Here is a 71,274-nt window from a genome sequence, read left to right as displayed (position 1 = left end):
GTAGGTCAGGCTAAACCTTTCTGTGCTTTGCTGTGGCAGGAATCATGAGGGCATGATGGGATTAATCTCCTTAACATATGCTTTCTAATAGCATTCTAAATCAATCAGTTTATCAACTTGCAGTTTATAAACCTTTTTTCTGTCTTATTGCTTAAAGGTGTGTGATTTCAGGAACTCAAGTTAGTGCTGCTGCCTCAGAGTTCCAGGATTGTGATTTTCCTCGTCTAATCATCGCCTGGAAGGAGTTCACATGCTCTCCCTGTGTATGTATGGGTTTTCCTCAAAGTATTCTGAATGTCTTCCCACAACACAAACATTTCTGTGTAAGTCTTTCCAAAATGACTTCCTGTGTTATATGTTACATGAATTCTGAGAATTTTGAGGCAAAGCAGACAGACGTTTTGAGGTAAGGTAGTAGTACTTCCTTATCATGACACTGGAGGGCTGTTGTGTTTCATGTTGATGAGCATATGCAAGTAAAGCTTTTACTGTTTTCTGTATTAGTTTAATCATTTCAGTCTATTAACTGAACTGGCAATGGGATTGTGTTAGTTTGGCAACCTGAAAATTCAACAGACTTGATGATTTTTTTGTTTCCTTTTACAAATTGACTTTCAATTACTCCTAACCGGTGCCTACCCCTACTTTATATAATGTAAAAAAATCTGCAGAAAAGAAGGCTCATTGTGTTCTGACATAGGCATGTGGAGCACGGACAGCTTTTTTTCAAATGTAAACAGGAATCTTACATTCTAGCAAAAAGAATCAGCCAAATGACAGAAAGCCATCGCTTCACTTTTTTTCCTTCAGATTTTCTACAGGCTAAACTTCTTCCACAAGTAAAATAATAAAATACTAATAATACAAAAGAAAAGATGAAAAAGTAGGTATCATAAAGACGGGAGTGATGTCAGCCACTGGTGTCAGGCAGGAAACATGGGAACTGTTATTAAGCCTCTTCTGTCTCTTAAACTGCCAAATGCGGAGTTTCTCAAATGATTCACGTACCATCAAAAGCGTTCTTGACTAAGCTGCACAGAACTAATGAATGTCATGCAAATGATTTGTTTCATTCAGACCGATGATAACTCATCTTTATCTCTCCATTCGGAGAAAATAGTTTCATATTGCTGCAATTGGAGCATTTCCTGAGCTCTCATTTGAACAATAGCCTTTACAAAGTCATCGGCTTATGATCTGTTTTTTTATGGGTCAGCCCTCATCTGCAGTTCTGACATACCTCTTCTACAGTATATCTTAGAGATGATCTGCAACAAAAAAATGGAAAGTCCAGGAAAAGAAATCCTTCACTGGCCAGAAAATTTTAAGAGAAAAAAAAACAAAATACCACAAGAAGGGAAAGATTTAATACATTTCAGCACTATAAGCCTTAGGTTTTCAGTTGAGATATCTTTCAGCATAGAATAGATTTTTTGATTGGGTAATCAAGAATATAACACCATGTTGGTGATGAAATAAGAGTAAAGGTCAAAAGGAGCCTACTTCACAATCCTAAGACCAACAGAGACAAGCAACCTGCTTGATCAGTAGGACCTACTTCTAAAGATCTTCTTAAATGCATATGGGAGTTGTAGGAATGCATTTACTTTTGCACATACTGTGTATTGTATAAATAAATGCAAACAAAAACCTGCTATGTTCTGTTTGTTACCTGGAGTTAAAGTTATCTAATTTTAGGACTTGATGAGTTCTGCATAATTGTTAATTTGGTCAAGCCACAGGACTGAAAATGGGTGTACCTGTGTTTGCATATGATTGTATGTGTCAAACCTCAGCAGTTTTCGTTGATTCAAATTAAATTGTATTTGACAGGTTAATGATTATCTTCAAGAGGCATGGAGGTGATATCACGAATCCAGTGTTGCAGATTTAAAACCCCCACCAGATCCTTATCTTTGTGGACTTTCCATGTTCTCTCCATGTTCTTGTGTATTCCCCTTCCACATCCTCAAAGACATGCAGATTAGGTTAACTGGTCATTCTAAACTGTCCATCTGTGAGGATCAACTGTGTTTGTGGGCCCTGCTGTCCTCTGGTAACCTGTCCATGGATGTCTACTGTATTAATAACGAGAGTACCAGCAGTTAATCCATGAACCATTTATTTAATACGTTACAGAGAGTGCAAATCACCCTAGAAAATGTATGCCCCATTGATAGCATTTGCACAGAAAGAGCAAATATTCAAAGTACAATTACAAGGTTTTAACTTTTAGTACAAGTAGATGTATGATGTACAGTAAATATATGATGTGCAAGAATATTCCTGTCCCAGTCTGGTAAATAAGTGTGGAGGACCTGTAAATAGTGACCTTACAAACTGACAAACAAAGGACTCAGAAAGTAAACAAGGAAAACTATACCATAATACATTGCTTCTATTATTATATTTCTTCTTGGAATAAGAGCCAGGACATTCTGTTTGCAGTTACTTGTAAGCTTAAACCAATAATAAATAATACATAAAATAATACATTACTCCACAATTACTCCCTGTTTGTACTTCAAAACAACAAATGCAAATAAAATGTTCATATCATGAAAGCTGCTGACTTCTCTAGCATAAAAAGCCATGAGACATTTTCTTTATATTTTATTCTTCTTCCTGTTCGCTCCTACCTGGTAAGGAGGTGTTCTGTATAACTACCATATTCTTTACAGCTTTTATGTAATTTTATAATTGATATGACAATAATCACAAATAAAATTCCTTTCAGCCATTCACGTATGAAGTTCATCAATCATAAATGGATTGGGGTCTCCTGAAGTGTCCACTGAATTACATTTGTGGTCAGCTGATGACATTAACTTGGAAGATGATTCAGGGTTATACAGTAAGTTGAACACTTTGTGATGCCTGCTGCACAATTCCAACCTTGACTAGCAAGAAGTATGTTCCAGACAACATGGTTATGGAGTACTTCTAGTGTCATTTCTATAGATATTTTTTCAACAGCACCAACTACCAGGTTTGCTGTGACTTGCAAAGGTCAACCCAGTCTGTTGATCCTTCAGTCATATGGTAAAGAGGAGGTATGAGGAAAGATGATTTTCAACTTCCTGAGTCATGCCGAGCCTGTATGAATAGTAGGTGGCACTACCAGAGCAGCCCTTTTTCTTCTGTAATTGGGAATGCGTTGGGGTTTCTGATGGTCTGTTATGTAAGGAACCACATGTGCTAAATAGCAGGTACCAGATCACCGTTTGGGCAACCATAAATAAGCATGCAGCACACAAACTAAAAAGGCCATTACCTAAAGTTGGATTATGCAGTTTTGTGTCTCATGTCTCATGTTTTATAACTTTTCGAGGGTGCTTTAAAGTTGGAAATAAGCATGATCGGGGTTCACTTTTAGCAAGCTCATTTAAAAATTGGGAAATGTATCACATAGGACTGCTGATCGTTTAGGCCAAGGTGGGCAAAGTCATTCCTAGAGGGTTGCAGTGCCTCCAGGTTTTTGTTCCAACCCAATTGCTTAATAAGAAGTGCTTATTTCTCAAGTAACACTTTTGCTTCATTTTAGTTGTCTCGCTTGTTAAGATTTTAAACCCTTATTGCTTATTTTAGTCTTAAACAGCTGTATTCGTGGTTATTAATTGCTCCTTATTAGCAATAAGATGTAAATGACAAAAGAAACCAGCAGTTCTCCATTTAGCTTATTTCCATTTACACCTGTGTGTATTTATCACGCACTATTTGGTTTAATTAAATACTTGGAAGGAAAGTGAAGAGAAAAAAGTGAAGCACTGAGAATTACTCATCTGTTTTAGACTTCAAATCATTTGGATGATATCCTTATAAAGGAAAAAAATCTAGTATATGAGAATGACTTGACATGGCAGAGTTAAAGCACTAACAAGCCATGAAATTAAATAATTGACAAGGATTGTTTTTTAATTAAGCAACTGGGTTGGAACAAAATCCTGCAGCCACTGCGGCCCTCCAGAATGGACTTTGCCCACCCCTGGCTTAGGCAACCCACTCATGAACAAAAAATGGCAACTTGTGACCCTTCAGAGGAGCAAACAGAGGTAAAGAAACAAGGCCTTACTTGGAACTGGCATGCAGATGCCAAGACTTGAAGAACAGTTAGTACTTCTCCATACCAGCAATTAGAGTATGCCTACTGGTGACCTACACCATGCCTATCGAGCCTCATTTTGCAATAACTTGCACACTTTATGATTAGTACTAGGGTGTTGTACCGTGTTAGCCATTATGAATGTAGAGAAAAGCCAAGCAAAATGACACCTTTTATTGGCTAACTAGAAAGATTACAATATGCAAGCTTTCGAGGCAACTCAGGCCCCTTCTTCAGGCAAGATCAATCTTGCCTGAAGAAGAGGCCTGAGTTGCCTCGAAAGCTTGCATATTGTAATCTTTCTAGTTAGCCAATAAAAGGTGTCATTTTGCTTGGCTTTTCTCTACACTTTATGATTGAAATACAACCAATCTGACATACTGCCAAAAGGCCCCCAATAGAGATATAAGTCAATATGTATAGCATAATAAAAACATTTGCAATGCATCATCTATTGAAATTTATCTTGTAATGCCTGTAGTAATAAAATACATTGCATTTTTTGTTCCAGCAGATGGCACAACACAAACATTAGCGCTGCTTTTATGAATCCCATACCAAATAGTATATAACAGAGACAGAGAAATTGGACAGACACACAAATACACTGACACACACAGACATTTGTCATTTTATTAAGGTGGATATAGATATATAGTGTGCTTTGTCAACCATACATGTGCAGGGAACATCTTCAGGGTCCTTGAATTTCCAGCAATTCCAGCTTGAAAAGAGAGTGGGCTCTGTGACTGACTGCCCACTCTTTTTCCCTACAGTTCTTGTAGCTTGCTCATGGAAAAAACAATGACCCAGGTTTGCTTCGCTCAGTAATTCTGCTCCTCCCGGGCCAGCAACATATAACTGGAGGCTCAGCAGGAAGTTAGTATTCAGTCCGGAACCAGCCTTGAAAGAAGACAGAGTACTCTAGTCAGCAGCCTAACATTCTTGACATCTGTTTATACACCCATGTGTGCTATGTTCTTTAGTTTTGCTTCTATTAAACAGAGCTTTCCTCCTGTAACCTCAACCCTCTTGGAGCGTAACATTTCATCCTTTGTACCTATACAGTTGTGTAATGGGTAGGATGGAGCAACAGTCAGCTCAAACTGATATTGGTGAAATCATAAGAGGTATGGGTGAACAAATTCAGCAACCCCAGCTGCAACATGCCAGCCAGCAGACTGAATTTCTAGAGGCAGAGGAAAAAACCTTGAGCTGCCCATCGAGGGAAGTACAAAACAGATCCTAAAGACACAAAGATAGAAGCCCATTGCAAAGAACAATCTCCACTTCCACCCCCTGTTACAAATTTGGCAAACTGGGTCATATTGTCCCCAACTATCTCTGGCTGCTTGAACATACGGAGTGCAGCTGAATCCATAGTCACACATACTGTGCAGTTACTGGCCTAACCCTTCTCTGCCTTTCTGTTACAGGTACTGCAGTTTTGAATGGGCATCAGCTTTAAATGATGAGCATCAGCTTTAAATGATACTGCCATTGTTGATCGCTAGTACATTTTGTTGCACCAATAGGATAGCGATCAGATCAATCTTACATGTAATCACGGTCAAACCCAGTGGTATCGGAGTGCAGCATGTCCCATCACATTTCAAGTTATCACTCAGGGAACATGAGTAGAGTTTCTTACACTATTCCCCTATGCTGTGGTGCCAAAGTGAGAGGTTCTGAGAACGCACTGATACAGTGCGTTGCTGCACTCACCACACGACGAACCACCTCAGGATCCCAAATTAGTACTCAAGCGCAACCATACAACGGATAACACCTCAGCACCACACTAGTTCAGGTGGAATAGAACAGTGTGAGGTTTTTAATGGTGGCTGGTGTGCCAATCCTGCCACCAACCCCTAAGTTCTCCCTGCAAGTTGGAGGACCCACTTGCAGGGCTGGATGCAGGCTAACGTCATACCCCAGACAGAGGAACTGAAGGTTAAGGGCCTTGCTTAAAGGCCAAATGGAGTGGAATCACTTCTGGCATTTAGGGGATTCAAACCTGGAACCTTCTGATTGCTGGCACAAATCACTAGCCTAAAGCAACATGATTATATTGCAACCTGATAAAAAAGAAGCCTGTAGAATATATAGTTCAATCTCAAAATATTGCCATGCTGTACCAAAAATCAGGTAAATTCTTTACTACCCAGTGGAATGTCTCTAACTTGTCTCTAACTTATACATGATAACGTGACACTTCATGTGACATGGGCCACACAATGATGGTCAGTAAGTGTAACATCTTGGAGCTGAGCCAGACCTGTTACAGGTTCTCATGAGCTTCTACAGTTGCACAATAGAGTCCATCCTCACCAGGTGGTAATACATTGTTGGCATAATTCCTAAAGATGGTCCCTACACACCTATATAGTGTTTATATGGACAACAATTTATAGCATAAATCACCGTGACACACACATTTTTGATTTTATTTTCAGTACACTACAGATAATCAAACTAGGTGTGTCAGTGGACAGTCTTCAAGACATAAAAGATACTTTTGACAAGGTAGATCCAGAGAGATACAGTATGATATAAAACTACAATAGTTAGGAATCCTTGGCATGGAGTACAGAACTGGCTTAAAAGTAAAAATATAAAATAGAAAGAAATAAATACAAATACATGCTTTGATAAAAGTGGCTTTCCTGAAGTGAGTTTGAGCTGGAGGCAAAAATAGGTTAAGACTTCTGTTTTTAGTAAGTGATTTGGATAAAGACGTACTGAAACAAATTACACTAAATTAGAGAGATTATCTTAAACCCCAGATACAGGAGTTCTTCTAACTGTAGCAGCGAGTCAGATTGGGCAGATATGAATTAATTTGAATGTAAATGAAACTACTGTATGCTTTACACTTAAACTAGAATTATGCAAGGTGAGGAGTGGAGCTTTATATTACTGATTTGGAGGTGCCAATAGACTCATTACTTTGTTAGTCTAGACCCCGTACATTAACAATTAAAATAAATAATTGGATGTTTTATAGCACAGTGTGTCAAATATAAGACAAGACAGGTTTTCTAATACATTAGATTACTAAATGCTGTTTTGGTCACCAGATAATAAGAACATAATAACATTAGAAAATGTCCAGTGATCTGACAGCAGACTTACTCCTGGACTGTGAGGTGTGAGCTACCATGTAAGGAAAGAATGTTTTCACCTGAAGATTAAGAGGTGACAAGATAGAGAAAAAGTGTTCATAAAAATAAATAGATTAAGTAAACTAACTGAAAACAAATTCATTAAAGTCCATTCTTCAACAAGAAGACAAAGGCACAGTTGGAACATGGATAAGGGTCAATTGCATAGACATTTTCGAACATGTTTCTTAATACAGAGAGCAATGGGTTTGTGGAAAAAGCAGATGGGTAGCTGAAAGCAATAAGTCAGAGACCTTCAAAGATTTTCTGCTAATGTGAGATGAATGGGAACAATGAAGTATGATGAGCAAATAGCCTGCTCTCATCTAAGAATGAATCGGATGAACTGTTACTTTCAGTTCTAGTAACTCAGCCCTAAGACTACCAGGTACCATCTTGTGGTTAGGGAAATGTGTCTGACCGTCAGCCCAACTCTCAATGTCTTTATTTCAGTTTTTGCTGCCTGGTGTCTCCCAGTGTTCTCCAAAAACGCCTTTCTTCTTTGAGGCCGTGGCTAGTATCTTCCTCTGTTTTGATTTTTCCTACATTTTCAACTCTATATCTCGTATACAGTTGTCAAATAATAAAGGGGAGATTAAAAGATGTGTCTAGATATTTGGGGTTTTCTTATGTAGTATGGTTTGTGTGTTTACACTGGCGCTACCAACAATAACTGGTAGTCAATAATTTTTCATCTATATTACTCCACCTAGATGGGGTAATAAGACATGCTCAGTGTGTTTCCTAGACAAAAACACTGACATTTGCTTATTTTTAATGTTAAAGATAATAATTTAGTTTAACTGGAGAGTTCCCTAATTATATTTGATTTTACTATTCAGTGAAATCTAAGAAACAACACACAGAAAAATAAGCAAGAGTGTTTATTAGCCTGTTCTTCTTTCCTTTTTTGTTTCACACAGTACCTTACTATTTAGCATTTAAGAAAATACCATTGAGTCCACAATGCAAACAAGCATCAAGATAGAGTAGAAGGATAATATCTGTCCCGTTTCTAAAATCATCCGAAAAATGCTGCCACAGATTTTTCAGGCTAATTGAAGCCATGCTTGCCATGTCTCAGCTCACAATGTGCAACTCATCCTTTTAAATTGACGAGCTGAAAGAAAACAGCAAATAAATCAATGTTTGACTCTCCCTGTCATTCCAAGGCTAAAATTCAAATTTGAAAGTGAATTCAAACTCACTTTTAATGAAATGAACAAAATTATTTATTTAGCCCTGTAGTCAGCTTTTCATTACCTAGAAAAATGTGAATTTAAAGAAAAAATGTTTCCTTTATTTGATTAAAACTGATTACTTTCTTTTTTTTTACATTTTTATAACAATATTATTTTTTGTTTATGAAAGAGATCCAGAAAATGAGCAATATATAATGAATCAATCAACCAGAATATAAACCTGGCAAGATCCCTTCATGTCTGTTTTATTTTATCTCTTTTCCAACTTCATTCTTGCCTCTGCAGTGGCCTCTTTGATACCTTTCTAGGTGTACAATTAGAATTTTCTGAATGACTTAATTATTATTATATACTGTGCACTTAGTAGTGATTGTCATCCAGAATGCTTCACAAAGTGATTAACAATTTATCAACCCAGAAAGGCCAACAATATTGTGCAGTCCAAAGTATTGGTGCCTCATGGATCCAGAATCTGCATTTCAGATCCTGCACCCAGTCATTCTTAATATGTGGTTTGCATATTCTTCCTATATCTGTGGAGGTTTTTCTCTGCATGCTGTCATTTTTCCCACACACAAAAATGTGCTTATCAGGATGACTGGTAATTACAAAACTGGCCATTTTTGGATGTGCGCATAAATGGGAACTGTGATAGGTTGGCGCACTGTCTGGAAATGTTTCCTGCCTTGTACCCAGTGCTACTAGAATAGGTTCAGGCCCCTTGTGAACATTGAATTGGATTAAAGAGGCTGGAGAATATTTTGTTACATTACAGTCAAAGAATGAATTAACAAAAGAGGATCTACATATCCTCAACACATATAAGAATTCACAGAATGGTGGAACAACAGCTCTAGCAGGAACAACACAAAAAATAAAAATGCAAGTTAAAAACTCTAGTGCACACTAAGGGAAGAATTTTTAAACTTTACCTAGAAGAACTTTGCCTGAATGTGTAACACAAGCTTGATATGAGTTTATGTATTCACATAGATGTCAGTCGAAATAAATGTTAGGTAAGAGAGTTGCATTTTGCAGAAGTGTACCAGGAGACAACCGTCTGCCATTATTCGTCTACTGATTTTGCTATTAACTGAAATATATGGTGAGGTAAGAAACCCCTTATAATAGATAGATAGATAGATAGATAGATAGATAGATAGATAGATAGATAGATAGATAGATAGATAGATAGATAGATAGATAGATAGATAGATAGATAGATAGATAGATAGATAGATAGATAGATAGATAGAGAAAATAACGATATTATATTTGTTGAGTTCCTATAATTTTCCATCACCTTTCAAAAGAATTGAAAAACAACAATGAAAATGAATGTACAATCAACACTAGAAGTGCTCATTTTCATTGTAAACTTGATACCAGTTACCTGAGAGTGCTGTTAGTTTGTTAATCAGCTCTCCAAGTGTCTTCAGTTTATTTTTATGGTTCAAGTGATATGTCATCAAGTAGACTGGGAAAGCCATTTGCTCAGGGTGGACTGTGCATGTGGTGATGAGCAATGTTTTCATACAGAATGAGTTCTTAGAATACACAGTCCAATATGAAATTAAGAAAGTATAAGAAAATGAATGAATGAATGAATGAATGAATGAAAGTAGCTAAAACCAATATGAAGAGCATAACAACTCAAATATAAAAAGTACAATTCTTGTATGCTGTTTGGTGATGCAGCATAGGTGTCTAAGCAATGCAAACACATATTATTTTTCAGTACAATTATGTTGCAACTCTAATTCAAAATAAACTGTCTAACATCTAAAAAACATCAAGTGCAAACATTTCTATCTGAATAAAGATATCCTTCAAAGCAGAGACATATACCACATCCAGATTTTTTTAAATCAAGAAACACAGTTTTGCCTGAGTTCTTTTTGCATAAATGGTGTATATCGCAACATATGTTTACAAGCCAACAGTATTCATGATATTCCGTTTTCATATAATAATGAAAGAGGACAACTGAACACTTACAAAATATTTTAAATTAAGATACAAACATGAAATTGCGGGTATTCTAATGGACCCTGTCAAATATCATTAACATTTCTTATAAGAATTAGAAAAACTACAGCTTCTCTATTTAATAGCTTTCCTTACCTTTTCCATGGCCCATCTAACAAATAATAAATACAAGTAAAAATCAAGTATGCATCCCCTCAGAAACAAAGTGTAATGTTCTTTGGGGGATTCCTCTAACTTTTAAACTGATTTATGGGCAATGATACCTGGGCAGAGTGTATTTTATAAAGAGCTTTATCATATAACTCGGAAACCAGCTTTGATTAGACATTCTGTGGCAAATCGCGCGCTTAAGGTAATTGCTAACTTCTATTCCAGCTGGGTAATTACGACAATAAATTGTTTTAAACATCCTAAAGTACACATGCTCATATGGGGTGAACTTTTTTCCATCTCTTTATAGACATTCAGTCCAGACTTATGGTGCGTTGGTAAAGAATCTTACACTTTTAGTCTGAACTATGGAGTTAACGTGCGGAAGCTCAGACATCTGTAATTGTGTTTAAACACACATACCTTATCTCTTTCTTTTATTTAGTCAACGGCGAGTTAACTGAAACAGCCACTTGTTCTCAGATAATTCGGTATTACACCAACACCCAAACCTCTTTATTAAGTATATAACTTCCTTCTGGCATATGCTCACTTGCGCTTACTTTAAAGGAAAGCTATTATGGATATTATAAAAGGGCAATAATTGAATTAGTTAATGACACTCCAAAGCATATTATCTGAATTCATTATAATAAATGAAAGGTCAAACAGTTAAATTAATGAGAGGATATTTATACTTTCCAATAATATGTCTATGTTCCTATTATCTGTACCACGGTAATATGTTATTGACTAAACATCTCCTCCGTTAATTTTTCATATTTTTTGTGATAAACAGATGTGAGTGCCTTAAAGCGCCTTAAAGCGCATTCCCGTGCGCTTGCAAAAAAAAAAAAAAAAAAAAAAAAAAAAAGGAACACTGTTGCATGTCACCAAAAAATATATATGTATATATAGTAATTGATTATTAGTCTGGAAGAAAAATTGCCCTCGCAAGCCTGACATAAGGGGGGCGCCTCCCTTTTGACGTCAGGAGAACAGTTTAAAAGCAGACTTTGGCGATCCCGTCTAGCAGAACTGACGCAGCGAACCTGTGTGGCACTCCAGAAACCCGTCCATTCGACTGAACCTCGGAGTGTCCAGTACAGAAGATGTTGTCCTGTCGTCTCCAATGCGCTCTGGCGCTCCTCTCCGTCGCCGTGGCTATCGGTAGCATTTCAGCAGCACCATCTGACCTGAGACTCCGGCAGCTTCTTCAAAGATCATTAGCTTCCTCGATGGGAAAGCAGGTAAGAAAATCAGCTTTTACGTTTGGATTCGACACTGAGACTTTGCCTTAAACATGCAACTTCTTGAAGAAGGTACGTTCTATTTTTTTTTTTAAAAAGTATATATTAACCGAAGGGCATGTAATGCCATCACCATCTTACATGCTTTAGAGATATTACGCATGTGTCCAAATCATTATCCATTACACTTATCACCAGAAAAATACGTAATTTCATCACATAGCTCCGCTGTAATTAACTTGTGCACCGCATCAAGTTTAAAAACATCTGTCATAAATTCCACGGCTAAATTGTCAAGTTTTTCTTCAGAGAATTTTTCGTCCATAAAGGAACTATCCAAGGTCCTGAAATCTAACTTCTCATTGCCAAAGTTGCAATTGCCGGTCGAACCAACACGCATTGAATAATCACTGTGAGTGTTTTCAAAAAGCTTGCGGTGAACACAGTTGCGCTAATCCGCTATGACTGACGGGATTCGGGTTCCACTGTGAACAGTTTAGTTTGCATGCGAAGATTTTCTCTGTTTCTTCGTAAATTCTAAACACATGCGTCTTATAGTTTTTTGGTTCATTTCAAGACTGTCCAGAGTCGGTTCCTTCTGTGTGCCCTTTGGTAGCACAGCGATAAAGGATTCGTCTTATAAAGAACTAGTGAAAAAAAAGTGCAAAAATGTTTAAAGTGAAGAGGTTACCGAGAAGAAAGTGGCAGGTTTAACTCAGACGATACAGGTGTCAGTAAAAGCATAGTAATAATAGCAATACTAGTAATAGAAGTAAAAAAGTAATTGAAGTAAAAAAAAAGCAATAATAATTAGAAGCAACCGCATAATTTTTCATTCTAGATTATACCTACCTTTTTATCTGTAGTTAATATGCTAAAATACTTTGCTATTTTTCTATAACCGAGCGAAGGGTTCCCCTGTGACTTCATCCTATTCTGAATTTGCTAGAGGTGTGCATCACCTACCACAATCCCCCTCATTATTTATATTATTACAATAAGAGCCCGACAGCATATACACACATATTTTGTCAAATTCACTCTTTCCTTTCTGAACAAAGCAATTTTAGCATTGTCACTTATGATATTTTTTTAAAGTGCAATTCAATAGCAGGTTTTACCTAAACTGGTAATGTTTTTGCAAATGGCATTTTGTTTTCCTTCACGGACAACTTTGGTTTAACTAAGCGAATTTCCAAGACACACGCGTGTCTGCTGTTCTTTCACCCAGTGAGGACGCGGCCACAGGGAATACTTGCAAATGAAAGATTGCTTAACTGAAGCCTGCAAACTTCTTTTGGGAAACCTTCACATCCTGCTAACTGGGGGACCCCGAGCACCCCGACCTTCCCACTGAAATGCCGTTGTTTATTTTGTTGCAGATGTGTTAGAATGTAACAGTAAATTAACGAAAAAGTAAATTAACACTTTAGATCGTCGCCAAACTGAGATGTGGTTGGGGGTTTGGGGAATGGAGAGGGAGTCGATGCTAATTCAACTCAGTAACAGAATAGACTCAAGTCGGGCAAGTACAGAGTCGCTAATCCACATGACAGAGGGTGCCTGGTTTGTAGAAGAAATCAAACCAGAAATCACAAGAAATAACTTGTACTTTAACGCATGGACAACAAAATGACAGATCATGAAGATATCCACACAGACTGCATGCCAGAGGGAAGCGATCTAGTTGACGTTTAAAGTTATGCAAAAATTATTTTATGAATCCTGGTAAAATTTTTCTTGTTCATGGAACAAGTGTCCTTAAGACATAATAATGGATAACCGAAGAAATGTTTAGAACAGGTACTCGGCAGCAAAACCTTTTCCATTTTAATTTCTATTTTAATTCATGTTGTTCGGTCACTTAGATTTTTCTTATCCCAAAAGATACATGTTTGAACACCGGATACATGTATTCCTTTATTTTCATTAATTTTCACAATCAGCACATTCCATCACCCGGTCGTATGAATGGAACTAACTCTAAATGAGTGGCCTGTCCAGTTCTGTGCGACCGAGCTCCTCAGCAATAATTCACAGTGTTCCGTCAGTCTAACCCAAAAATCTCTACGTTGCGGATTAAAATAAAATCTAGCACGACACTTTTTAAACCGTATGCTGCCCCCACATATTTACCAGTCTGGAATTCGAATAATAATCTCGAAGCTGTGAGGAAGCTACAGATATGTACTGCGACATCGTACCATACGCTAAGAAACGTCAAACGTCAATATTTCAAGTCTAAATAGCGTAGAATCGCCAAATAAGTGTTCTAATTGTCTCATTTTCTCCAGTGCCATTTACTAGTGCAGAACTCTGAGCTTGGCTTCACGGTCTTCGCGAAGTTCACGAGATTCAAGCCTCGTGTCCTGCAGGCAGCTCTTCTGCTTCTCAATGCCATGTGAGATTTCATTTCAACCGAGTCCTACCGTTATTCTCTGTTTTCTCCTTTCTTTGTCACGACAGGAGCTCACGAAGTACTCGCTGGCCGAGCTACTGGCCGAGCTCGCGCAGGCTGAGAACGAGGCTCTGGAACCCGACGACATGTCGCGAGCTGCCGAGCAGGACGAGGCCCGTCTGGAACTGGAGCGCGCTACTGGCGTGAACCCGGCACTCGCGCCCCGGGAACGCAAAGCGGGCTGCAAGAACTTCTTCTGGAAAACCTTCACGTCCTGCTAACTGGAAGTCACCGAGCACCCCGACCCGCCCACTGAAATTTCGTTGTTTATTTTATAAAAAAGAATGTTCTTTTCACGTCTTATTTCAGAAATCCAGCTGCAGACTGTAAATATAGGAAACACAGACACTGATGACTTGAAAAGACGGAAGGGTATCAGAAGAACTCTAATTCACTAATATATGAAATCTGCTTTGAATTGTGGTCCATGTATAGGTATTGAAGATATGCATTATCCAATTCTGACAGATACACTATTTTTAATTGTTTCAATAAAAATATTTCAGACTCCAGTGTGAAGTTTAATGTGGGAATTCCGTCGCAGTAAAAAATTATTGTTTTTTGTTGGTTAGCTGAGATCAATTAATGAAAAGAAAGAGAGAAATTACGATTACAAAATTTTAACAATTAATTAGACTGAGCCATTCCAGTGGTGAAGACACCTAAATTAACAATAACAGATAAGACAAAGGGTGTGTGTTTTTTTTATTTTATACTTGGGAGGTGCTTCATTTCTCCATGTATGGACTACAAAATGAAGAGATTTCAAGAACTGATTGGTTTTGTTTGGTGAACCCCAAAAGCTCCTTACTTTACTTTATCCTTTTTAGATCAATCTATTAATTAATTGATTAATCAATCAACCAAACAATCAATCAATCAGTCATTAAGTATTAAACCAAGAACAAATGTCCTCATATTTTGTGCATGTCCCCTTATTCTTCTAGCTTCTTCATAATGTGCAGCAGTATGGAATATGGTGATATACATGTGAACATACCTTGATATGACTCTGATATCATCCATCATGACGGCTGTCTGCCAAAATCAGTGACCAAACTATCCTTTCTCATTCTTTCCAACTTTTAAAAACAATAAAACTATGTTCATAGTAATCACCACTTATGAAAGAATTTCTCAAAAGCAAAATGCAAGGTTATATTTAAAGGAGGTGATACAAGACATGACATACAAAGACTTCCAGAACTGGAGTGTACAGACACAGTAGGTATGACCCTAAATGGCCAAACTGGTTGATGGAGGATATGGACAGCATGCCTCATCAAGCATGAACCTTGGCTTTGACTTCTACCATACATACCTTCTGTAAGAATGCTTCATTATTCCCTCTCATTCACAAGAGTTTCCTCCTTCATCCAAAGACATGCTTATGTCACTTTTTATCTGTCCAAGTCAAAAAGCATGAATATGGTGAAGTTTCCCTGTGCAAGACTTTGCTATCCTATCCAGAGTGAATTCTTGCCTTGCACCAGTTTCTGCTTAATGGGTTGGGGATTTGTGAAGTCATAAAAAAAGTCTTGTCAATGAATGGAATAAATGGTAAGTTGCCACTCATAGTGTTTTGCCACCATACTAGAACAAAAGCACAGTGAGTGTGTATTGGGATTAATAAAGTATCTATCTATCTATCTATCTATCTATCTATCTATCTATCTATCTATCTATCTATCTATCTATCTATCTATCTATCTATCTATCTATCTATCTATCTATCTATCTATCTATCTATAAAAATACAGTATATACCTAAACAACATAAAGAGTTCAAATAACTTTTTTTTTAAAAAATTGCATCTTTTGCACACTAATGCTTTACTGTAAATGGAAAGAGGGACCAGAAGAGATGTGTTAATGCTGGCTTTCTGTTTACCAAGCTCTGTAATGGACGTCAACTCAATGTGGAATCGCTGCTGCTCAACCACCAACAAATTCAGTCCTTCTTTTGGAAACCTAAAGAAATGGTTGAGTACAGAGAGTGACAAAGCTTGTGTTAGTGAAGGATATATACAATATGATGATTGGTCACCTTTTTAACCTTCTCTGTGTTTAAAATGCTCAAAACAGAATTCAAAGAAATAGAAAGAGGGCTAAATAACTGGAGCTTCTTCTCTGTGGATTAAGTGCTTTTATTTGCTCCTTGGGGAAGGTCACAGTGTCTGATGTGCAGAGCTGCCTTGTCACCAGGCTCTTAACCAGAGGCTCGTTCTGCGTTTAATTGTAAACTTCATGTTTGCCTATAAAGCACCCCCTCCACAATTCTATAAATACCTTACAGCGTGGGCTGTGTTTTATTTATTTATTTATATATTTATTTAGGAAGTGTGGAAATCTGCATATTGTTATAAAGAATCTAAAGTAAAAATAATGGCACACAAAGTCATTTAATTTTGGAAATGTGCCTTATGAGTTCAGCTTAAACAAATCTTAAAATCTACATACTGTATTATACATCAGTGCAAGTTTGCTGCTTTTTAAGAACTTCTTAGAAATAAGAAAAGAGACAGAACATTCTTGAGTAGAACATACGTCATCACATACGGCTGAGTAATTTTAAATCCATGCTAAAAAAGGAAAGCGACTAACAAATAAGTTTTAAGTTTTAAAGCAAATTAAAGCCATCAATAAATATCTTTCCCAGTTAAAGTAACAATTTTATTTTTATAATATATATTACTTTTACAATGTACAGTTCAAAATGATGAAAAAACAGCAAAAGCATCAATTAGTAAAGTAAAAATAAAAAAAGGCTCAAATATACAACACTTGTGGAAAAATAACTATCACACAGTATATCACTGTCATAAGGCTTAAAGAAAATCCCAACAAGGTGTTAATGCCAGATCAAATGAAACCTCTGTGAGCCCTTGGCTCGTCTCTGACTTAAGTCTTTACTCACTAAGGTAACTTTACTTCAGTAGTACAGATAAGGCAGCCTGCTTGTTGTCATCAGAGCGGAAAGTCGTACATTAAGCAAGGTAAGGCCTATACATTCTTCAAGCTGTGCAAATGATTGTAGAGTTAGTTTTAACTTAATTAGAAGACAATAAAGGATTTTAAGAAGAAGACTTACAGTTATATCCATAAGTACTTAGATAGTGACACAATTTTCATAATTTAGGCTCTGTACATTACCACAATGGATTTGAAATGAAGAAATAACTACATGATTGAAGTGTAGACTTTCAGCATTAATTCAACGGGTTTAACAGAAATATCATATGGGCCATTTAGGAATGACAGCCATTTTTATACATGGTACCCCATTTTCAGGGACTCAAAAGTATTTGGACAATTGACTGACAAGCTGTTCAATAGCCAGGTGTGAGCAGGTCCCTCATTATTTCATTGACAATTAAGCAGGTAGAAGATCTGCAACTGTGGAACTTGCATTTTGAAGTTGTCATTGTGTACTGTCAATATGAGGTCCAAAGAGCTGTCTATGCAAATAAAAAACAGGCCATCATTAGGCTCAGAAAACAAAACAAACCAATTGGTGAGATAGCAGAAACACCAGGATTGGTTAAATCTGGTACATTCTTAAAGAGAAGGAATATACTGGTGAGCTCAGCAACACCAAAAGGCCTGAAGAATCATGGAAGACAACTGTGCTGGATGATCCCAGAATTCTGTCCTTGGTGAAGAGAAACCAATACCTGACATTTAGCCAAACCAAGAACGTTCTCTGGGAGGTAGGCCTATGATTGTCAAAGTTTACAATCAAGAGAAACTTCACAAAAGTAAAGACAGAGGGTTTAACACAAGGTGCAAACCACTGATACTCCAGCATATGAAGGACAGACTTTGCCAGAAAATATTTAAAAGAAACAGTCCAGTTTTGGAACAGTTTTCTTTGGATAAATGAAATTAAGATCAATATGTATCAGAATGATGGATAAGGAAAAGGAAAAGGAAAAAAGAAGGAACGGCTCATGATCTGTAGTATACCACATCATCTGTAAAACATGATGGAGGTAGAGTTGGGTCACTGGTGTTTACTAATGATATGACTACCGGCAAAAGTTGCAGGATGATTTCTGAAGTGTACATAACTATACTGTCTGCTCAGATTCAGACAAATGTTGCAAAACTTATAGGATGACACTCTACAGTACAGAGCGAAAATGAGCCAAGACATACTGTGAAAGCAAATCAAGTCCTTCTCAAGGCAAAGAAATGGAATATTCTTCAACTGACCTTAACCCAACTGGACATGCATTTCACTTCCTGAAGACAAAAATGAAAGCAGAAAGTCTCACAACCATGCAGCACCTGAAGACAGCTGCAGTAAAGGCCTGGACAAGCATCAGTAGGGTGGAAACCCAGCACTTGGAGAAGGCAATGGGTTCCAGACTTTAGGCAGTCATTGATTGCAAAGGATTTTCAATCAAATATTGAAAATGAGCATTATATTCATGATTATGTTAGCTTGTCCAAATACTTTTGAGCCCTCGAAAATGTTGGACCTTGTATAAAAATGGCTGTCTTTTCTAAATGGCTTATACAATGTTTTTGTTAAAAGACAAATTAAAACTGCAAGTCTACACTTCAATCACATCTTGATTGCTTCATTTCAAATCCATTGTGGTGACGAACAGAGCCAAAATTAAGAAGATTGTGTCACTGTCCAAATACGTATGGACCTAACTGTATACAATCAAAGGTGATAATGTGCCTCATAGATACTGGTTAAAAATCCAATTTGCATTCAGAGTTGTCAGAGTAGGCATTAGCTCCCCATGAAACTGGGCAAATAATTGTGTAGATGGTTATGCGGTCATAATCTTATTATAATCCAATCTATTCTGAACACCATGCACACATGCACCATTTTTATGAGCTTATCCATTCCGAGGATGCTGTGTGTTAAAGCTGAGTCCAGCTGCAAGATGAGCAAATGATAACTATCCTAGGTGCAAAGTTTGAGTCAATACAGCCCTTGTCACACATGTGTGCTTAGGGGTCAGCCAAAGAGTCCAATTCAGGGTGTTAAAATGGTAGAAAAAGATTTGGTGATGACTATTAATGCCTTTTCTCTTCTTCCTGCAGACCTACAGAAGAATAACACATTTCTTCCTTTACTTCCATCCTATCCTGCTGACCTCACTTCTGTCCTGTCCTGATGACCTCACTTACAATTTCCTGCCGCCTCAATATAAAAACCCTCCATTAACTCATCTTTATTGTCTTTTGTTATTTTACAGTTTCAAAGACCGGTTTCAGTCTTTACAGATTACTCGACTGCTACAGATATATGGGGAGGATCCCTAATTCATTTTGTGTCTCCATTTTTCTTATTACACCCTATACATACACACACTGGGTAACTTAAATATGCCAACTCATCTGAGTTCATGTCTTTGGATAGTGGAATAAAACCAAAGTTGTTGGTCACAAAGAAAACATTCAAGGTCCACAGAGAAGACACTTCTGCTTGAATTTAACCCAAAGTGGACACTTTACAAGCAGTGCCACATAGTTGCCTTATCCTGCATATCCTTGACTTAAGCACCAAGCCTATCTGTGGCTTGGCTGTGACTGACATATACAGTACAGATGTCCTATTTCCACTTGTGAGATGTCACTAATCAAGCTTCATGTTTTCATTCTTTGTAGTTTCCTATTAAAAGCGCTGTCTTCACATCACTTGAAAGTGAACTACCTACCACCTACTCGCTGTCATCCAAATGAGACACCCAGTTCTTCATTCTTCCACCTTCTTTGACTGCAAAATTTTAAAAGAAAATAAAAATACCATATTATCAAGTAAATGACTTGGGGCTTGATGATGTAAGAGGTATTTTATTTTTCTATCTTAAATGCAAGAGAAAGGTTAAAAGAAGACAAAACCGCAAACACTTAGGATCAATTGAGCTGTACTTAAAAATGGAATTAGCAGAAGAAGGATCTAGCTTGTGGTCTAAATCCACTTCATCTCCCCTAAATATGTATAGTTTTCTAGACTGTACATGCACTAAGCTGGCACAATATTTGTGATTATCAGATCAACCAGTAAGGCAAAAGTGGATCCTTACCTTAAAATTCAATTGAAAGGTACAGGCAACCTGCAATGTTCAAAGACAGTTTCCCCACTTACAGCCATCTCAGGGTTTTGACGGACATTCCCTTGGTGGTCCGGGTACTCTCACAAAAGTTTAGGATTATGAATTATGCTTGTTTCAGGCACTTGGGGGTTGGAACTTAAAAATATGCAAAACCGTATTTTAAGAGGTTTTGTGACTGCAGTGGGAAGCATTAGTTTTATGAAATAAAGAAATGAGACGATGGTATGGAAGAAATAAAAATGCAAGCCAGAGTCATTACCTGGGAGACTATGATCAAATAGGATGTGAACCTAAAGATCTGGTCAAAAAAACGATGGGGAAAAGTTTGAAAACCAACACAAAAGACATGTAACCAGAGCCAAAATGCTAAATAATAATTGTAGTTTAAGAGCATAAAAAATGCAACCAGAGAAGTCAAAGTTGATTATAAAAAATAACCATTAAGGTTTTTCATAGCAATCCAATTCTGGACAATCAAGAAGTGTATGACACCAACCTTTATACTACGGCAGTAATGCATTCATATGTTGCACACTCCTGGTTATTCTGCTTAGTAATGACACAACAATCTTCAATGAAATGTTCCCAAAATGGTAGCACTTATAAGAAAAACAAAATTGCAATGAGGAAGATTGTAATTTGCTTTCAACAATGTGAAAAAACACTCAAGCAAAAAATAAATATAACCAATATATTCTGTGGTCTTCAAAATCACCTAAGAGATGCTCAAATAAATTTTAAAGGCAAAGAGTCACTTGGAAAAAAATAAAATCACAAGTTTGATAATGACAAAAGAACTTCTCATTTCTAGTGTGGCATTTTACACAATGTGTCAATGGCTAGATTTTCTACTAATTTTTCATTGCGAATGGCTGCTTCAGTGACGGAGTATAACTTATAAAGAGAGTTTAATAAGTCGCCCTTTGGTGGTGTTCTTATTGAAATCTGTTATCAAGAATGGATTGTCTAAAATGGCCTAAAGGCTGTATAAACAGCTTTTGGTGTTATTTTATATGCAATACAGAAAGTGCTGGCAGAAATTGTCAATGTTTTCCGTCAGATAACGACAGTAATAATTTAAGATAATGCCATTTGCACTGTGGAACACCCCTGCCACTTCTCAGAATTAGATGAAGAGCTTTAAGCCTTCTTGCTTATTAATTTTTTTTTACTCCTGTTTGCAATGCACATATTTTTTTAAAATATAGTTGTTTTACTTCAGTTATTTAATTTAATTGTTATTTTGGTGACATTTTTTTCTGCTTTATTTTTCTCACGTTAATTAACAATCAGTGCCACGATTTTGGCATGTTTCCTTATAACTGGTCATTCTAGGCATGTGTAGTCAAAGTGTTCTCCGGCACGTGATTGCAGATAGTGCAGCAACTGACATCATCACAATAAAACTCTTTTAAACCTTTTCCGTGGTGTGCATGTTATTTTAGGTGTTGGATTCTCACTGCTAAAATCTGTATGTAAATCATGTTTTCTTTGAATAGGACTCTCTAGAGTTTAGTTTGGTTTGGACTCTTGCTATGAAATTTCAATGTTGAACTTTCCAGGGCTTTGCCTTGGTTATTAGTCTTAACCTGATTTTGACCTTTTGCCTGTTTGTTTGACTCTGATCTTTCTCTGCTCAAGAAAAAAACAATAAATCTCTTTAATTTTCTGACCCTTTCTTCACAACTTTCCTTGTGGTTTAAAGTCAGACCATAACATTTATGCATTTCATTAGCATTTATGAATTGAATTTATTTTTCATTTTCCAGCAAGGGGAAGGCACCATGTTAGAACTGGCTTTTGTGGTGTTCAATACTTAATTGTTTTACTTCCCTGTAATACAATAACAATGAGACTGTTATTTGCACTTACTCTCAAAAAGGTAAGCAGACTCATTATACATTCAATAGCTTCTATAGTTTGAATTTCACAACAAAAATACAACATAAACAATTCAATACAGTAATTAAAAAATTGAAAAGGACATTTTTCAGAAGTCCATAGGTATTGACTTCTAGATTATTGACTTCTAGGTTGCTGTTAGGCAAGATTCAGTAGCAAAGCAGAGGCTCGTGTATGACAGTTCCATTCTCAGGCCTGGGAGTCCAAAAGCAGCTTGCTGTTTTTCACGGACGATATCAATGTATTTATCTTGTTAAATAATGTTTTTTTACTCTTGTATTGTTTTTGTGACTTTTTACTAGCAGATAAAGACATATCAGAGTCTACCAATTTTATTTATGGCAGTCATTTTAATCTGATATGCTTTTGAATAACAACCACATGCGGGCTCAATATTATTGTCAATTTCTATGCAACTTATTCTTCTGGACTACTTTGCTAACAAAGACTACCACCTTCAATAGCTCAGGAAGCAACAAAAGGTCTTGTCAGAGGTTGGCAATGTCGGTCCTGGAGGGCCACAGTGGCTGTAGGTTTTTGTTCCAAACCAATTGCTTAATTAGAAACCAATTCTTTGCTAATATCGGACCTTATTTAATATTAATAGCTTGTTAGTCTGCAATGTTAGGTTCTTATATTGTAGATTTTTTTCCTGCCCAAGTATATCATCTAAATGATTTGAAGCATAAACAGATAGGTTTCAGTCTGTCACATTTTATTCTTAAGTGTTTTGTTAAACCAAAGAGTGCATGATGAATCTAAACAGGCGTAAACAGAAACAAGTTAGATGGAGAATTGCTGTCTCCTTTGTCATTTGCATCTTATTGCTGATAAGGAGCCATCAAGACACTGAACACAGCTTTTTAAGACTGAAATAAGCAATTAAGGGTGGGAAACCTTAACAAGCGAGACCACTAAAATGAAGCAGAAAAATGTCACTTGAGCAAAAAGTGTTTCATCTTTATATACAATCTTCATTTGGATATTGATCTTTGTTTGTCCGCGAATTGCTGCCTCACGAAAAGCTACGTATAAATGACAGTCTCATTTGGGGTGGGAGCTGTGGGGATCAATCTCGGGTCGCTGGTGTTCAGATTCGTTTGCCTTGCCACTCTCCCACAGCGGATCCTCTTAAGGGACTGGAACGACTTGATATTTGTGATGCTGCCTCGCGAAAAGCTCAATAAAGCGAAGCACGGACGCTACGTCTTCTCTGCGGCGAATTGCTGCCTCACGAAAAGCTACGTATAAATGACAGTATATTTGACATATGATATTTGTTTGTCCGCGAATTCATGTTCCCCTGACACTGCCTTGGTTGTTACTTTTGTTTACAAACACTGTCAACACCACTGTTTGTGTTTAGATCTGGCGTTGACACCGTGCTTTGTGTTTATATCTGGCGTTGACACCTGCCTCGTTGTCGAGGGTTCTATTCAATAAGGGCGCGCACAAAAAGGCGAGCTTCAAAAGGGCGACCTCAACTGGGCGCAGCGAATAAAGGCAAACGCAACTATGTGCAGTGCCACGTAGATATTTTATTATTATCTATCTATTATTATCTAAATTATCTACGAACGCCTTTATTCGCTGCGCTCAATTGAGGTCGCCCTTTTGAAGCTCGCCTTTATTTACGCGCACCTTTATTCGCCGCGCCCAATTGAGGTCGCCCTTTTGAAGGTCGCCTTTTTGTGCACGCCCTTATTGAAGGATACCGTTGTCGAGACTGTGGTTTTTTGTGTTTCTATCAACCGTCGTTGGCAGCACTTCGTCCAAATCAAATGTTCACCCACTTCTTGGAGTCGGCAGTCAGAGTATATAAGTTGGACACACTTCTGTGATTTTCTATCAGTCGGCGTTTGGAGTTCAAGAAAGAAGCATTAGTTCTTCCTTACTCTTTGGATTGCCACAAAGCAACCTGCGAGATTGGACAACATGTGGTGGAACTACTGTCGACAACAGCATCTGTGTTCAAATCACTGGTGACACCAATTCTAAAACCAACTGCACTTTTCAGTGCAAACAACCCAACTGCCCTTCTCAGGGCAACAAAAAATTCAAAGTCCACCTTGAGTGGCAAACAAAGACTACCTTGAGTAGCAATCGTACCTCGAGTGCAAAAAATTTAAATGAAAAGAAATGAACTTGATGAGGACAGAGAAGAAAGGTTGAGAAGAGATCGTGAGAGGAAATGACAGCGTTGTGAAAACGAGACGGACTGTGAACGGAGTCAGAGACTCTCAAAGCAAGGTGAAAGACGTTGACACCAGTTGGCAGAGGAGACCAAGAGTCACCGTGAACAAAGGCTGGCCAGGCAACGTGAAAAAAGTCAGTGAAATATTGCCAGAGAAAGCAAAAACTGATGTCTAGACAGGAAGGAACGACAAAATCGTAGAAGTAGAGAAGAGTCAGACCTTCAACGGCAACAAAGATTAACGATGCAACGTGAAAGTGACCAACGACATTTAGCTAACAAAACCGACCAGGAGAGAAATGTTAGGCTTCAAATTCGACGTTCTATGTACCAAATGTCAAGACAACCACAACCTGAACTTGAAGGAATTGCACTTCGCCCATTCAACAAAAATGATGTTCCTGAACATTATTGTGGAGCAATGACAGAAATATGTCAATATTGTCAATCAACTAACTTTAAATCGGAAAGACCAAGTGATGGCAAATTTACATCTTGCTGCCATAAAGGAAAAGTCCAACTTCCACCGATACATAATTATCCAGAAGTGATGAAAGAGTTGATAACAAATACCCATGAACATTCCAAAAATTTCAAAGACAACATGCGTTCATACAACAGTGCTCTTGCTTTTGCATCAATGAGAGCGCAAGTTGAACACATAGCGGGACGGGGACCATACTGCTGCAAAATACATGGACAAATCTATCATAAAACCTCGACTTTGCACCCACCTAACGGTGAACCAAGAAAATTTGCTCAAATATATTTGGATGCGGAACAAGCAATACAACAACGCATGGGAATTTTAGAGAACACTGGCTGTTTACCATCCATAATGGAAACTCTTGCTAACATTTTGAATGAAATAAATCCGTATGCGCAAGCATACAAAATGATGAGAAATTTTGAGCAGGAAGAGATTAACAGAGCCAGGGAGGAAGGGAGACCAGATCGAGAAGTTTACATGTGGATCCACCGAGATAAGGCAAATGATCAAAGACGTTACAACGCTCCTACAGCAAATGAGATAGCAATTGTATTTCGAAGCGACGATGGTGAACTCCCATTTGAAAGAGATATTTGTGTCCACCCAAAGAATGCACCAATGCAAAATATATCAATCTTAAGTCAGCACTGTGATCCCATGACTTACCCGATTTTGTTTCCATATGGGGACAAAGGATGGATAAGTGGAACGAATTTGGTAGGTGCTGGCAAGCGAGAAAACTTGACGCACCTCCAATATTATGCTTACCGATTGGTGACTCGAAATGAGTTCAAACCTATCTTGAGTGCTGGAAAACTCTTCCAACAGTACGTAGTGGATGCGTATTGCAAGATAGAAGCTAATCGAATTCAGTTCCATAGATCAAATCAAGCTCAACTCAGGAGCAATCTCTACTCTGGTTTAATGGACCACGTAAATAATCTTGCACAGAATGAAGGTGTAAAGCCTGGTACTATCTGTATTTTGCCTTCAATATTTCAAGGAAGCCCTAGAGCTCATCAGCAGAACTTCCAAGATGCTATGGCCATCATACGCAAGGACGGTGGACCTGATGTGTTTATGACTATGACCATGAATCCAAAGTGTCGTGAAGTAATGGAAAAGTTGAAGCCTGGAGAAAGACCAGAGGATAGACCTGATCTGGTTGCACGTAGTTTCAAGGAGAAACTTACAGCACTACTGCATGATTAATTCGTGAACAAAGTACTTGGAGTGGTGATCGCTCATGTTTATGTAATAGAATTTCAAAAACGTGGCTTACCACATTGCCACCTCCTGCTTTTTCTCAGACCTGAGGATAAACCAAGAACTGTTGAAATTATTGACAAGATGGTATGTGCTGAAATTCCAGATCCGGCCGAAAACCCGATATTGTATGAAATCATCAAGGCGACTATGGTTCATGGCCCTTGTGGACACTTGAACATGACAAGCCCATGCATGAACAAGGAAAAAATATGTTCCAAACAATATCCGAAAGATTTCAGTGAAGAAAACAAGCCGAACGTTGATGGTTACCCAGTTTATTGCAGGAGAAACGATGGGAGAAAAATTAAAGTTGGAAAGTTCACAGTGGATAACCGCTGTATCGTTCCATATAATAGGTACCTAACTCTAAAGTACAACGCACATATTAATGTAGAAATTTGTGCAAGCATTAAAAGTGTGAAATACTTATTCAAATATGTTTACAAAGGACATGATCGAGCTAAACTAAAATTCGATGCAAAGGAAACAGAACTTCACTGGGACGAACCTTCAAGGTTCCTCGACAGTAGATTCATACAGTAAGTGCACCTGAAGCTATGTGGAGAATACGAGTAAATAAAATGCACCAACAGTCACACACAGCAATTCGACTTGCAGTACATCTGCCAAACCAACAAAGAGTAGTATTTTGTGAAGGTGAAGAAGTTGAAACTCTTGAAAGAGAGGCGGGACGCAGAACCACATTGACAGCGTGGTTTGAATTGAATCGAACAAATGAGTCTTCACGGCAATACCTGTACCAAGAGATACCAAGTCACTTTGTGTTCAATACAAAAACAACTGCATGGACTCCAAGAAAGAGGGGCCACAACAATGTTATTAGCAGAATGTACTCTGTCAGTCCTTCTGATATGGAGAGATACTACTTAAGGCTGCTCCTTCTGCATGTAAGAGGTGCCCAGAGCTTTGATGATGACGGATTTGTTTACAATACGTTCAAAGAAGCAGCCCAAGCGAGAGGCCTGTTAAGAGACGATGCTGAATGGGAAAGATGTTTGATGGAAGCCGAACTCTTCCATATGCCAAGCAAGCTGAGAAAGCTGTTTGGAATTATATGTGCGTTGTGTCATCCAGCAGACCCAGCAACATTATGGGAGAAGCACAAAGATGCAATGACAGAAGACTTCATGCGAAGTCATCCTGCACCTGAAAGCGAACAGCTTGCTCTAATTGAGATTGAAAATATTCTCAAAATTCATAACACAAGTTGTGCTGACAAAGGATTACCTGTACCAACTATGGTGTCGACACCTGACATTCCAATCTTTGACATGCATGAAGAGGCCAGGTTAGGCGAAGAACTGGTCTCCCAGTTAAACCCAGAACAACTTAACGCATACCAACAAATTATGACTGCTGTTGAAAACCCACAATCACGTGAAAGGTGCTTCTTCCTTGAATGTCCTGGAGGAAGTGGAAAGTCATTCACATACAATGCTTTGGTGCGTGTCTTGAGAGGAAAAGGAATCAACTACTAATGTGTAGTCTTGACTGGTATCGCAGCTGAACCCAATTGAATTTTTAAATTCTCTAACTCCGTCAGGATTGCCACCACACAAGTTGACACTGAAAGCTGGTGCAATTGTTATGTTGCTTAGAAACCTGAATACGAAAAAAGGACTGTGCAATGGAACACGTTTAATTATAACTAGAATGCTTGAGCATGTGCTTGAAGCAAAAATTGTTACCGGAAAATGTGCATTTGAATCTGTACTAATTCCAAGAATTGGCCTGGATATGATGGATGACTCTGAAATGCCATTTGACATGCACAGACGGCAGTTTCCCATACAACTAGTGTATGCGATAACTATCAACAAGTCACAAGGACAAACCCTTGAGGTTGTTGGAATATTACTTTCAGAACCAGTCTTTTCACATGGTCAATTGTATATTGCCTTCTCCAGAGGCAAACGCTTTAACAAAGTAAAGGTAAAGATTTTGACCTCAGAGAGACAAGGCAAACTGCTTCCTGATGCAGAGAAATATTTCACACAAAATATTGTATATCATGAGATTCTGGACACAGAACCTATGGAGACGGACCTTACTGACGACTTAGCCTACATTGATTGGGACCGTATTGATGACATGGTAGATGTCATGCAACATTTTGAAAATCAAGAAGAACCTAGCATCCCAACATGGGAAGACTATGATTTTGAACGTCTCGAAGACGATGCGGAAGACGCCGCTTATGATGAATCATCCATAAGTCGTGGGAAAAGAAACAGAAATGCTCCTCCACCACCACATAATTACTATTCGGACAGTGATTCCGAGTAGGCCGTTCCTATTGAATCAATGTCCAAGGGTTTTGTTTTGTAATTTTGTTTCCCTTATGAAAAATCATAATGCTGTGTGACGAAGGGCCCAGTTCACGACTGGCAGCCACGTTTAAACAGGGAGCCCTTCACAGACAACTTTAACACGCGCAACGTAGTTGGGCGCACACGGCTAATTTATTTATATAGCACATTTTCATACAAATGATGTAGCTTAAAGTGCTTTACAAGATAAAGAAAGAAAAAAGAAAAATATAAAAATAAAATTAGGCAATACTAATTAACAAAGAATAAAGTAATACGATGGCCAGGGAGGACAGAAAAACCAAACAAAAAATAAACTCCAGAGGGCTGGAGAATAAAACAAAATCTGCAGGGGTTCCGAATAGAATGAGATCTTATGACAGACCAGATAATAATACTAATACTAATAATAATAATAATAATAATAATAATAATAATAATAATAATAATAATAATAATAATAATAATGCATTTTATTTATAGGGGCACTTTACATTAGCAGTAAATCTCAAAGTGCAACATAAAAAGTTAAACAAAGGCAAGGCAGAATAAAAACACAGATAAAACAACAATAATTATAGCATTCTTGTTAATAAGCTTTCCAAAATAGAAAAGTCTTTAGCTGTTTTTTAAAACGGCCCACTATCTGCTGTGTTCTTAGGCTCTCTGGTAGGGTATTCCAGAGCCGTGGAGCAGCAGCTGCAAAGGCTCGGTCTCCCATTGTATAAAGTTTGGTCACAGGGGTGTGAAGGCGGTAGATATTTGTAAAACGGAGGTTTCTTGTAGTGGGTTGTAGTATAAGGAGTTCTTTAAGATATTGTGGAGCATTTCCATGGATATTCTGGTGAGTAAACAAACAGAGTTTGTATTCTATACGGAGATGGATAGTGAGCTAATGAAGTGATTGATGGATTTGTGACATGTGTTCATATTTCTGCACCCTCATCAGGATTCTAGCAGCACTATTTTGAATTTGTTGTAGCTTTTGAAGGCTCTTGTTGGGTATCCCGATGAGAGAGTGTATTACAATAGTCCCGTCTGGATGAGACAAAGGCATGAACCAGCTTTTCAGCATCACAGAGGGAGAGGTAGGGACGGAGTTTGGCTATGTTTCGCAGATGAAGGAATGCAATTTTACAAAGGTGATGGATATGTACATCAAATGACAGATGGGAGTCTAACTTGACACCCATATTTGTAACAGAAGGGGAGAGGGTAATGGTACGGTCAGAAAAGGAAATACAATTTACAGAGGAACGAAGTTGATGGGGGGTGCCAATTAAAAGAGCTTCAGTTTTGGTGCTGTTCAGCTTGAGGAAGTTCTTGGGCATCCAGACCTCAATCTCATCCAAGCAAGAGGAAAAAGTTGATGGAGGTGTAAGAGAAATCGAATCCAGTCTCACATGGAGCTGCATATCATCGGCATAGCAATGGAATGAAACTCCATGCTTGCGGATGATGTGACCCAGGGGTAGTATATAGATATTAAAGAGGGTCGGCCCAAGGACTGATCCTTGTGGGACCCCACAGGTGGCAGTATGGGTATGAGATTTAGCATCCCCCAAGGCCACATACTCAGTCCTGTCTGTAAGATAGGACTCGAACCACTCCAAAGCAATGCCAGAAAGTCCAATTGTTTAGTGAAGATGATGAAGGAGAATATTATGATCTACCGTATCAAATGCAGCTATAAAGTCCAGAAGGATAAGGAGTGACGGAGAGCCATGGTCAGCAGCCATCAGGAGGTCGTTGGTGACTCTGACCAGGACTGTCTCTGTGCTGTGAGAAGTTCGGAAACCAGACAGAAATTTTTCAAACAGATTGAATTTTTTGAGGTGATCCTGAAGCTGAACCAAAACAACCTTTTCCAAAACCTTAGACAAAAATGGAAGGTTGGAGATTCGACGATAGTTTGCTATTACTTCAGGATCCAAAGAGGATTTTTTTAAATGAGGTATAATTTTTGCGGTTTTCAAGGCCAGTAGGACTAAGCCGCTCTGGAGAGAGTGATTAATGATATCAGCAATAAGTGGGCTTACAGTGCATCCGGAAGGTATTCACAGCGCATCACTTTTTCCACATTTTGTTATCTTACAGCCTAATTCCAAAATGGATTAAATTCATTTTTTTCCTCGGAATTCTACACACAACACCCCATAATGACAACGTGAAAAAAGTTTACTTGTGGTTTTTGCAAATTTATTAAAAATAAAAAAAACTGAGAAATCACATGAACATAAGTATTCACAGCCTTTGCTCAATACTTTGTCGATGCACCTTTGGCAGCAATTATAGCCTCAAGTCTTTTTGAATATGATGCCACAAGCTTGGCACACCTATCCTTGGCCAGTTTCGCCCATTCCTCTTTGCAGCACCTCTCAAGCTCCATCAAGTTGGATGGGAAGCGTCGGTGCACGGCCATTTTAAGATCTCTCCAGAGATGTTCAATCAGATTCAAGTCTGGGCTCTGGCTGGGCCACTCAAGGACATTCACAGAGTTGTCCTGATGCTACTCCTTTGATATCTTGGCTGTGTGCTTAGGGTCGTTGTCCTGCTGAAAGATGAACCATCTCCCCAGTCTGAGGTCAAGAATGCTCTGGAGCAGGTTTTCATTCAGGATGTCTCTGTACATTGCTGCAGTCATCTTTCCCTTTATCCTGACTAGTCTCCCAGTTCCTGCCGCTGAAAAACATCCCCACAGCATGATGCTGCCACCACCATGCTTCACTGTAGGGATGGTATTGGCCTGGTGATGAGCGGTGCCTGGTTTCCTCTAAATGTGATGCCTGGCATTCACACCAAAGAGTTCAATCTTTGTCTCATCACACCAGAGAATTTTCTTTCTCATGGTCTGAGAGTCCTTCAGGTGCCTTTTGGCAAACTCCAGGTGGGCTGCCATGTGCCTTTTACTAAGGAGTGGCTTCCGACTGGCCACTCTACCATACAGGCCTGATTGGTGGATTGCTGCAGAGATGGTTGTCCTTCTGGAAGATTCTCCTCTCTCCACAGAGGACCTCTGGAGCTCTGACAGAGTGACCATCGTGTTCTTGGTCACCTCCCTGACTAAGGCCCTTCTCCCCCAATCGCTCAGTTTAGATGGCCGGCCAGCTCTAGGAAGAGTCCAGGTGGTTTCGAACTTCTTCCACTTATGATGATGGAGGCCGCTGTGCTCATTGGGACCTTCAAAGAAGCAGAAATTTTTCTGTAACCTTCCCCAGATTTGTGCCTCGAGACAATCCTGTCTCGGAGGTCTACAGATAATTCCTTTGACTTCATGCTTGGTTTGTGCTCTGCCATGAACTGCCAACTGTGGGACCTTATATAGACAGGTGCGTGCCTTTCCAAATCATATCCAATCAACTGAATGTACCACAGGTGGACTCCAATTAAGCTGCAGAAACATCTCAAGGATGATCAGGGGAAATAGGATACACCTGAGCTCAATTTTGAGCTTCATGGCAAAGGCTGTAAATACTGTAAGTACATGTGGTTTGTCAATTTTTTTATTTTTAATAAATTTGCAGAAACCTCAAGTAAACTTTTTCATGTTGTCATTATGGGGTGTTGTGTGTAGAATTCTGAGGAAAAAAATGAATTTAATCCATTTTGGAATAAGGCTGTAACATAACAAAATATGGAAAAAGTGATGTGCTGTGAATACTTTCCGGATGCACTGTATATCTGATACATTAGCTTTTACCAGAGGAGTAGGAAAAGGGTCCAATGAACACGTTGAAGGTCTCATCCTCTGTATGATGCCCTCAACTTCTTTAACTGTGGTACAGAGGAACTGGGGAAGGCAGCCCATTGGCTTTGATGTAGAAACATCCAGCGATGCAGGGCTGGAGGCAGACAATGAGGAGTGGATGTTGTCCACATTAGATGTGAAATATACAATAAAATTATTGCACTGCTCCTCTGTGAAATTATTACAGGCATAGGTATGAGGATTGAGTAAATGGTTTATCACGGAAAAAAGTTGTTTGGAATTTCCAGGACTGTTTTTGATTAAATTTGAAAAGTATTGAGAAAAGTATTGAGTATCCTCTCCCCAGCCAGAAGGATACAGTCACTAAGACTCTCTGCTAAGACACTTGAAAGGCCCTTGTCTTCTATTAGAGTCTTAAGACTGTATTCAGTCAAGTAAAACAATTATTACATTGAAATCAGGGAATAGCTAGGACACGATTTCTCTTCTTGCTGGTCTAAGTGCCGCCTATTGTGAATAATTGTACAATAACTCTGTACTTGAAAATATCTTGGGGTGTTATCTATTATGGACAAATGCTTTATAAAATATAAAAAAAGTACATTTTGGCTGGCCCCTTGAGAAGAAGTAGTATAACACACTTTAGTCAAAAGCCTATTAACTTCAGTTGGTTATTTATTTTGGGGAATGGACAGGGATTCGCTTTGTAGGGTTTTTAAGATGACTTAGTTGTAATGGTTAATAAAAAAATAGTATATATGATAGATAGATAGATAGATAGATAGATAGATAGATAGATAGATAGATAGATAGATAGATAGATAGATAGATAGATAGATAGATAGATAGATAGATAGATAGATAGATAGATAGATAGATAGATAGATTCCACCAGTGGTGCAGATGAACTGTAATTTCCCCTTGAAAGTGTGCATCACTCTTATATTATGGTCTGCGTGATTCCATCACTTACTCATGCTCATTTGTCCTGTTCAGAGAATCTTACTAGGGCAGTAGGCGCATTCACCTGTCAAGCCTGTCATCTTGAAACCACTGCGATCAACCTAACTGACATATTGTTTAAAATAGATAGGCAATAAATGTTCCTATAAAATGTGATCACAGACCTCCTCTAGAAATACACATTTTTCTTACATATTATTTAAAACATATATGTTAGTTCTGTACATTGTTAAAATGAGGTAATAATGCATGCAGTTCAATGTTCAAAATCACTCATTGACTGCACAGATGAAAAGCGAATGTATCCCTTACTTTCTTGTCATTTTTCCAAATGTTATATATTTTTTTATTACCTCCATTATTGGAACAATCATGTTAAATGCTACCTTTGCAATTACCTTCTTGAAATGAAATGCTCCAGAAAGTGTGTATTGAGTGTGTGGCTGCATTAGCTGTAAAGTTCATCCCTAATTCACTTGGCTCCCAACAAAGAAACCGTTATACCCACAAAGATGTTCTTTGCTCTTGCCAGTGATTAACAGACGCAGTGATGTGGGCATCAAAAAGAATCTAGGAGGGAGGGAAATGTCAGAAAAATAGAAGCGCACCAGATATAAGTGTGTACTGTATGTGTGTTTTAATTGGCTTCATAAGTAGTGAAAATCTGTTATCTGAGCAGTAGCAGCTTACATGAAGCCATGTAATTATTTAAAAGCTTTTTAAAAGAGTACATTTTAATTAGCAATTTATTAACAGCACTTGCCATTCCGATTAATTTCCGACTGAAAACAATAATGCCCCCCCATTGCATTTCATTCATTCATATTAGCGGATCTGCTTAACGCTAATAAGTAATTGTTAATGCACTTTAAATGGAATGACATTTGCATTTAATATAATGAGCAATGCAAGGATACATTTTTGGATATGGTTGCCAGAATAAATAAGGAAAAAACGAAGCTTTGAACATTCTCAACATTGCTGCATCCAGCATTCAGCATCTGCCAAAAAGTAATTTGAATTGCCTTTCTACAAGGAAAGCACAGAGAGGGAAAAGAGGCAAATGGTATCACAGCTTGGCGGACATTTAGATAAGCTAGAACTTGTTTCACAATGAAAACCTGGTCAAGAGACAAGCAAAATGAAATTGAAGTGCTGGGGTTTTGGGGGAAGGAAGGACCTGGCTGTGCCTAGCTGATATTGTGGGATGAGATCTAATATTGCCCTAATAAAGACTAAGCATTAAGGAGAGCACACATAATGATTTTAGACTTGTTAAGTCTTAGTTTGGATCAAATAAATAGCATTGACATGGAGGTTGTAAAGGACAAACAAATGAGCCACAGAGGTGATAAAGAATGGGATACACAATCATCTGTATGGCTCATGAAAAAGACATGTAAACGACCAAACTGACATGATGTATGGTAATTGTTGTCACTCTTCTTAAATGCAGAATGTGACATAATTTGAAGGTATCAACATATTTTATCTCTGGAAACAAATCTGTGTGTAAACTTAACATAATGTATTTACCTTGACAAGTAACAAAAATCTTACAACATTCTCACAGAAAAAACTTCTTTAGGTTTGTTACATACCACCATTACTGCAAACTACTGCACCTTGCTAAACGTTTCCTGGGATAGCACTTGTGTTCATCTAACACATACTGCAATATTATCATGATTAAATATAGTATAACATCATAATCACTTGAAGGAACATCCAAATGCTGTCAGGGCAATACTCAAGATTCTTTATTTGTCACATACACAGTTATACAAGTACAACATGCAGTGAAATGTGCCCTGAGACTGTGCAATAAAGTTAACAAATGGATTAAATTAAATAAAAAATTTAAATTAAAATAACTTTTAAAAAGAAATTTAAAATAGTAGAACTAAGGTGATACAATATAAAAAATTATCCAAATAAGCTTTACAAAATCTTTATATATCTATGTACTGTAAGTGCAGTGTGCTAGTTTGCTGGTTAATGTAAAGACTTAAATGACATGGTGGCAGTTGACATACAGTGAGTTAGAGAATTCAGTTTGTGTTATAATGAAGAGCTGAAAAAATTTGTGGTTGCATGTCCAGTGTGGCAGACATCCAGAGTGCCTGCCCTGCTGGGACGCCCTGACCATGGAAGGACTGAGGGAGAGAGTATTTTCAGGACAGTTTCTCCCCTGGTTGGACAGAGGGCAGCTCCATTGGTTTCCAGTGGGCCCATGGCCACCACCAGGGGGTGCATTGACATTTCTAGGGCCTTATTTGGCCAAACTTTTGCTACACCTGAAAGTGTGGCCAGAAGAAGGTTGTTGGGCTCCTGGAGTCCTTCCGGGTGCCTTATAAAAAGGGGCCAGATACCATTACTCGATGGCCAGAGTCGGGAGGAAGAGGACAAAGCCTGAACAGGAGTGGAGGCAGATGAACTGGCCGCAAGGAAGGGACTGTTGTGTTGTATTGTTTCTTGGTGCTAGGTGTTAAACCTGTGTCCTGCCTGTCTGTGTCCGGGTTGGCTGTCACACCAGGTTAAGAAGTCTTACGGTCTGTGGATAGAAGTTACTGAACTCCAAAACCAACTCCTTGGTTGTCCTGACATTTACTTGGAGGCAGTTCTTGTGACACCATGATGCCATGTTCTCCACCTCCTCCATCGTTGTTAGAGGTGTCCAGCACCACCGTGTCATCAGCAGATTTGACAATGGAGTTTGAGGAGTGTGTGGCCACGCACTCATGAATGTAGAGGGCGTAGAGCAGAGGGCTGAGTATGCAGCCTTGTGGAGCTCCTGTTCTGAGTGTGATGATGCTGGAGGCACAACTACCAACTCTCACCACCTGTGGACTCTCAGTGAGAAAGTTGAAAACCCAGGCACACAGGTGGCTGTTAAGTCCCAGATCAGCTAGCTGAGCAGTATATGATGGACAATTGTATTGGAAGCTAAACTGTAATCATTGAATCGCAATCTCATATAGTTCCCTTGCTTCATATCCTTGTGGCTGAGGATGGTATGCAGGAGATAGAAGATGGTGTCCTCTGTTGATCCAGCGGTTCTCAAACTGTGGGTTATTTTTTGAAGTAACAAAAAAGGGGGAGCGAAGATGTGAAAAAAAGAAAACAAGAATTGAAAATATGAAAAATACATCTATTGAAACCAAAACAAATTAAATTAAACTACATTCTGATACTAGAAAAATAAATATAGAGTTAGATGAATGTCGATAAAAGTTAAGTAGGTATAATGAAATATGCATCTATGATATATCATTAATTAAAAAAGAACAAATTGTTATTATTGGGCTCCTTTCAAAAAAACGTTAGGGGGGCGTGATTAAAACTGTTATGAAAACTCGGGTCGCAAATACTTAAAGGTTGAGAAACGGTGCATTGATCTATTGGGGCAGTAGGCAAACTGGAGTGTCTGTGGAGTTGGAGCTGGATGCTGTAATGAAGACTTTAATTAGTCTCTCAAAAACCATCATGACTACTAAGGTCAGTGCAATAGTTTTTTTAGTCTTTTAGGCATGAGGAAGTATTGTTGTTTGGTACCAAGACAATAGTGGATCTTTAAAAGAATGTTGGGACCACAGACTGAGCCAGAGACTTTTTGAAGATGGAGATGCTCACATTCAGTGCATGTTGCCATGGTGGAAGAATAACTCTACATGCTTCTAGTATCAGCATTTTGTGTGTTTTACAGTGCTTTGTACACCATATGACAGCTTTGTAAGCAGATATATCATTGGTAGCATGTCCTGTGTTTTACCTGGCAGTACGGGTGCTCACTGTCTTATGGATAGTTCTGTTAACCCACAGTTTTTGGTTATCAAAGTCTTTATTGTTACTGTGGGGATAATGTAGTTTTCAAGCATGCTAACATAGATAACAACTACTTCTGCAAACTCGTTGATGTCATCTGCACATGACTGGAACATGTCCCATTCTACGCCATCTGTGCATCCCAAAGTGTGGCTTCTGATTGGGCAGACTACCACTTTACCTGCCTCATAACCAGAGCTTCAAGACTAAACAGTGTTATGGTCTGATCTCACAAACGCCGGTTGTGAAACAGCTTTGTAACCATGTTTGTATGGTGTGTAACAGTGATGCAGTGAGGTAACTCCTCTGTTTGTACACATAAATGTTTGACATAAGTTGTCTGAGGTTTGCTTTATTAAAGTCTCCCACCATGATGATCACTGCATCCGGGCGTTTGTTTTGAGTCACACTATGCACATCCTGTAGTCGTACCTACGTCTGCATGAGGTGGGATGTAGACTGCCATAGTGACAAGTGAGCTGAAATCACGAAGGCAGATAAAATGGACGTCACTTGATGGTTAGATATTCCAGAAGAGGCAAGGAGGCATCAGAAAAAACAGAAACACTCTTTGCCTCACACCACCTGGTGTTCACCATGAAACAGACTCCCTACCTTTAGACTTGTTAGCTTCTGCCTTTCTGTCCATGCAGAACACTGAAAAGGAGTCTGACGGAGTCACTGCTAAATCTGGCACTAGTGGGGTCAGCCATGTCTCAGTAAAACACAGAATGTTGCAGTCCCTCACATCCTGTTGAAAAGTCACTCTTCCTCTGAGGTCATTCAGCATGTTGTCCAGCGACTGAACATTCGCGAGCAGAATGGCGGGGAGTAGAGGGTGATGGGCTTGTTTCCGTAGTCTTTTTCAGACCCTAGGTCTCTCAGTGTTTCTTTGTTCATTACCACAGGGCCTCATGGCCACATGCTTAGTCCTCATCTGCACTCTGGACTATCTCAGCCGGCCATGACCAAGCATACCCATACTGTCATCTTGTTATTGGTCCAATAGGAGAATAGACATTTTATAAAAGAAGAAGAGAAAAATGGGGAGAACATAAGAGGATAGGTGGGAATATGGTAATTAAATGTAGCTGTCAGAATGCTGCCACATGGAATGTGAGAGGTTTAATAGCTCCAGGAAAGCTGGCTTGTGTCATACAAGAGATGGAGAATACGAAAGTAGACATTATGGAGCTAGAAGAATAATTTATAAAATCAATTCTAAGACTGGATTGTAAATACAAACTGATCTGTTCTGGAGAACAGGGAAGCATGAAAAGAGTTACTTTCATTGTGAATAAAATAGCATGAAGTCTCTGGCCTACTCACAGTGCCATGCCTATTCATAAAGGATGATAGTCATCAAGATAAAGTGGAAGATCTATGACATGGTAATGATCCAAATTTGATACCCCAAATGAAGCAAAAGAGGAAGAGAAAGATTACTTCTAGAATTACAGAAGGCAATTAGAGAGAATAAGAAGTTTATGGATTAGTTGATAATTATGAGAGATTTTAATGTCAAAGAAGGAAATGAAACTATCATGGATATTATTGGCATCTTCAGATTAGGCAGTAGAAAGGACAATGGGAAGAAGCTGGTAGAGTTTTGCAAGACGAGCCATAGGGTAGCCACAAACCAGCAAAAAACAGAGTAGAAGATATACATGAATATCACCAGATAGAGTAACAAGAAGCCAGACTGATTGCATATTATTGAATGAAAAAATCAAGAGTAGTGTAAAAGAATGAATGCCAGAATAACTCTCAAAAAAGGGTTAGGAAATGCTTAAGAAAGAAGAGGAATGTGAGTAAGCATGAGATCCCTGAAGAAGAAAAAAACATTGAGAAGATACAGTGCATCTGGAAAGTATTCACAGCGCATCACTTTTTCCACATTTTGTTATGTTACAGCCTTATTTCAAAATGGATTAAATTCATTTTTTTCCTCAGAGTTCTACACACAACACCCCATAATGACAATGTGAAAAAAGTTTATTTGAGGTTTTTGCAAATTTATTAAAAATAAAAAAACAGAGAAAGCACATGTACATAAGTATTCACAGCCTTTGCCATGAAGCTCAGAATTGAGCTCAGGTGCATCCTGTTTCCCCTGATCATCCTTGAGATGTTTCTGCAGCTTAATTGGAGTCCACCTGTGGTAAATTCAGTTGATTGGACATGATTTGGAAAGGCACACACCTGTCTATATAAGGTGCCACAATTGACAGTTCATGTCAGAGCATAAACCAAGCATGAAGTCAAAGGAATTGTCTGTAGACCTCCGAGAGAGGATTGTCTCGAGGCACAAATCTGGGGAAGGTTGCAGAAAAATTTCTGCCGCTTTGAAGGTCTTAATGAGCACAGTGGCCTCCATCATCCGTAAGTGGAAGAAGTTTGAAACCACCAGGACTCTTCCTAGAGCTGGCCGGCCATCTAAACTGAGCGATCAGGGGAGAAGGGCCTTAGTCAGGGAGGTGACCAAGAACCCGATGGTTACTCTATCAGAGCTCCAAAGGTCCTCTGTGGAGAGAGGAGAACCTTCCAGAAGGACAACCATCTCTGCAGCAATCCACCAATCAGGCCTGTATGGTAGAGTGGCCAGACGGAAGCCATTCTTTAGTAAAAGGCACATGGCAGCCCGCCTGGAGTTTTCCAAAAGGCACCTGAAGGACTCTCAGACCATGAGAAACAAAATTCTCTGGTCTGATGAGACAAAGATTGAACCGTTTGGTGTGAATGCCAGGTGTCAAGTTTGGAGGAAACCAGGCACCATCCCTACAGTGAAGCATGGTTGTGGCAGCATCATGCTGTGGGGATGTTTTTCAGCGGCAGGGACTGGGAGGCTAGTCAGGATAAAGGGAAAGATGACTGCAGCAATGTACAGAGACATCCTGGATGAAAACCTGCTCCAGAGCGCTCTTGACCTCAGACTGGGGCGACGGTTCATCTTTCAGCAGGACAACGACCCTAAGCACACAGCCAAGATATCAAAGGAGTGGCTTCAGGACAACTCTGTGAATGTCCTTGAGTGACCCAGCCAGAGCCCAGACTTGAATATGATTGAACATTTCTGGAGAGATCTTAAAATGGCTGTGCACCGACGCTTCCCATTCAATCTGATGGAGCTTGAGAGGTGCTGCAAAGAGGAATGGGTGAAACTGGCCAAGGATAGGTGTGCCAAGCTTGTGGCATCATATTCAAAAAGACTTGAGGCTGTAATTGCTGCCAAAGGTGCATCGACAAAGTATTGAGCAAAGGCTGTGAATACTTATGTACATGTGATTTCTCAGTTTTTTTATTTTTAATAAATTTGCAAAAACCTCAAGTAAACTTTTTTCACGTTGTCATTATGGGGTGTTGTGTGTAGAATTCTGAGGAAAAAAATGAATTTAATCCATTTTGAAATAAGGCTGTAACATAACAAAATGTGGAAAAAGTGATGCGCTGTGAATACTTTCCGGATGCACTGTATTTTGCCTTAAGATGTGAAGTAAGGAAACCAAAGAATACTCAAAAGACATGTGAAAAGTTATAAAAGAAAATATACTTGAAGCAGTGAAGGAATTTTATAAGGAAAAGGAGCAAGAAAAGAAGAAGACAGTAGATATACTGGAAAAGATGAAGGAAGAAACAGAAGTATAATGAGTTGAGCAAATAAATAAGCTAAAGAGGAATTTGACACAAGGGAATGTGATGAGTTGCAGTAACCTTACAGGAATCATTGCTCAAACTTTTGTAACTGAAACAGATGAGATCAAGAAAATAGAGAGTACAAGCAAGACTAAGGAAGAAAGACAGTATCTGGTGACAAGTGGGGAAGAGATGAGGAAGGGATGTGAAGAACGTATTGGGAAGGAGTCATATAATGATGACTGACAAGAAGTGTCCCATATTATATGGAATAAAAAGATGGAGAGAATGGATGCAAAATCCATCTTACTAACCGAAAGGTTGTAAACTGGATATGGACGCAGGACGCTGGGCACAGGGCGCATCGAGGCGCACGTGCACTGCCGCACTACACAGAAAACACGGAAACTGGATATGGATGCAGGGCACTGGGTGCAGGGCGCATCGAGGCACACGCGCACTGCCGCACTGCACAGAAAACACAGAAACGAGAAGGTTGTAAACCGGATGTCACGCGCACTGCCGCACTGCAACAAGCCCGCCACCTGTACACTAGACTTGCTCTAATCCACTGTGCCAGTAATGTAGATCACATAACAGTCATTCAGTTTGGCGCCCGCCCCAGAGTCCAGAGTCAAACGCAGCGGCGTCCACAGAGAAAACAAAAACGAGAGGATTCAGCGCATATGTGAATCACATTACAGTATTACAGTACGGAATCCCCAGACGTCCAAACTACACGGTGTAAACCGGATATGGACGCAGGGCGCAGGGCTGAACTTGCTGTGCTCCACTCTGCCAGCAGTCAGTGTCAGCAAAGGCAACGGAATCACGTCTCCACAAAACGAGACCGCTTTACTACAGATATGCGTATGTAATTAAATGACATTTCCCCAGACGCACCCACCCTCCATGATATGTCATCCATCCAGATATCAGACGGAACAGAAACTGATTGCCATTCTTGGATTTCCAATTCACTGGCGAATCGCGGGCTTGCTAGTAAGTAAAGAAATTGAAGATTATAAAAGAGTAAAGCAGCAGAAAATAATGGGATTCTAGTAGAGTTTCAACAGCTGAAAGGGGATGGGAAGTGAGTAGAGAAGAAAAATCAATATATTTGCTTTGTTGAATATTTTAAAGCTTCAGTTAGAGTGAAACATAAGAAATTGTTATAAATACTAGACAAAATAGGTATATCGAGTCACAAGAAAAAATGATTACGTATTTGCAATGGAAACAGAGAGGAAAGATAAGGACAGATTTAGAAGAAACAGAGAAAGTGGATATTAAGAGAGGAGTCAGAGAAGGATGCATGCTATTGCATATATGTCACTTTATATATTACATATGCAATGAATTCCTAAAAGAGGCATTAGAAGACCAGGAGAAGATAAAAATAAATGAAGACAATATTACAAATATATGTTATGCAAATGATATTGTAATGCTGACATCAAGAGTGGAGGAGAAGACGGTAGAAGGGGTCGTCAAAGCGGATCAGGGACTTTTGATGGAAATGAATGCAATCAAAAGTAAAGTAATGATGATTAGCATATAGGGAACATCACATATAAATATAAAGGTGAAGGTTGGCAATTATAGTAGGTGAAGGATTATATATAATCTTGAAAAATGGAATTGCAGAGGAAGGGGATTGCTACATGGACATAAAAAGAAAAGGCAAAATCAAGCAAAAGAGAGCTTCTGAGTCTTTGAAGAATACCAGAAAAGGAATTTGATCACTGTGCTTATACAATTTTTCTGAATTACTAAAACATTAAACCCCATTCTCTGAATCAAACGCTCAGTGGCCTAAAATCATTTATTGAATCATTCACTCTTTTGATAATACCATAAACAATTTTCACCTAGTGAAACACAATTTGCAGATCTCATTGACTCTTTGCAAAACTCTAAACATATTCTCATGCAATAAAGCACATTTTGCACTACATTGCACTTGTGATGCAGAATGGTAACCCCAAGTGGCAAAAAGTAAATTCAAATAAAGCACAGATGTCATAAATTAAACACTATGACTCAAAATTGATAACACTTGTTTTAAATGATGTGACACAACCAATATAAGCCAGTTCAGAGTGTACACAGGTTTTTGAAGGTTCATATCAACAATGGACAGAAACAATCAGAGATGCAGAGGACAAGTGCATGTAAGAGGTAGGGTATGAGGAGGAAGAGGAGGCAAAGAGGAGGAAGAGGGGACCAAAGAAGAGCAAGAGAAAGAGTAGTAATTTCTGATGAAATTCGAGCTACTGTCATAGACCATGTTCTTGTACATGGATGACAGGGCCTTCAGCTGTATAGCGCACAGACTCTGGAATGACCTATCCAAAATTAATTAGATCAGCTGACTCCATGAATTCTTTTAAAAAAGAACTCAAAACTCATCTGTTCAGGAAGGCTTTTAACTCTACTTGATTTTATTACCCTTTTCTCAGTTTACTTCTCTGTCAAGATGCTCATGTAACCTGTATGTGTGTGTGCGAGACCATCAATTATGTTGTCTGTTAGGCTTTTTTCTTTCTCTGAATTCACTGTCGTAATCTTCTTTATTTATTTATCTGGTTTGTACAATGCTATATATTGCATACCCTGCCGTTCTTTCTTATATTCTGTAAGTGCCTTGAGCATGGGAAAGGTGCTATATAAATACAATGTATTATTATTATTATTATTATTATTATTATTATTATGGAATGACAATGACGGAAGCAAGACAAAGAGTACAACCCAATATTAGCAGATTCTCTGTGTCCACCATAATCCGCAGATTCAGACAAGAGAACAGGTACAGTATGACTGTTTTTTTGTCTTTGAAAGATCACAGTACTACTGTATACAGATGTTTCAGCAGACTGGGAGGAAAGTCCATCACTATTTATATTGTACTTCATGAATATTTTTGTAACTGTACTTTCACTTTTTGTGGAATTGCAAGACTGCTACAGAAGGGTAGAAGGACAGCTATGTTCAATCAGCAGCGAGAGGCCATTATAGCTGACATGGTCCATCAAAACAATACTATTAGACTGTGAGAAACACAGCAAGGAGTTATTGAAGACAACACAAACTTTGAAGGAATCAACAGTGTCAGCCTTTCCACCATCTACCGTTTCCTCCAACACAACCAGGTCTATCCTTCTGTAGCACTTAAAAAACTACATCTGTTTCTACATATAGAGCAGGGATTCCCAAACTCAGTCCTGGGGACCCACAGTGGCTGCAGGTTTTTGTTCCAACCAGATTCTTAATCCATGACAACACCTGATAACGCTCATCTTGTTTAATTAGCTGTTTTTCTTTTTCCTCTTCTCTTATTCTACATTCAGAAAAGCACTGCAGCATGATTTTTACATTTACAAGACATTTAGGAATATTTCTATGCTATAGATTTAGAAGTTTAGCTCTCTTTGGTTGATTTCATTATATTTTGTCCTTTCTCCCTTCATTGTGTCTTAATAATGACAATTAGAAATGAGCCAAGCAGACACCCAGGCAAACAACACAGAATCATGAAAGGCTGAAACTACTTTAGCGTCAGCCCCACTAGTTAGTAAATAATGAATTAATTAAACAATTAGAACACTTGGAAAAGTAGAAAGAAAATCAAGATGAAAATGTTGAGAATGAAAAAAATACATTTTTCCCCGAATAACTGCTTAGTACATTTTAATTTTTTTTTTTTTTTTTCTTATTTCTATATTGTTCCCAAAACACAAAATCTGGGAAATAACAGTACACTTAATTAGCCCAGGAGTCCAATTAAAAATAGAAGCTGGTTGGAACAAAAACCTGCAGCCACAGTGGGTCCCCCAGGACCGAGTTTGGGAATCCCTGATATAGAGAATGTTTGAATTGGATTCCATGGACAGACCCCATGAATAAATTTTTGTGGATGAAGCAGAAGGAGAGGCCGGAACATAATTGGCCAGTGGGCCATTGTTGAAGTCCCTGGCCAGTGTGGTGCCAATGTGACACTATGTGCTGCCATAAGCAACCATGGGGTTCTACACCATCATGTCACACTGGGGTCATATAACACCCAGCATCTTCTTACATTTCTTGGTGGTCTTCACAATGTCTTCTTTGGACTTGAGCGGAATGAGTATCCTACCTATGTTATAGTTTGGGACAATGTCAGTTTTCACAGTGCTGAAGAGATAAGAGAATGGTGGATTTGGCACACGAGAGGGTTGTTCCCCCATTGCCTGGCATGGAAGAATATAGCAAGTGATGTTGATGAAGTGCTGTGGCCTTACCAGCCCAAAGATGTGATGAAGTCCAATGACCAATCACTTGTTTACATTTGATTTTGTACCATTTACAGTGCATTATATACAGGCTATGGACTGTGGTGTACTTCTCATTTACAGTATGGAAAATCTGGTCTTTTCGAGTACTTTTGTTATGAAATCTTTTTTTCTTTGTCTTTTTTTTTTTGGAGGTGCAAAATGCATTTATTGTATTGTATTGTATTGTAAATAAACTGTACTCCTGGAGCTATATGTCCTGAATACAATGTTTTCAATTGTTTGCTGTACTGTGTAATGACTGCTCAGTTGTGTTTATGTACCGACTGACTTGATGCATGATCTGAAAGCAGTGTTTGCTTTTGAGCAAAGATAATACAGTTTTGAGAAGATTGTTTGATTTTGCAAGATGAATGAAAGGTTTTTTGAGTGTAGCTTGAATTTTAGGGTGTGTGCTTAGTGTTTAGAATAAAGGAGAGGAGATTTTAGGAAATGTATTTTAGCAATTCTGAAAAACTGTAAAATACTGAATAAAAAAATAACATTTTCCCAGTGTTAGGTTATGGTAGTAATACTTGGGCATATGTGAAAGCAACTATTAAGAGGCTGGAAAACTTTGAAATGTAGTGTTATAGGAGGATAATGAAAATCAGGTGGACAGAAAAGATGACAAATAAAAAAGTGATGAAGAGGATGAGTATAGAAAAGAATATGGTGGAGGAAATGATGAAAAGAAAGATGAGAGTTGTGGGACATTTGTGGGTATGCTAATTGGGTCAAGTGGGAAAATGGCATAGTTGGTGATAAAAAGAAGAACAGAGAGAACCAGACACAAAAAACACAAAGATAAATGTGAGGTGATGACAAAAAATTACATTCATCATTGAAAGAATGAGGGGAAACAAAAAGAAAGGCAGAGCATGAGGATCAAAGAAGGCATGAAAGTAGAAGAAAGAGAAATATGGTTGTATCTTTGACTTTGTCCAACATTGGGTACATTGCAACAGGTACACATGTCGTAAATGTTGGAAAGACGGTCCTTGAGCGTGTGGGAACTGTTAACATTTGAATTTGATGATTGCATATAGTGCGGAAATTACCTCTCTGTACTATTCTTTCCTCTGCGTGTCCTGGAGAACAAAAGAAACACCACCATGCACCAAAATGTGGAGACTGGGCAAGATCAGAAAAAAAAAACAAGCTGTCACTGATTACAACTACAAGAAGGCATACAAATGAATATGAATAATGTTGCATCAGTGCCACAATGTTTTCCGAAATGTACTATACAGGTCATCAGTCAGTCAGGCATTTTCCAACCTGCTATGTCCGAACACAGGGCCACGGGGTTTTGCTGGAACCAATCCCAGCCGACACAGGGCACAAGGCAGGAACAAAAATAATTCCAAATGTCATATACTCTCTGATTTTCGTCAGTGTGACTTTGACATCATGGACCATAAGGCACATACTAATTCAGCGTAAGCAGGAACACTCAATAAAACTGAATAAAAAAAAAATCAAGTGACATTGAGATAGGAATAAGGCAGATTCGCCAGCTTTTTTGTGTCAGCTTTTATCTATCCAGATCAGAAAATGTCCAGTTCCATTGTCTCAAAACACCACTCACATCTACAGTTATTCCCAGTTTCAAATAAAAACTAACAACGTCAGATCCCTGGGGGGGCAGTAGTATGTATCGTGACTGAGAGAATAAAAGTGAAAAAAAAAACACTAACTTTTATAAATACTATAAATATACACCGTCTGTTACAGATGCAAACCAAATGTATGTGTTTATTGTATAATATTAACAATAAGAGCAGCTCACTATTCAAAACGGTAAATATACGAGGCAGTTAGGATTGAACCGGGGGACTCTTGATTACAAATTAGCAATTCTTACTGCTGCACCATGGAAACTGTTGTATCATCCTTGAACCTTTTGTGAAAATGTTTATTTGATCTCTGGACTTCAGGCTTCGCACATTATATAGTTTATGCCTACATTTTGTTATTTATTGCTAAAATATGAAAAATATTTCTGTTTTAACGATATGTTTACACAGATTATTGTAGAAACGGAACACACATGAAATGCATGTGTTCCAAATAATGATCTATTATTTCCACTCTAAAACTCCAGCACTTCACTCCCAGATAATCAAGGCTGGAACTGGGAGAACTTTGTGGTCCTTCTGCGGCGGTGGAAAGATAGAATAGTAGGCTGCTTGCTGCTTGTCCTGATTGGCACATTTCCAAGACAAAAGATGCTGACAGAGAGGTGCAAAGGAATTTAAGGTGGGCTGGATTTATGAGTTTTTTCGTAGGCTTTGGTAATTCTAGTGGTAAAGCCTCCATCTTGTCTCAATGCAAGTCAGTTCTGTTCTGGACTCTGTTCTATGCACATCGTGCTACTTCAGATCAACTTTTGCAGCCAGGAAAACAATATACGGGTGGCTGCCTGAAACTTTTATGATATCTATGATTCATTCTTATGACACCTGACAGAACGTTTTCTTTGCCATAAAGTACTAATTTGTTATAAACCCCTTGCATAAGAAGTCTGTGAACATGCCACCTCCTGCCATTGTCTTTAACTACTGCACTCTACAATTGCCCTTCTGGTTGTGTTCATCTTTTGTTTAACTTGTGTTTATAAAACAATTAGTACACTGTCATTCTAAATAAATGCACAATCACCTGAGAGAATACCCCCGTTTACACCAACAAGTCACTATCATCATCCTGATCTGTTATACCAATCCTACAACCTGTCATGAACCCATGTGTTCATTGGATATTACCTTACTATTGCCCTTAATTATCACAGACTCTCACAGTTTCATTGGAGAATAAACTTTAGAATAGCAGAAATTCCTTACTGTTATTAATTATCACACCCTATTATATTCAACATACCATTGTACCCTACCAAAAATCCTGTGAGAGTACATTTGTGTATCCTGTTACACATTTCCATTATCATTAATTTCAGAACCCTGCCACAATTCACTTCAGTTATATGTATATTAACGTCAACACTGGCATTAACTACCACACTCTCCAGAAATGACCTTGTGATGAACATAACCACACTACCAATGTCATCAGGTACTGCACCCTACCTTGGCCCCGTGCACTTGTGCACTTCAGTACACATATAAGTACAGATTTACTATGATTAAAAGGCACTTCCTGGGAATATAGCTGGGTGTTTTTGAGCCAATCAACAGCAGAATTGTGGTTAACAACTGTGACCTGTTTTAATCACCTGTGGGAACATGTGCATAGCTCATAATACTTCAACACTACCAATAAATTTGAACATACATGGTATGGTGAAGGCGGCACGGTGGCGCAGTGGGTAGCACTGCTGCCTCACAGTTGGGAGACCTGGGGACCTGGGTTCGCTTCCCGGGTCCTCCCTGCGTGGAGTTTGCATGTTCTCCCCGTGTCTGCGTGGGTTTCCTCCGGGTACTCCAGTTTCCTCCCACAGTCCAAAGACATGCAGGTTAGGTGGATTGGTGATTCTAAATTGGCCCTAGTGTGTGCTTGGTGTGTTTGTGTGTGTCCTGTGGTGGGTTGGCACCCTGCCCTGGATTGGTTCCTGCCTTGTGCCCTGTGTTGGCTGGGATTGGCTCCAACAGACCCCCGTGACCCTGTGTTCGGATTCAGCGGGTTGGAAAATGGATGGATGGATGGTATAGTGAATGTTTACAAATGATTCTTTCTGCCTTTATAAAAACTCCCTTATCTCACTCCAGTTTCCTTTGTAATGCTCATGTGCATATACTGTACTTAAAATAATATTTTAACAAGAAATTATTTTTTATATGGTACATACCCCAAGTAGTTTGTAGTGATGGCCAAGAAAAGCTTATAATGTATCTTTTCACACAGAACAGAGATTACAAATTTTCTGAAACAATAGAAGTCTATGGTGATTAATGGCAGATGGTAGCAAACAATATCAAAAATGTCCATGAAAAAAATTCATGTTACTTCTGTCGCATAATCCACATGTCAAGTCATCGGGACATATGTTTATAATGTCCAAAACACATGTATTTTTTGTAAAATATTGGTAAAATAACAGCTTCTAGAAAACCTTGTTGTCTCATTCATTGGTCAGGAGTCCGGCCCTGTAAATGTTTATTCATTGGCTAAGATTGCACTTCATGTGATATGAAGATTGCAAAGTGTACTGAGAGATGAGTACAACCAAAGAATAAAAGATAAACAAAAGCAAGTGAAAACATTGTCAGGAAAGAATATGCCTTATGCTTGTTCATATTTGAGACTCTTCAACAAGAAGAAGGCCAGTTTACTTGTGCAGTTTCACAGACTGCTAGTACATAATCCAGAGGTTCTCCAGTTGTGGATATGATCATCAAACTCACTTAATCCAATTTATAATGAAACACAGTCTATTCCAGAAGCAGTGGATGCCAGGCAGGAACCAACCAACCATGGGATGACATCCACAACCACTCTTTAATATCCTCCAATGAACACTTCTACCTCCACATAACATTATGACTAACTTGCAACATTACCTTAAACTGAATTTGTGTTAACTTCCTATGGGTAAATAAGTAATAAGGTAAACCAGCATGTAGTAGTCTAATCATCGGCTCTTTCAGATTTGCAAATTTTCCAGATTCATGCTAAAAAAGCAGAGAACGTTTACATTGTCTATGGTGTCCTGTATAATGGACTGTCTGTCAGGCACACTTCAGTTTGTGAGACTCAAGGACTCTGTTTCTGATACAGATATGAACAACACTGGAGCACCACAAGGAACAGTCCTGTCTCTTTTTTTCTTCACTCTGTACACCCCAGACTTTAAATATAACACCAGGTCATGTCACTTTCAGAAATTCTCACATGTTTCTGCACTTATGGGGTGTATCAATAAAGGGGGTGAGACACAGTTTAGGAGTCAGGTGGAAACGTTTTTTTCTTGGTGTACACAGAATTGTCTGCATCTTAACATCAGCAAAACCAAGGAACTGGCTATTGACTTTCACTGCAGAAAAGAGCCTCTATGTCTGGTCATTATTCAAGGAGTGGATGTAGAGGTGGTCCACTCCTACAAGTACTTGGGGGCCTATTGACTAGACTTATTTCGGAACACAGAGGAACTATAGAAGAAAGGGCAGAGCAGGCTCTTTTTTCTTAGGATTCTGCGTTCTTTTAATGTGGGTAGTGACGCCCTTCACATATTCTACAACTCTATAAAGGCCAGGGCAATTTTATATGCTGTGTTGTGTTCAATTGATAATATCACTTCAAGAGAGGTCCACAGAATTAACACGCTAATTTAAAAGGCATGCTCAGTTATTGGGTGCTCTCTGGACCCTCTGGAGATAGCGGTAGAGGACAGAATGAAAACAAAACTGAGTTCTATTATGAACAATGCTGCACATCCTGTCTTTAACACACTAACAGTGAGGACTTTCAGCCAACAAATTATTCAGCAGCAGTGTGTCAAGAAACTCTTCTGGGGCTCCTTCACACCAATAGCAATACATTTACATAATGCCTCACTGTGACTGTGACTGTGACAGCCAGGTCAGAAGTTTTCTGTTCTTTCTTTCTAAATTTTCTTCTTTTTTAGTCATTCTGTTACATGTTCAGACCATATGTTGTGTGTGTGTATACCCTTGTTTATCCATCTGTTTATGCATTCATTTATTTAAAGAGCTTATGTTAAAAGCCAACTTTCTTCCTGCGGACAAATAAAGTTCTATCTATCTATCTATCTATCTATCTATCTATCTATCTATCTATCTATCTATCTATCTATCTATCTATCTATCTATCTATCTATCTATCTATCTATCTATCTATCTATCTATCTATCTATCTATCTATCTATCTATCTATCTATCTATCTATCTATCTATCTATCTATCTATCTATCTATCTATCTATCTATCTAAGTTTTGATATACAAAAATAAGAACTTGATCCTTTTGTCTTACAGTATTCCACAGATATGAAAGCCCCAGTCATCTTGAAGACAATGTGTTGACCAATGTTTGTTTATTTGATAAATGTGGAAAGATTTTTAATGAAAGTGTTAACCATCAGGGCAGCAGTGCATTGGAATCTCTACAGGGCTCATGAAGTTAGCTTTAGCCAGTCAAGTGACTTCTGACCACTATAGGTTGAATAAATGCACATCATTTGTACCTACAGTAACCTATGCATTAGTAAGAATCTTTCTGATTACAACCAAAACTGAAAATTATGGCAAAAAAAGACATATAGCAACAGAATGTTATTTATCCATGCTTTGAAACCACTGCTTGCAATCTTATTGTTGTTGCATCACCATAAGGCAATAACTAATCCTAGATGGGCTGGCACAATCATTTACAAACCCCAATGAGGCAACTAGTTAAACTAATCTCTAAGACATTGTGTTGTTGGAGAAAAAGTGAAGGAGTAAGAGAAAATCCCATAAGGACAAATGGAGATTACGTAAACTGCCCCAGGACAGTAGTCAGGCCTCCTGTGAGAGAACCATAATGTGTAAACAGGAAAAACACATAATCACTGAGAGGTGAAGTTTAGTCCACCATCTATTTCCCAGATTGTTTTCTTCCTTTCAATAAAAGTAAATAAAGAAATAGAAATATCACTTTATAAATATGAATACAAACTGGTGTGTGTCATAGAATTTAAATTGTACCGTGGGCTGCACTCAGTCATTTCATACTGATGAATTAAACTTGTTCTAGGTAAATGGAATGACAAATGATTTCTGTTTTTCCAGCTCACCATTACTCTTTGGAAATTCTATACATCACACACACACACACACACACACACCCACACACACGCACACACACCCACATGTACATGCACACACACACACACACATATATGAAATTTTCCCTTGTACTCATTTGCGCTGTGAGGACAGGTGAGGCTTGGCATATTTTAATGATGCTGCCATTTGTACTCTATGGCTGGAAAAGTACATGTATTACTTCAAAACTGAATGAACACTTAAATCATTTTGAATATGCACTTATCGTTTAATCCCTATTAAGAATATTTTAGAAATGGGAAATTAAGCAAATGATGATTTTTAGAATACCCACTGTAAAAGTCGTTCATAAATGAAATATATAAAAAATAATAATAATAATAATAAAAATGTCTCCTAGTTGTTCTAATGCAGAGTTACTGGACAGCGACTAATAACCAGCTTTAAGCCAAGTGTCAAATGGTGTTTAACATTATCTTCTCTCAGCTGCTTCATTGCACTTTGTTAATTGACAGTCACTGCTGTGGGATTGATTGATCACAGCAAGGTTGTAATCACAAGGATAAAACATCGCTGGCACTTCAAATGTAGGATAACAGTGGTTGTCTAAGTGCAGCATCTGTGAGTCACTGCGTAACACTGAGAATCCTTCTGTGAAAGGGAAGCCTAGAGGCAGACGCGTCCTTTTGAGATGCCAGGCCCATTGTAGGACTCTAACATGCTGCTCTACCCACAGGCTAAAAGCTATTTGCAAATTGGCAGATCCTCCCCTACCAAGAACAGTTAAATGATCTGGAATAGTGAAATTACACATGTACTTAGGGTTAACCCAGCTGGGGAGAGATTTCTGCAAAGAACTCAGCCTGGAGATTCTCAGCTCAAACTCTAAAGTCAATGGGGTGAAAAATCTCACTATTAAAAGTTTTTTGAAGGATCTTCCCAGCCACTCACTCATTCACCTCATTTTCCTTCAAAATATCCACTTGGCAGACAAACATTTTAAAGCAGTAGATGGGGCCTTAGACTTGGTAATCTCATTTGCTTTGAAAAATACATTTAGATAGTGTGAGCTATTAAAGGCAATAAAGAAAATTGTCAGTGTAAAAAGAATTCCTTAGTTTCAAAGTAACCCTTAAAATATATACAGAATAAGGAAAAAGTGGACCCAAATACATTTTAGGTATTAATACTGCAGATTTTGCTGTGAATGAATAAAACATAAATTGATACATTAATGTATTAATTCTGTGCAGGCCTGAACTTAGAATTACAGTACTTTGAACATGTTGAGGTGCCAGCCATATGATTCTGCATTGTAGTGAGGGGTCTTTGGGGATCTATACAGAAGTCTCTGAGTCTTTCTAGCTCTGCCAGTGCATACGTTCTTCAGAGTTCTCTTAATAAGAAAGCTGTCAAGTTGTAAGATATTATTTCGGGACGTAGTCAGCCTCCTGGGTGGGGTGGCTATTTCTTCCAAAAATTAGCTTACCATTTTGTTCATTTTCAATTTATGTTGTATATTGTAAAAGAAGTAGTCTCTACGCATGAAAAAAGCCTTGTAGCAGCCACCCATCTATTGCCCCTGGCTGCAAAAGGGCAAAAGAGATAAGCTGGTTGAGTTCCAAAGCTGAAAAAATGGCGGCTTCATAAGCCGCAACCGGAAGTGATATCAATTTGGGTGTCGGAACTGGAAGTGATGTCAATCTGGGCACCGACACAGAATGTGATGTCAGTCTGGGCGCCAGAACCAAAAGTGGCATTGAATCTGGCAGGTTTTTCTCATATTTGGCCTGTAGAGATAACAGAGGTAGGTTTAGTGCACCCCACCACCCCCTGGTCTGGCAGGTCATCACCTCCATTTGGTCCACTCAGCTCCCTCCTAATCGCAATTGTATAACAATATTTTTCTGGTCAAAGAGTTTCTTGTGAAAAAGTTGAAATAAACATAGATACAAACCCATAGGAATGAAAAATCAAAAAAGAGATCTGCTTAATATGTTTTTGGTTCCTCCTAGAAAACAAAGAGATCAGAAAGAAGTAAAACGGAGTCATTTTCTTTTGCTTCCCACTTCTCTGATTTTTCTCCCAAGAAACAAACTACCCAGTGGTCACACAAATGTCTCCTCTTGAGTTTCAGCAGAGATCTAAGTAAAGTCACACAATGGATTCATATTTTCCATGTTGTGTCTTGAGATTTTTTGGTAATTTGTAAGTATTTACTTTGTGTGCTCAATAATATTTGGTGAAATGTATGGGCAGTTGTTTGTAGTAATAAAACATTCATCTATGATTACAAAACTACAGTTCTTGCTTCTGAATAATACTACTAGTTGCTCTAATGTATATTGCGCTGCTCAAATTTCGTCATTCTGTTTCTGGAAGAAAAGACAGGCAGTGTGCAATAGTGGTTAAGATGTTGGACCTCACGCCATAAGGCTATGGGCTCAAATCATGCTGCTGATGCTGTGTGACAACAAATAAGTCTCTTCCTTTACCTACACTCCAATTGGAAAAATAAATGCAACTGGTCATATCTCAGATGTCATAAGTCATCACAGATAAAGGCATCAGTCCAATAATAAGTACAAAAAAATTTGAAGTCTTGAAAGAGATAAAAACAAGATTCTAAAGAGATCTTACAAAATGTAAGATGCTTTTCAAACCAAATTCTCAGTTTAGACTCCCATTACTTCAGGTGCATCTCATGTCTCCATTTTCTCTAAACCTATTTTAGGAAAAAAGCTACAATATTTTAAGAGAACCACTTGTGACAAAGTTGATTCATAAATGAAACATAAGTGAGAATCACTTTTAACTCTCAAAGATCAACCATTGAGCCGAAAAATTTTCCAATGGAAAAGTTAATCTATTGAAAAAGTGACATTTATTTTGCATTATATTCAGTGCATAGCTTTAATTCTCATTCTAATTCTTAAAACAGTATCATATTAGTGTTAATTTCAAATCCAAATGCTGTCAATGTTTTTGATTATAACTGAATAAGTAAATAAATCTTATAAAATAACTGTAAAATAGAACACAATATTTGATAATTCTAAAAACTAATATATATGGATGGCACATTTCAAAATAGCTTATTATTATTTCAAAAGGCCTCTTTTAACTCTGGTTTTGTACTCAATCAATCAATCAATCAATCAATCAATTAATCAATCAGTCTTTAACTTTAAAAAAGCATTGTTGCAGTTTTTCAAAATGTAATGACTTTTTTATTAATATTATTGCACTTTTTAATGTGATTTTTTTAATAATTTCATTTTAATTTATTTAATTTTGGCACAAGTGGCGTTCCATATGGTCCAGACAATTGAGATTACCAACCTGATTTAATACGCCTGACTCTAATAGTCCAATCTTCTCACTGAATCGTGAGGGACACACAACCAAAATTTATCTCCTGACAAAGTCCCAGCAGTTTTGAGTTCATGTTAACTAGCAAAATATCAGCAGATGGTAGATAATGGTGCCCTTGACTCTTTGCAGCCCAATGGAGCTGACAAATGAAATGGCAGTTTATCTAATAATGTATTGCAGAACATGAAAAGCCTAGTTGGATGCTTTACTCCATTTTCGGAATAGCTGTTACTGAGACAATCGTTGATTTTTTTTTTCTCCTCACTCCTTTTTCCCCCATGTTTGAAAAAAACAGCAGTTGCTCTAAAATTACCACCATGAGTAAAGAAGTTGATTCACACCAGATAGGTAATTTTTCAGCATGAATGCATAACAGTTTTAATTTAAGTATTTATATATTTTGTATTTTTAAGAAGACATAATTATATGTGCGTATTATTATTTAATTTTTTTGGACCGCTAGCAGTTTGAAGTAGGCCAAAAGACATACCTAAACCCCCCTCCACGAGCTACACCCCTGTATTTTGATGATTAAGCAAATCTATTGTTTTTGTAGACTTAGTACTTTTGGTTTAAAGGGTTTCTAGTATTATTATTTTAACATGTACAGAGTACAGTGAAATTCTTACTTGCCTGTGCTAATTATCATGCTGAATGTTCCTAATCTCCAGCACTTTATTAATAAGCATTGACAGTCTTTCAATGCAAGACGATTGCAGAGCAGCAAATGCAAACAAATTCTTGTTTGTATTGAGATTTTTGATAAAAGACCTTCCTCTTATATTAGTTCAACCAGTTAAAGTATTTGATGTTTCAATGGAAGAGCACCAGTGATTTGGACAGGGCTAGATTCTGTGATGCATTCAATAACTTTTTTTAAGTGTTTGCTAGGAGAAACTCAGCTACTGAGTTTAGGTGAGTTGTTTTGAATGGGAAAAGCTAGAATTTGTCAGTCTTCAGAGTTATTTACTTATAGTCAGGCTGTGCCACCGACGGGCAACAGATTGGAATTGAAACAAAAGGTGGCAGGTTCAAATGTTTTGGAGTGGTGTTTTTCAGAAAGGTGCCATTACCTATAATGGATATTTGTTTATAGGCCTTGAGGCATGCTGAAAAACAGTAAAATGGTGTTGTTGGAGCTGACAGTCCTGCAGAAAGAACATCTGGAAAAGGGCTCTGAATGAAAGCTCACCAAGTATGGGGGACTGGTCAGGCAAGCGGGATGGAGAGATGATGCCTGATAGATGAAACACAATTACAAACAGTACAAAACATAAAATTGTAAAAGCTTAGTTGATTTTTTTCCTATAGAAAAATACACATACTGTACCTGATTCTTTCAATTCTGATCATTCGCTTCATGTGGTCAAAATGGAAAAGTTTTTAAGCTAGTTAGTAAGCTTCCATTGCTTACACTTTGGTGTTCACTTACCCATAGCTGGTCTGCACTAGTGACAGTTACATCAATACTACACTACATTAGCAGGTTTTGTCCTAACTACTTAGTTACAGTAGAGAACTTATTAGTGCTCAAAAAAAAGAAGGTGAACTTATAGTCCTGGTATATGCAATGCTTTGCTCCATTCTTGGTCAGCTTTCTCCAGAAACATGAAAGAATCTTCAGCGTGTTTTCTTTCTTTGTTTTTGGAGCTTGTCTTCTTCTTCACTTTGATCACACCTTTTGGTTGCAGCTGGTACTTCATTAATTTTTGAGCTTCAGTAACACAATGTCAGCCCTCTTGTTGCTAGCAAAGTTATACCTGCTGGGTCAGCTGGTGATCAGTCAGACCTTGTTACAAGCAACACAGTCTTCCTCTGCTCAGGCACTTAGCCTGGTTTGGACCAATAGCACCCTTTGTCCAACTCCTTTCGAGGACAGCCTTCCATTTTTTCAGCCCAGCATCAGCTACCTTTTGGAGTAGAGGGGATTGCTCTGGACTTTGTTACAGCCACACCCTATTAGCACTGGGTCTATGCTATCGAGTAGAAGTTATGGCCAGGCTAAGCAGTGAACTTGATGGAGGAAGCAGTGAGTTAGCTAGGGTAATTTAAAGGCAGGAGTGAATGTCTTGCCATTTGTTTCTTGGGTGCACATATGCCCATCCTTTTTGGTTGACTATTAGAGCAAAGATCTGCTCATCAATATTATTCATCCTTGAGTTATGGTGCTTTGTTCCAGCTGGTACCACTAAGAGCTTTCTCTGACTGTTGCTGGGTCAGTGAACGATCATCTTATCAGATAAGTTGATGAAGCATGCATTCCCCATCATGGAAACGGTTAGCTGGCATTGAGTGTCAGACCCTGACTCTTTTTAATCCTGGACTTAGAAAATGGATAATGTCATTCTGTCCTACACCTGAGCCAGGGCAACAACTATGGCTGTATTGTAAGAAGTGAGAACTTGTAAATTTCAAGCCGATACCATTCAATGACAAATTGGTACTGAGGTAGATTTTATGTTCCAGAAAAATTGTGATTTGCTTAGAGCTAGTGGATAACTGAAAACATAATTAATGCACACTATCATGAAAGAATGAAAGAGAGAAAGAAGTGGCCTGTGAAGGAGCAGTGCTAAGAGGGGACACCGCCCTCTGATTTGTAACGGTGTCATTTTATACAACTGTAATTTCATACGCAGCAATGACTCCAATGCAAATCTGCCCAGCTATAGCTGTACATTGGCTTTACATCTGGAAGCGTTTATAAGGATCATTCAGCAATCATTTGACACATTTGACAATAAGAGGAAAAGGAAAATTGAAATGTCCTCACTTCTCCAGTTTTTCAATTTTAATTTAACAGAATCCTCAATTAAGACCAAAAACTGGAAAACAAAAATATAATTAACCACAATACAGCATACAAATTAGCCTCCAATTAGTGACTACTTAAGATGAACAGCAGCGCTTACTGTTGTGTTTTATGGATTGAGCCAAGCAGCCACCCTCTAGACACATACAGAGAGCACAGCCTCTGAGGTCCTCTCCCACCTTTTTTACAGACTCAGAAGAGCAAAATGAAATGGTAGTATGGTGTAGAGGTTAAGGCTTTGGACCTTCAGACCATGATTTTCTGGGTTCAAATCCACTCTCTGACAGTGTGTGTGACCTGGAGCAAGTCACTTCACCTACCTGTGCTCCAATTAGAAAAACAAAAGAAATGTATCCAATTGTATCTCAGATGTTGTAAGTTGCTTTGGATAAAAGTGTTGGCCAAATAAATGGCTTAAAAAATCCATTTAAAATCCCTTTTTGAGTATCAGTCTTCCACCTGCCGCTATCAATACCATATATTTAAACCTCTTGAACATACCTGGATCTTTGATGCAACAATGCCTCTGATCTTTTATCACAATGGCCTCCTGCAGTGCAGTGCATCAGAGCAAAAATAGAGAAATTACAGTGCAAGGGAAAATCCAAGGCAAAGTAAAATATGATTTCAGAACAATAAATGCTTTCCTCACCACCTACCACTTATTACCTGCTGTCTGAATAGCAGCCAAAAAAAGAACAAATAAAAATATATCATGAACCATTTTAAATGGAACAGAGTGAAGGCTTCCCACTGGTAGGAAAAGGCCTGCTGACGTGTTCCCACCTTGAGTATGACGCCAGTCCCTGTCTATATGCCCACTGACCATTACTACTGCAGTGTGTTATACCACAGTTGCTTCTACCCTTAAACAATTTATTCATTGAGCTACAAGTACCCATCATGAAAACATTTATTTTTCTTTTCCAGATGTTCTTTTTCTACGCTTATTTTTAAGGATTAGTGTATTTGTAAAGTGGCAGGCTTTAGAAAGCACAAGGTTGTAAGTTCTACCCATCACTGACGCTAAGTAAGCATTCATTTAAAAAGATGTTATAATATGGCTGTCCTGATGGTGCTTTGCCTTGATGTGGTGGGACAGCTTGCGTACCTTGGCAACCCCCAGAGTTATGTCGGTGGGAGTCTTCTAGTCCTGGCAGGTTTAATCAAGCCAAACAGATCTGAGAAAGGTAGAGGCCAGACTAAACTGACACCCTGGACCTCCAGGTTGGGGGTTGTGTGATGGGCTAACATCTCATCCACATAAAAAAAGTTTTGTTACCAAAACCAAAAACAGTATGTCATCAACAAACTCATGTCTCAGGAGAAACAGTTCTCCGTTCCAGAGGCTGCTGATGTGCTGTAACCAAACCCGTCAGGGAGCTGCTGGGCCGATGACCCTTCTTATCCTGAGGAAAATGTTGGAAGTCCCGAAGCTGATCCCTTGGAAACACCCTATCCAAATTGGAACATGGAACGTGAGAACACTTTGGGAGACGGGGAGGTGCGCACAGGCATTCAGAGAGATGAACCAGCATCGCCTCACGTTACTCAGCATGTGTCAGTTCAGATGGAACTCTTTTGGTGAAATTAAACTGGCAACTGAGGAAACACTGTTCTACTCTGGAAAGGAAGGAGAGGACATCCTCCATGAAAATGGAAAAGCCGTACTGCTGTCAAAGGAAGCAGCCAGAAGCCTGATGGAGTGGGAACCAGTATCAGATTATATCATCTCAGCCAGGTTCTTTTCCAGGTTCCTGAAGGCATCCATCATTATGTGCTATACTCCAACAAACAATGCAGAGCAGGAGGAGAAACACCTCTTTTACAACCAGCTACAGTCTGTCCTCAATAAGGTACCTAAGCAAGACATGCTGGTCCTCATGGGAGATCTAAATGTCAAGGTGGGCAGTTAGCACTTCCTTTTAATTAGCTTACTGAATTGGTGGGCCTCTCTTGAAGTGATGTTACCAGCCCAGCACACTGGTCATCACAGAGTTGTAGGAGATGTGAAGGATGTCTTTACTCACATTAAAGGAACACATTCCCCAAAACAGCCAGCTCTACCTTTTTTTATATAGTCCCCCTGGTGAGTCTTTGGTATGGGTGAAATTCAATAACCAGTTCTTTGATCCTGCTGATGTTAAGTTGCAGACAATTCTTTCTGCATTAAAGTTCCTTTCTGTAAATTAGTTCTGAGATATATTGGCCCATATTCCATTTGAAAATGTTTTGGCCCCATTACCAATTCACTCTTCCCAGTCATTTCAAAATTCCCCTCAACATTCATTCTACTCTGTTAAACCAGTCCAGTCTAGTCCTATTCCCACAAAGACCATACCTCCTACTCCAATTGAAGTGGATGATGAGTAGAAATTTGAAGTGCAAAAAAGTTTAGATTCCCAAAGGTGAGGTTCGATTTATAATGCTGTTGAACATTTGGACAAAGGTCAGTCCTCGGTTAAATTTTGAGGTATTCATGCATTACATTTATTATGGCAATTCCACCTTTATTATTCAAGAAAGCCCTATTGGTGAATTTGGAAAGTGCACCTTGTGAGGAGTGCTATGCTGTGATCTGTCTGTTACAAGTCATCTTTACTTAACCCAAAAATGTTATTAATTTCTATTGAGGAGATATTATTGAACAGTGGTGTCTTCAAGTAGTATTTTCTAATTTTTTTACACATCCTATATTTCTTTGAGCAAACCCACTCCCAGTTGTGGTTTTCTAACAAAGCAGGCTATCAAAGGTGCCTATGCTAAGTCAATGGTATCCATTTCATTCTTTATGTGTATATTTTGCAGACCCTGTACAACTGGTTATTTTATTTTGTTGTCAAATTGCAAGCTCACAAACACTCATACATCTCAATAAAAGGTAGAGCAGATAAAAATGGTAAAAATAGCCCTTAACTTGGTTAATTCAAGCCACCATTAAAACAAAGAGCCTATCATCACCATCATCATCAGCAGCAGCAGTACCAGCAGCAACAGCACCACCAGAATGTTAATCTCTGGTACAGCACATCATGAGGAAGTTTCTTGTCTATTGCTGATCTCTTTACTCTTCAACTATGCCCGCTGGACAGAAATTCCAAAAAAAGTTTGATATTTAAATCCTGAAACAGACAAGCAACCAGAGAAAGATGCAGTGGCTACTTGTTATCTTTTGCAAATCATCACAGATGCATGTCAGAGGATCTCCTTATGGGCAAAGTCAAGGTAGGTGATAAACCATAGCGATGACAGGGGGACATCTTTTATTTCATAGTTTCTTCTGGGATGTTCACATTTGAAGAGGATCTTGCCTTTTAGATCTAATCTGATTCACATAGCATCTACAAGTTAAAATAATTTATATTTGTGAATAAAAGCAATGTAAATTGTTTTGGAGGAGAATGGGCATCCCAGATGAGACAGAGAACAAGCCAATTCACTGGACTGGAGGCCAGTACAACGATACAGATGGACTGGCCAAATGGAACAAATAAATAACTTTGTACCCTGCCAATGTAAGTTAATGGAGGAACCAGCAGAAGCTGAAAGTCAGAAGTGGTTCCATCCCCCATACGCCAGGTGGCAGTGGTCTTTGTATGAGATCCCAGTCGGGACACCTGCAAGGGTGTTTGGGAAATAGAGTCTGGAAGTGCAACCCTGTCAGTGCTCCCCTCAGGGGAGGACCTCTCTTCTTTCCTTATGGCCTGAAGTGCTCCCTAGATGGTGTGGCTCCAGAAGCATTCCTGGGTCCGGCAGAAAAAGGGGAGGGGGCCACTGCCGTATGTAATTGAGTCAGAGTCGGGAGGCAGCGGGCAACACTCAGCAGAGGGGAGAAGGAGGAATGTTTGTGCTTTATTATTCATTTATTGTATTATTGTGGCTGATTACTGGGGAGTTGATTGGGAAGATATACCTGGAAAGAATAAAAAGTCTGGCCCTAATAACATGTGGTGCTTTATTGTCTGTGGTTTGTGGCTCTCTTGTGGTTACAATTGAAATATAACTATGTACATTAAATCTGGCGAAACAAATCAGATGTATTTCTGCACAACCATTTAAACCATATATCTCATTATTGATTATATTTGCTACACACTGCATTGAGGTTTTCATTTTATACTAGACTCAAGCACCATGCCATATGTTGATGACTGCTCAAAATTTTATTTGCCAGCTTTAGTTGTAGTCATTCATTAAATTTGTGTGGAATTTGTTATCACTGCAATTTTATTTCAGTGATTACTTTGAAGTTTGCCACATCACACACTTCCAGTTTCATTTTAAGTGATTCAAGAGGTATCTCACTTGTTTCTCTGGCAGGCTCTTGTCACTTTTTGCGCAAAATGCCATTTTCTTGTTCATGAGGCCTTCGCTTGTCTGGGGCTGGTTCTGTCTTTGTTTCTAATGACATTTTGCATATTTATTCTCATTCTGGTGTACTGCTTTTTCTCTCCGCCTGTAGTTAATCTGTAGCCTCTGGACTGTCTGCACTTGATGATTTGCACCTCTTGTCACTGTTTTACACCTGACCTCTCGCCTGCTGTGTCTTTGCCATTTTTATCACTCCACCAAGTTTCATAGCTATCTGATGATTTTTTTTTTTTTACAGTTCTGTGACTAATATTTCATGGATATTCTCTTTCATTTCAGTAAGGTTCCAGCTTTTTTCCAGAGCATTTGATTCTCTCACAAAGAAGAGGTACTCTCTTTGTGGCTTGTTAACTGAAAGCAAGCCTATTCATAATCACATTACTCTTAGGAAACTAAAGGGTCAGCCTTTTCCACTATGACTTCAAGATGATTGCCTTTGTCAAATACCAAGAATTTGAAAATGATTTTTTTCACTTTTTCCACAGAATAAATTAGCAAACTAACAGTTTTTTCAAGGTTGGTTTATGGTGAAGGGGTCCTAGGGTGACCCTAATCTCATGTTCAGACTCTTTATTATATAGATCAGAACAGAGTTTCCCAAAGCCGTACTGTGACTCTTGTATGTTTACTACTGTCACAGACCAAACAAGCAGGAAAGAAGGTTTACATTTTTATTCACACACTAGCTGTGCTAACTGTCTAATGTGGTTTAAAATCTACGTAATTAATGTAGACCTCAGCATTTAAATTTGCAATGCATCCTCTCTTGGAATGTATTTTGCAGTGCATTGCATTTGTCATTTCATTAGATGGAGCATTTTTTTGCAGTAATTGATTGCAGTAATTGATTTGCAGTATTCAAATGCATATGTTTCTGTTACATGCCCTTTGGTATGAGATTCATAAAAGCAGTGTTAATGTTTGTGATATACTATCTGTTGGAATTACAAATTCAATGCATTTTCTTGCTGCAAATGTTTCTGTTGCACCATCTGTTGGAATGACAGAAACATAATATCCAGATGGACACACAGATACTTTTCCTTTTACTAAAGTGGATTGTACTGTAGATTAATGTTCTCTAATTTAAGATTCCTAACATGCCTAAAACAGAATTAAATTAATGAGTGTGTCAAAATGATACCAAAAGAACCTGGACAGATTAGCAACACCTCTTACTAGGAACCCAGGCACTCAATGTACATAGATAACCAGGTAGCTCCTCTTCATAGTAAGCTATTTGGTCACTGGAATGAGACTTCTAAATTTCTCTATTAATCTGAATTTATTGTGGCCCTCTGAATCCTTGATGCTCTTCTTGGACCAATGGGATATCATAGTGCAGGGCTGAATCTTCTGTTGTGACCAGTCCTATTTAGACACAATTGATGTCCTTAAACTGGAGGGGTTCAAACTTGTTTTTTTGTCTTTGCATGTTTACAACTTTCAGGTAGAGGTCCATAGTTGTTAGTTTATACTGGTTTTGATCTGGCATTGTTATGTATCAACCTGAATTGTTCATTTTATTGTTTTTTAGTTTTTTTGCCTTAATTTCTATTATGTCTATAATTGTGTACTGTTGATTCTGTGAGCTCTGGGAATGGTATCCCAAGAGGTAGGACCACCCTGTCATTCATCATTCCTGAGACTTCCCTCTGGCTATTTAAGCCAGGAAAAATGGGGGCTCAGGAGTAGTCAAGAGCAGCGTTTGGGGGTGGCAAGTGGGGCTCCTAAGGGGGCCCCATTTTTGAGGTCCGTGTGTTCTGTTCAAGTGGATTTGTCAAGTAATATTCTCCAGTTATATTCTGATAAAGTCCGTTTGTTATCTTGCAAAAATTTGGGTGAATACTGTCTTAAGAAAATCTGGTGTATGTTAGCATTATTTTTATTAAATTCGCGCACAAGTTTATACAGTCCACACATACCAGTAACAGCGTTTGACTTAACCGGCCCCGCATGGTGTTGGTCAGCAATAGGCTCCGCACACCCCTAAGGCTGCATCTGGGAGTAGTGCACTCAGTTTGAGAGATGTTTATAGTCAATGTTGTTTTTCATTGGATTTACTGATTTCTCTGAGAGTTCTGCTATTGTTAATTGGATTCTGCTCTTTGAATTGTATTTAAAGATTTATTTGCTTTAGGGTTGTCTTTTGGTACCTCCTTTTTGCTATTTTAAGTTTTTCTTGTTATTTTTATTGCTTCAACAAATATTAAAATTTATAAACAATAACCGTTTATCGGTCAGATGCCAGAGTTTATCAATGGTTTCTCCCTTTTGTGAAACAAGTTTACAGTATTGTAAATTTTTGGGCTTTGTTAGTCCAAGCCTACTGCTATAGTTTGGAATGAGCTGTGCTGGGTGAGCCTTGTCTGGGCTGGCTAGTGATGGTCCTGGCTTGTTTTAGTACCTACTTTTGGAGGCCTCATATATTTTTGTCATGTTTGAAACTCCATCTTACAATGCATTTTGTCATTTATTACTAAAATATAAAAAAGGTTTCTGTTTTAAGGATGTGTTTACACAGATTATTGTAGAAACAGAACACACATGAAATACATGTGTTCCAAATAACAATCTATCATTTCCCTATACAACTCTACCTGACTCCTACATAATCAAGGCTTGAGCTGGGAGAACCTTGTACCTGTTCTGTGGCAGTGGGTGGATGGAATAGTAGGTTGCTTGCTGCTTGTCTTGATCGGCACATTTACAAGGCAAAAGATGCTGACTGAGAGGTGCGAAGGGATTTAAGGTGGGACAGATTTACGATTGTTTTCATAGGCTTTGGTGATTCTAGTGTTAAGGGACATCTGGTGTGGAAATGGAGTTTTCGAAGGCATTTAGCGATAGAAGAGCAGAGAAAAGGATTCTTTCACAGGAGGTTGGCTATGTGCTATAAACAGTCCTTGTAGTTAAAGGTGAGTGGTGACATTATATTAAAAAAAGGAAAGATCATTTGGGTTGGATGAACAGGGCACCTGAAATATACAAACCACCCAGAGTCCCCTGTAATTGGTTATATGTAGTAAAAAAACAACAAAAAACTGTAAGCCACAATTCCATAATTCAGCTTATTTATTAGAAAACAGGGATACTAATCACCTGAGACACAGCAAGAAAGAAATGTGCTGCTTTGTAGAATATCATTTCACTGCTCAAGTTGAGTTAACAGTTGTGTTTTTTTTTTTTGCATTTGTCATAATCACTGGCTGTGAATTCCTGACAGGGTTGCTGACAGCACATCAGCTTCTTTCCAGTGAAGGTGTTTATCAGGCTGCCAAAATGAAGGGTAGACACCACTTGTCTGGGATGTCATGTCAATGCACAGAAACAAGAAAGCAGAAGGTTTTAAAAATGAAGATATCTCTGTTCCTGAAATATATTAGCTTGAGAAGAATTCTGATGTTTGCTCTTACATATATTTAAAATGGCATTTCAACTTAAATGTTAAACAGTAGGGATACATGGTGCCCAGATATTGTCCCAGCTTGTGGCATCCAGAATAATTGTTTTTAATTGTAAATAACTTAATCTTTGTGAAATGTTTGGCCATATCCTCACCCCAATATTTACTTTCAGTTGCAAATTTAGGTACATAATTTTATTAAAATATATTTATTAAATTTACAGTCTGGAAGTTTTCCTAGAATTTTTTGTTGTTGCTGTTTTTTGAACATCTACAAAAACATGCAGGTTAGATTCATTGACAATTCTGGAGGTGCCAGTAGATGGTACTGTTGAAAAATGTTACTTTTACTGCATCCTAGGTCACTGTACTTAAGAATGTGGTAGAGAAAAGAAGAGGGAAGGAGTTGAGTGCTTTCAATCCAATAAAGTTTTTTAGTGTTTTCTGCCATACTGTCTTATGCCAAATGCAAAACACAATGGAGCTTCTTTTGTTGAATCATCCTGCTCCTTTTCTGAAGTGCCACAGTAAGCGCAAGTTCTATTTTAAACTATAGCAAAACTTGCTTTAGAAGAAATTTCTTGTGATTAATGAAATTTTAGTTTTTCTACAGATTTAGACAAGTAAGCTCTTATTTTATCCATCCATCCATCCATCCATTATCCAACCCACTATATCCTAACAACAGGGTCACGGGGGTCTGCTGGAGCCAATTCCAGCCAACACAGGGCGCAAGGCAGAAAACAAACCCTGGGCTGGGTGCCAGCCCACCGTAGGCTCTTATTTAACACCATTGATATTGAAATTGAATTCACAACTATAATAATAACAATAACTTTAATTATATAGCACCTGTCGTGGACCGCCGGGGCCCTTAACTAACCGGGACACCCTGATCATGGAATGACCAGGGAAGAGAGTATTTTCAAGACTGATTCTCCCCCAGACTGGCAGAGGGTAGCCTTTGGCTTCCTTGTTTTTTTTCTTTTTTTTTAAAAATATTTTTATTTTATTAATTTTCATTGTAATCATTCCATACAAACAGATCAATTTATAACCCAACAAATTTGAAAACAAATCAAACCCCACCCCTGAGAAGGAGAGCTTAGCTAAAGGAAAATTTCTTTAAGCTTTTTAATAAGGCAACATTAGACAAAAGAAGGGGAGAAGTAAATATCTATATAAATAAGAGATGGAGAAGGGAGTTAAATGCAATAATAGTTAATTCTCTTATTCTAAAATAATATTGATTAAATCCTGCCAAGTTTTGAAAAAATTTTGTACAGATCCTCTAACTGAAAATTTGATTTTTTCCAATTTCAAATAATATAAAACATCGGTTTCCCACTGACTTATAAGAGGAGAATTAGGATTCTTCCAATTTAACAAAATAAGTCTGCGTGCCAAGAGTGTAGTGAATGCAATCACCATTTGCTTGTCCTTCTCCAATTCAAGTCCATCTGGAAGGACACCAAACACAGCTGTTAGTGGGTTAGGAGGGATTGTGATACTGAGGCTGTCTGAGAGGCACTTAAAAATTTTTGTCCAAAATGATGTTAGTTTGGTGCAGGCCCAGAACATGTGACCCAGTGAGGCAGGAGCTTGGTTGCAGCGCTCGCAGGTCGGATCCTGGCCTGGAAACATTTTGGACAGTTTTAAGCGAGACAGATGAGCTCGATATATAATTTTTAGTTGAATAATTCTATGCTTTGCGCATATAGAACTCGAGTGAATTCTCTGCTTTGCTACCTTCCACTCCTTTTCTGATATATTGATTAAGAGATCTTCTTCCCAATGTCCTCTTGGATCTTTGAAAGGTAGGGACTCTAATAAGATTTTATATATTACGGAAATAGTGTTTGATTCCTCGGAATTGAGCAATATTTTTTCCAGCATTGTGGAGGGTGCAAGGTGGGGGAAATCGGGCAATTTCTGTTTAACAAAATTTCTAATTTGAAGATAGTAAAAGAAATGTGTAGCTGGGAGGTTAAATTTTGAACGTAATTGTTCAAAAGATGTAAATATGTTGTCTATATAAAGATCTCTGAGCATTTTAATCCCAAAACTTTTCCAGGTATTAAAAACTGGATATACTTGCGAAGGTTGAAAGAGGTGGTTCCCTTGCAGAGGTGCCACTGATAAAAGATTTTCCATCTTAAAATGCTTCCTAATTTGGTTCCATATTCTGAGTGAGTAAAGCACAATTGGGTTATTAGTATATTTGCGATAACTTTCATTTATTGGAGAGCAGAGCAGGGAATATAAAGAAGTACTACAGGATTTTACTTCTATTGCAGACCAAGCCTGTGTATCTGCATTTATTTGTGTCCAGGTTTTTATGGCTTGTATGTTTGCTGCCCAGTAATAAAACTGAAAATTAGGTAAAGCCATGCCACCTTCTGCCTGAGGTCTTTGTAGGGTCGCTCTTCGGATACGTGGGTGTTTTGAGTTCCAAATGAATAAGGTTATTATTGAATCTAACTGTTTAAAAAACGATTTATTGATATATATTGAAATGTTTTGAAATAAAAAGAGAAGTTTAGGAAGGATATTCATCTTAACAATGTTAATTCTTCCGGCTAGAGTGAGATGAAGGGTTGACCATCTATGCAAGTCTTGCTTAATTTTTTCCATACAGACGCCAAAATTTTGTTGATAAAGAGCTTTATGTTTACTTGTGATATTTACCCCTAGGTATTTAAACTGATCTGCTATGGTAAAAGGTAGGGTGTCTAATTTAATATTATATGCTTGTGAGTTCACTGGAAAGAGTATACTTTTATTCAGATTAATTCTAAGACCAGATATCTTTTGAAATTCTGTTAGTGCTGGTAAAACAGCAGGGACAGTGTTTTCTGGGTCCGATATATATAAGACCATATCATCTGCATATAGAGAAATTTTCTGTTCCAGTCCTTCTCTGACAATCCCCTTTATCTGATAAGAATTTCGGCAGTGAACCGCCAGTGGTTCAATAGCGATTGCAAACAACAGTGGCGACAAGGGACATCCTTGTCTGGTACCACGTTCTAGTTTAAAGTAGTCTGAGCAAATTTTATTAATACAAACTGAAGCTTCTGGACTGGTATACAGTAGTTTAATCCAAGCACAAATATTCGGGCCAAACCCAAATTTCTCCAATGCAGTGAAAAGGTAATTCCATTCGATCATGTCAAATGCCTTTTCTGCGTCTAATGATAGTAATATCTCTGGGGTGTTTGATTTTGCTGGTGAATATATAACATTAAACAAGCGTCGGAGATTTGAAGATAGATGTCGGCCTTTAATAAATCCAGTTTGATCTTGTGATATTACCGAGGGCAGCACTTTCTCCATCCTTCTAGCTAGGATTTTTGAGAGTATCTTAATATCATTATTCAGGAGTGAAATTGGTCTATATGATGCACATTGTAACAAGTCCTTATTTTGTTTAGGAAAGACGGTGATTAATGCTTGTCGAAATATTTGAGGTAGTATTTGGTGGTCTTTAGCTTCTGTAAATGTTACCAATAAGAGTGGAGCTAGCTGAGTGGAGAATTTCTTATAAAACTCTACGGGGTAACCATCAGGGCCTGATGATTTCCCGCTTTGTAGTGACTTTATAGCGTCTAGTAATTCTGTTAGCGTTAGAGGTTTATCTAGTTCCTCAGCACTTAAAGCATCTATTTGTGGTATTTGTGAATTATCCAGAAATGCATTAGATTGCGTGTTGTCTTCTTTGGGCTCAGTGGAATATAAAGACTTATAGTAATCTCTAAATGTGTGCATTATTTTATTATGGTCGATGATTTCTTCTCCATTCTTGTTGGTGATTACTGGTATTGCATTGTGAACTTCTTGTTTATGAATTTGTTGAGCTAAAAGCTTATTAGCTTTTTCTCCGTGTTCATAGTAATGCTGTCTAGACTTATAAATAAGTTGTTCAGTTTCTTTAGTTGTTAAGATGTTAAGTTCTGTATGCAGGGCCTGCCTTTTCCTGTGAAGAGCTTCACTTGGACGCCTGGCTTGTTCTTCATCTATTCTAGTAATTTCATTTCTTAGCTCTGACACTTTCTTGGTTTCTAATTTATTTCTATGGGAAAGATATGAAATAATCTGACCTCTTAAGAAGGCCTTTAGAGTTTCCCAGAGTGTTCCTGCAGAAACCTCTGTGGACGTGTTTGTCTCTAGGAAGAAGCTGATTTGTTTGGATATAAATTCTGTGCAGTTCTCGTCTGCCAATAAAAGAGGGTTAAGACGCCATCTGCGAGGTGAGTACGAGGGGCTTATTGATTTTAGCTCCAAGACTAGAGGGGCATGGTCAGAGATAACAATTGTGTCATATTTGCATGATTTAATTGAAGGCAGGAAATTATTATCTATAAAAAAATAATCAATTCTTGAGTAGCTATAATGCACTGGTGAGTAGAACGAATATGTTCTCGAGTTTGGGTTAAGAAACCTCCAGGGGTCTGATAAGTTGTGATCATTTAAAAACTGTGTAATTATCTTTGTAGTATTAGATGTCGTCCCCCCTGTCACAGGAGTCCTATCTAAGAGTGGATTTAAAACACAATTAAAGTCCCCAGCCATTATAATTTTATGAGTGTTCACATTGGGAATGGATGCAACTAGATTTTGCATGAATTCCTTATCATCAACATTGGGTGCATAAACATTTATCAAAATCATTTTACTGTTATATAAGTTGCCCATGACCATCACATATCTCCCTTCAGGGTCCGACACTACCTCTGATGCTACAAATGGAACTGTTCTATGTATGAGAATTCCCACCCCTCTAGTTTTCGTTATAAAGCTAGAATGGAACATTTGGCCAGTCCAGTCTTTTCGTAATCTGAACTGATCCTTGGTTAGTAAGTGGGTCTCCTGTAGAAATACTATTTTAGCGTTTAAGCCTGTTAGGTGAGAGCATACTTTCTTTCTCTTTAATTCGTGATTCAGGCCTTTAACATTCCAGCTCACAAAGTTAACTGTCCCATCATGGAGACATTGATTCTGAGTTTTTAATGTCATTTTATAGTTTTAATTGGTAATATGGCAGTTTTAATCTTAGTTTCAAGATTCCCCATGAGTTGTTGCATGTTAGCCTGTTGTTGCATTGATATTTATAATTATAAGGATTATAAGAATAGATTAGATATAACCTGCTCTCCTTCTCTCCCCCCTTTATCCCCCCACCCCCCCATTTTGCCTCCCCACATGAGGCTAGACCCCACTTCGCGATGTTCCAGTCCTCTGACATACGAAGAGACAGAGCACGTCCAAAACAAAACAAACCCCACCCTGCAGCGGCGTTACAGAATTAAAACAGAGATATCTTTTACAGTTAAATCCTTAATACTATCTGCCGAAAATGTTCTCATTAACAATATTTAAGCTTGAAATAATCTTCAGCGCTTTTAAGTTAAGATATTAAGATTGAAGAAAAAAAAAAAAAAAAAAAAAAACAACCCTGGGAGTGATTTTAAAAACTAGTCTAGGATAAACCTGGTAATTCATACTGTAATAGTATAATGGTAATTGTATAAATAGTAGA

General features: G+C 38.3%; 1 protein-coding gene and 1 pseudogene across 1 annotated transcript; both read left to right on the top strand.

The window, feature by feature from the left end:
* Nucleotides 1–11,637: 11,637 nt before the first annotated feature.
* Nucleotides 11,638–14,827, top strand: LOC114644253 (somatostatin-like). Its single transcript, XM_028792403.2, has 2 exons — nt 11,638–11,857; nt 14,324–14,827. Exons 1-2 carry the CDS (start codon nt 11,720–11,722, stop codon nt 14,534–14,536), a joined length of 351 nt encoding a protein of 116 aa, XP_028648236.1. The 5' UTR covers nt 11,638–11,719; the 3' UTR covers nt 14,537–14,827.
* Nucleotides 14,828–24,738: 9,911 nt separating this feature from the next.
* LOC114645515 (uncharacterized) lies at nt 24,739–26,796 on the top strand (annotated as a pseudogene).
* The last annotated feature ends 44,478 nt before the right edge of the window (nt 26,797–71,274 follow it).

Source organism: Erpetoichthys calabaricus, chromosome 2 (assembly GCF_900747795.2).
Source record: "Erpetoichthys calabaricus chromosome 2, fErpCal1.3, whole genome shotgun sequence".
NCBI lineage: Eukaryota > Metazoa > Chordata > Cladistia > Polypteriformes > Polypteridae > Erpetoichthys > Erpetoichthys calabaricus.
Note: the sequence above shows the minus strand (reverse complement) of the source record. Positions and strands in the feature narration are given on the sequence as shown.

What these genes read in the sequence shown, in the direction of transcription:
- LOC114644253 (XM_028792403.2), top strand. Translation starts at nt 11,720, where the DNA reads ATGTTGTCCTGTCGTCTCCAATGCGCTCTGGCGCTCCTCTCCGTCGCC. An exon ending in CTTCCTCGATGGGAAAGCAG is followed by an intron (nt 11,858 to 14,323) that starts GTAAGAAAATCA and finishes TTGTCACGACAG; the next exon opens with GAGCTCACGAAGTACTCGCT.